Raw genomic sequence first — 60,948 nt, 5'->3', positions numbered from 1 at the left:
TTTTCTTTCTATTCTTCTTCTTTAAGAAGGAGGTGGTTATTCTTCTTTTTCTTCTGCTTCTTCATCATTATCATCATCTTCTTCTTCTTCTCCTTCTTCTCCTTTTTTTTCTTTTTCTTCTCCTTCATCATCATCATCTTCTTCTTCTTCTCTTTCTTCTTTTTAGAGGAGGAGGAGGATGGACTATTTCGTTGACGAAAAAAAATGATAAAGATATTTTAATAAATGTAAGAAAAGATATGGATTATTTCGTTGATGGAAAGAAATAATAAGGGCATTTTAATATATATGAGAAAAGATAATGACGTTTTAATAGATTTCTAAAAATGTATGGAGAGACTATTTCGTTAACGGAAAGAAACGATAAGAAGAGACTATTTCGTTAACGGAAAGAAACGGTAAGGACGTTGTAACAGCCCGGCCCCTTTCGACCGGCCCTGTTACCGCTCACGGCCCAGGGCTATCCCTCGCCTGGCCTCTTGCCACCTCGGGCTTTCCACTGGCGTCGTGAGCAGCTCTTAACATCCCTTCACCCTCACGGGTTCCAGGCAGGATTTGTCCCTCGGGGGAGCCATTACGGCCCGCCCTAGCCCGAGTGGATTTGGCCCAATTCCTTCCTCTGGGAATTAGGTCGCCTCCCCCACTGCTCGAACCCTTGACCTCCCACTTTAAGGGAATAGTCTGGTGAGAGTGACTATTCCCTTAAAGTGGGAGGTCAAGGGTTCGAGTAGTGGGGGAGGCGACCTAATTCCCAGAGGAAGGAATTGGGCCAAATCCACTCGGGCTAGGGTGGGCCGTAATGGCTCCCCCGAGGGACAAATCCTGCCAGGAACCCGTGAGGGTGAATGGATGTTAAGAGCTGCTCACGACGCCAGTGGAAAGCCCGAGGTGGCGAGAGGGCCAGGCGAGGGATAGCCCTGGGCCGTGAGCGGTAACAGTGCCGGGGATCACGTCCGGGCTGTTACAGACGTTTTAATAAATATGAAAAAAGATAGGGACTATTTCATTAACGGAAAGAAATGATAAGAACGTTTTAATAGATATGAGGAAAGATAAGAATGTTTTAATAGATTTTTGAAAATGTAGGAACTGACTTGTTAATAATAGTAATATTCAATTATTAAATAAAAGATTTTATTTAAGGGCAAAATTGAATTTGAAAAATTTGCTCTCATCTTTTATCTATTTTTAACGGAAAAAATGATGGAATGACTATTTTGTTGACAGAAATATTATTTTGTTGACGGAAATAAAAGATAAGAACGTTTTAATAGGTTTTTGAAAATGTAGGGAATGACTTATTAATAATGACAATATCTAGAGACTAAATTATAAATTTCTCTAAATTAAAATATAATTTTTATTAAATACTAAAATATAAATTATAATTTATTAATAATATTTAACGATATTAAAAGAAAAATATCACTTTATTTACTTTTAAAAGTATAAAAAAAAATTATTATAAATTAAAATATAAAATTTTACTGAAAAAAATGTTAAATTATAGGATAATTTATTATAAAAATAAATTCGTGAAATTCTTTAGTGGTTTGGATATGCTAATTCAAATAATTTTGTGGATTAAATTTATTCATATTTATTATGAATTAATAAGAATAATTATATATATATATATATATATATATATAATATCATTTTTAATTAATTATTGATATGACTGAAAATGAATTGAAAATAATTGGTTAATCTAAAAAAATAAAGTGAAATAGCTTCAAAACTCAAGTTTAATGTATTAAAAAGGCGAATATAAATAAATAAATTGAATTTAAAAAGAGTATATAAAAATAAGTATTTTAAATTTTGTGTATGTTTTGTTTTTATATAGTAAAAAAATGGAGTTAGTAAATTTATTGAAAATCTGATTGGTATCGACTAATAAATAGTAAATCCTGTAATTATAGATATAGTAGAAATCTGCTAAATAGTATTCTTTAACAGTAATTTATCATGAAATGTTTGACTGATTCTCTTTTATTTATTTTGATTTTGAATATCGATTATTATGATACACATATTTTTTTGTAGAAATGTAACTTATGTGAAAGAGTGTCATAATTTATTAGAGTTTTATCACGTAATTTATGTTATATTTTAGATAAATATTGAGTCATATTAATTATTATATTCAATAAAGAATTAATATTTTTTATTTATAATAAATGCAAATTAAATAAATAAAATAATTAAGAAAAGTGTTTATTTAAATAAAAATAAGTATAACTACCGATATGCAAAAGTGGTGCATTCCCTAATATATTATTTGATTATTAATTTTTCCATTATAAAATTTAAAATATAAAAATAATAATATTAGTTTAGCACTTTATTTATTTATTTTATATCAATAATGGAGATTTATTTTCAAATTAAAATATTAGTTAAAGTATAAGAAAATTTTACGTTGATTTTGATTCCATAGTTTATATGAAGAAAATATAATTCTAATTCCCTCATGAATAAAATATAAATTAAAACTCACAATTCCATTTTAATTAAGGTGGTTTAATGTAGAATTTTGCTCATATTTTATTTTTATTTTCATTACTTTATTTTTTTTATTTATTGATTTTTTTTTATTTTATGATTATCAGCTTCACAAATAAATAAATAAATAAATAAATGTGGCTGGAATTATTCAAGAATGGACACCACACAAATGGGAGCTGTCGTGTAAAACGTGAATTTGAGGATCCATGCACATGGACCACATTATTGCTGATAATAAGGCGGAGCCAATCATGTGAAGGAAAAATAAGAAGTGATAAATGTATTTTGTGTGGTAGTACTCCTAAGAGCGCCGTAATTGTTACTTATGGGATAAGTGTTTGTGAGTGTAAAAATTAATTAGTATTTAAAAATTATTATTTTTTTAATAATAAATAGCACGCTGCGGTTAAGTCATTCTAATTTTTTTTTAAAAAAATTATATTATTTTCACAATAATTTGTATCAAAATAGTTGTTTGAAAGGTTCACAACCACAAAATTTACATTTTAATGAAAGAAGAGAATAAAAGAATAATTTTGTTTTTTTTTTTACTAAAAATAAAATTAAATTGCATTGGTTACTCTGCTAGCAAGCCTAATAAAAACAACTCACAACAAATTCAATTAAAATTAGAGAGTTGTGATTCCTTCATCAATACTAAACTGAAACTCAAACAAATTCAATTAAAATTAGAATCAGATGTATTAATAAAAATGGACCCATATTTAGGCCAACGAAATCATGCCCTTGAAAATTTTTAAATTATTTAGAGTATTTAAATTATTTTTTCAATAAAAATTATTATTAAATCTTTAAACTTTAAAAAAGTTTATCACTTCATTCCTATATAAAATTTACGCAATTAAAATATTTTTTATTTTATAAAATCAAATTCTTTAATTATTTTATCAAAAATCCATCCATATACCTTAAATATTTATATTATTTAATCCTAAAATTTTAACCATACATATTATTTAATATATATAAATTTAAATATCTATACTATTTAGTTTTGATGACTAAGGGTCAAATAAATTGATTAATAAATTATTCAAAAATTTAATTTTATAAAATAAAGAAATATTTTACTATTTTGATATAGAAATAAATTTTATAATAGTAAATAGAGATGTTAATTTTTAGTTTTTACATTATTTAATAATTATTATTAATTTATTATTCATAAAAATTAAAGTTAAAATATTTTAATTGAATTTTAAAAAATTAAAAATGCAATGAAAAAAATCAATGAAAAGTTAGAAAATTAATTCATCAAATCAAACTAAAACAATGCATTTTGCTTTTTGACATAGAATATGATTGGTACAAAGTCAAAATTTAGAGTTTAAATATTATTTCTATTGTATATTTTAAAAGAGTAATTATTACAAAAGTAAAAAGTAATTATAATTAATGATGTTAATAAAATGTTAATAAGAAATTTTAAATAAAATTACATAAATGTCTATTATTATATTGTTTATAACATAGTAAACTTATTATTTATTTATAAATAAATTAACTTTAAAAAAATTAGAATGTTAATAAAATGTTAATGAGAAATTTTAAATAAAATTATATAAATGTCTATTATTATATTGTTTATAACAAGTAATAAAAGTATTATTTATTTATAAATAAATTAACTTTAAAAAAATTATAATCAACATTTTTAATTATGAATTATAATTGTTGACATTTATATATGGGCAATTTAAAAAAAATAATATTGATAAACATACAAAATATATAGATATTATTTAAATATTTAAAAATATAAATTAATAAATAATATAAAAAAATTAAAAATTTATATTAGCATTATTAAATTTTGTTGATCTAGTTACATCTAATCCTTAATTAAAAATAATCTTTATTTTATAATTTTTATCTATTTTATTTTTTTATATATATTTAAAAAATAAATTTTTATTAATTTTTAATTATATTTATTTTAAAAATATCAAATTTTATTATTAATTTATTATTCATAAAAATTAAGATTAAAATATTTAAATTTTAAAACACTAAAAATTCAATGAAAAATTCAATAAAAAATTTGAAAATTAGTTCATTGAATCAATCAAATAAAATTAAATCAAATTGGTTAAATTCAATTTATTTATTTTATTTGATTCTTAATTATTTTAATTTAATTTAATTTTAAACAGAATTTATTAATTACTGATTAGAAGGCACTCTGTCTCTAATTATATAGTCGTGCAAAAGTAATTTATATAAAAAAATTATTTTAAAAAATATTATGTTAGACAGGAGATTAAATTAAAGGCTAAGCACGATACAGTTTAGACTGAAAAACTAATTGAATTTATTTAATTCAATCGTGCAATTTAATTTAATTTTAAAGAAAAAAAGTTTAAGTGAATCATACTGACGTGGAATGGAACTAAAAAAATGTAAAATATGATTAGTACAAAGTCAAAATTTAGAGTTTAAATATTATTTTTATTGCATTTATAAATTTAATTCAGTAATAAATTATATTTGAGTAAATTTAAAAAATTTTAAATTTTATTTTCTTAATTTTTAGTCCCTCATTTAAAAAAAATATTTTTATTGTATATTTTAAAAGAGTAATTATTATAAAAGTAAAAAGTAATTAATAGTGCAATAATTAATGATGTTAATAAGAAATTTTAAATAAAATTATATAAATATCTATTATTATATTGTTTATAACAAGTAATAAACTTATTGTTTATTTATAAATAAACTAACTTTAAAAAAAATTATAATCAACATTTTTTACTATGAATTATAATTGTTGACATTTATATATGGGCAATTTAAAAAAAATAATATTGATAAATATACAAAATGTATAGATATTATTTAAATATTTAAAAATATAAATAAATAATATCAATAAAAAATTAAAAATTTTATATTAGCATTATTAAATTTTGTTGATCTGATTCCATCTAAACCTTAATTAACAGTAATATCTATTTTATAATTTTTATTTATTTTATTTTTCATAGATATTTAAAAATATTTTTTTATTATATTCATTTTAAAAATATTAAATTTTATTAAATATCAAGAGATATTTTAAAAAAATTTTTAAAAATAAAATAAAATAAAATAGAATATAATAGTTAATTTATATATTATATAAAAAAATAAATGATGATTTTAGAATAATCAAACAAAATGAAGGGTTAATTTTTCTCTAAATAGCATACAATCACCGTTAATAAAATTTTAATCTGCATCACTTAGCACTGAGCAGCAGTCAACAACTTAGCGAAGCGCCCGGCAAAACTTAGTGTCGTGGATCTGCATCAAGCAGCAGCAGCCTGCCTCACTCTAGGTCAATCTCAGCCTGCATCACTTGGTTTCGTTGATCGGCGTTTGGCACCATGTCAATGTCGTCAACTCGCCAGCCCTTCCTTCTCTCCTTCACGCATCTTCGTCTCACTCCAGGTCAGTTTTCCTTTTTTTATCTACAAGTATTTGGAGATTTTTCTACTAAAATTATCCTTTGATTCTCCTGTAAATATGTTGCAAATGACAAGCAAGTATTTTTAGATTTTACTTCGCTTTTCCTTAATAAGCTCAAATAAAAAATTTGAATTACCGGTTAGCTAGTTTGGTTTGGATTTTAAAATTAAAAACTTTGTTTATTTGGATTTTGGGATGATTTAACCGAATCAATCAACCCTCAATGACCATAAAAAGGCTATAAGAATAAAAAATATTACTCGATTGGAATAGAAAGAATTACTGCAAATATAAGCGATAAGAATAGTAATATATGACACTCATAAATTTAACTTAATAGTAATTGCATTTTAATAAATATAAGAGGTTTCAGATTTTATTTTTTCAATTTTTAATTTTTAATTTAAAAAAATATGATAATACATAATGAAATGTTTTGAAATTTTACACTCGCAAAGAAAAAGTTAAATTAATTAAGAATTAGGATAAATATTATTTATTCTAATTTATATATATAAAAAATAATGAGCGGTTAAATATAACTGCATATGAAAAATTTTTTAGCATATAATAAATTTATATATATTAAAATTAGGTCAAACAGTCTCGAAATTGGAAAAGTAGAGACAAGCCGTGAAGCCAACGCTGTGGAAAGACGAAAAGAGTGTGGCATGCCATTAGTGGTACTGCGCCAAAGCTTGTTAAGACAATTAGTATTTGTAAGGCCATTTACTTTTTAATCTAAACATTAAATTGATTCGCTCATTACTTTCAAAACCTGAAATTTATTATCCTAAATAACATGCCATGCTTAATTTTAATTAATCCAATGAACACAAAACTACAATGCATGAAAACATAAAGCTTCCTCTACTTAGTAAGCAATTGGAAAGAATATACTTCTGAATCTGATGGGTTCCCAAGTGAACAGCAAATAAAGAACTGAAAGTAATCCTCTAAAGAAACAACAGTTACTATACAGAAAGAAATCATCATTCAAGTGTTACACAGGATTACATGAAATGAATTGTAGACTTGCAAAATCGTTCAACCCTCTAAACGTTGCATGACAGTTTTATCATTATCCTACAGGACTGGCCTACCCCGATTATGAAAGTTGCAGGTAGTTATTGTTGTACCTATCAATGTCCACCTCCTCTGATATGACATCAATTCCAAGCAGAAGCAGATATCAAATTCCTGTTCTTCCAGCCCAACAACATAGCTCCGTCCTTCTCCACCAGCGTGTAATGTTCCGAGTAACACCTCAGCAAGCTCCTTATAACAGAGTTGACATAGGAGCTCAATGGGTATTGCCGGAAACCAGCCATTATGAGCCTAGACTTCCACTTGCCGAAAAGCTCATGGCGCTCCACCCTCTCCTTTCCCTCGCAAGAAATAACATTCACAATATCCTTGGCTAAACAATGTTGCTCCACGCCAATACGATCCTTTTGGTCCCTTGGCAGTGTCACGTCTATGGACTCAAACATTGCCAAGTAGTAGTCCAGAGTTTCTATGAACCTTGTGAGAAAAGGAGTTGTGCTTGTATTTGATTCTTGCTCCACCAATGTTACCGCCTTGGGATTAAGTGATTTGACCATTCGAAGTAGCCCATCCCTTGGATTACTCACATCAACACTTTCATCAGGAGTGTGATGGAGCTGCAAGGGGAAGTTCACTGCCAGAGCCTCCCCAGGCCTTATATCAAGCATGTCCGGTGTGACATCAGAAGCAAAAACTGGCACACCATGAAACTCTATAGGGATATTAAATTTCTCAGATATCGCAGCTAATCGTCTGTGAACTGCCTCTAAGCCATCACCACGGGCATGTTTATTAACAGGATCATCGATACCTGTAATACGCACATGTGGAGCACCACCTGGCTTTGCTGCAAGAGCTTGGAGGAGAGTTATCCATTGGGTACCCTGAGCAATTTGGAAGTCTATGATATGGATCCGCTCATCATTTTTGCATGCTTCAGCAATGGCTCCATTGGCTGTCATGTAGCCAAACTTCAGGTAAGGACAAATTTCATATAGGATACGCATATACGACAGCAAGTCATTGCTTTCAGGCTCTCTACACCTAAGGGCACGGTAAATGTTATTGCCCGATAGCTCCTTCCTTGCTACCAAGCCTTCTACCAAGTATGCACCAAGGCGCTGGATTGGCTCTCCACCAATAGACACTGCAATTCTAGCCTTTCCAATCAATTTATCAAAATCATTGATGTTGTTTTCTGCCAGAGCTTTAGCGCAAGCAATGAGCAATTGCTTCAGGTTTCCTGGTGGAATACTTTGAAATTTTGCTTCCTCCATTTGTTTTTGATGTTCCTCAATAAGAGCATCTTCATCTGATTGCCTCTGCCCAGAGACAACAGATGGCCGTTGCCGAGGTTGAATCACACAAGAACCATGGTGGTCCTGGCTCCAAGCCCTAGTCGTCTGACCTGATGTCTGTGGTCTACTACTCTCCCCCAAAGAAGTATCAGACATAGTTATGTCTTCATCATCAGGTGCCATTAGAGCAGTCTCCAATTGCAGCAATGTGTATTTTACATTCTGGCTAGAATTTGCATCTTGCAACAATGCGGGGCTCAGCTGATGAAAATGATTACCAGATTCAAGTAAAGAGTTACAAGAAGGGCTGGCTCCTGAAAGATTATCAGTAGTACTAACTGCTCCCTGCTGTCGCTCAATGTGGTTATAGTATCACAATCAAAATGATTCGAGAAGGGTGAGCTGGGTGAATTTCCTATATCAAATTTGAAGGACCCAAAGAGTGTAATAGGTATTAAAGGAGAAATTTGATAAGCAGATGTGTCACACCCATGCTCTATTCTGTAGAGACGGATATGACCAGGAAAACTGACAGAGTTTCCCCCTAATATTTATACATATGAACACATATAACCTGCTCTAATTTCAATAAAGAAAACATATAAGAGAGGATTGATAGCTGAACTAGTCAATCTATAATATATTTACAATAAACAAAATACATTCTTCACTGGAATGTACAATCTATGCATGATCTATCAAAATTACAAAAAGATATGACAAAAGACTTAGGAATGGTCCGACCTCCTCTAGACTCTGAGTGGACGATGTGGAAGGAAGGACAAACTAGGAGATGAGGACTGCTGAGCGAATCACCAAAAAGGAACTGTAATTTTAAAAGAAATATAAGGGTGAGTCAAACTACTCAGTGAGCGGATAAATAAATAACAAAGGGAAAAGATAATATTTAGGTACTTAATAGTACCACATATTTAGCTAAAATAAGTCAGCTGAATAAATATAATTTAATTCCATCAATATAAAATAAACTGTGAAAAATAGAATCCGCATACACTCATAATATGTTCCCTGCAGATAATGCTGGCATCTCAGGTGTAATAAAATAATGACAACCTGAGAGCAATGCTGGCATCTTAGGCTCTATAATGACAAATTTGGCCCAAGAGCAAATAAAATACTGTGCAGAGCTACCCCCAAAGGGTGACCACCTGACATACGCCCCAAAAGCTGTCTGTATATCAAGCGCTGTCCCAAAGACAGTATAAATATATATCATGCTGAAAATAAATCACCTGTCATCAAGGTGTTATCTGTTCGGTGCATATATAGAGTGTAATCGGCTATTTATTCAGCTGTGCTTTAAATTCAATTTCCATTTATTCAAGAAATATAAATTAATTTTATCCTTTCCCATTTTAAATAAACAAAGTAACATATACACATATAAATATATTTAAGAAAAATATCAATGTTATAGATTTATCCACTCACCAGAATACTTGAGATAAAAGACCTAGGTCGCAGGAGGACCCCTAGTATCTATCCTGGAAGCTGGATCCTCTCCTAGAATTAAAAAGAAAATAAAATAATATATCAAATAATCAAAATGCTCTAGAACAATAATATAAAACGTAAAATACCAAATTTGTTTAAATATTTTTATATCTATGTTTCAGAAAATTTGGGCAGTATTTTGGCATAGCTAGACCTCCCAAAAATACCCAAACTCAACAAAATTACTCAATAAGCCGTAAATATTATTTAAATCAACCTATAAAAATCATTAATCCAAAAAGAAATATAAAACCCCATTGATTGAATCTAACTAAAACATAACCCATTTTTATCCTCAAATCACAAGAATCACTATTAAAAGGTAGAGAAAATAAATTATATCGTAAAAATTTGAATAAAAGGGATAAAACTCACCTACCCAATTTTAGAACCTCTGGATGAAATTAGTGAATTTCTGAGCAGGATATAGGTTTAAATCAGGATCTAGCTGAAGGATTTTGAAAGTTTATGGGTTGAGGGGAGGAGATTTGGTTTAAAGAAAAGGAATTGGTTTTTTTTTTTTTTTTTTTTTAAATAACAGAGCTTCTGTGTTCTGCTTCTTTCGCGAGGATGACGGAGATGCCGAAATTCTCCAATTTTGGGGAAGGGTCCAGAGCTTTTAATATTTCTGTCTTTTCATTTTTCTTTTTTTTCTTTTTTTTATTATTTTATTTATTTTAATTCTAATTTAACATATATATATATATAAAGGTTATGGGCTTTATTTTTTTTTTTTTTATATATATATATGGGCCTAGACATGATAATTCTCTCCTCCTAAAAGAAATTTCGTCCTCGAAATTTTACATACCTGGTGAAGGGAATAAATGTGGAAATTGAATTCGTATATTCTCTTCTTTTTCCCAGGTAGCTTCTTTAGCAAAATGATTACTCCATCGAACTTTAACCAGAGGTATGATCTTGTTCCTTAAAACCTTCTCTTCTCTGGCAATGATCTCTACGGGCTCTTCTTCATATGTTAAATCTTCCCTCAACTTAATAGGCTGTTTCTGGAGGATGTGGGAAGGATCACTTCTGTATCTTCTTAACATAGATACATGAAAGACATCATGAATCTGAGATAGCTCTGGAGGTAGTGCTAAACGATAAGCAACTGGTCCAATTCTCTCTAAAATCTCATATGGTCCTATGAATCGCAGACTCAATTTTCCACGTTTGCCAAAACGTACAACCCCTTTCCATGGTGAGATCTTTAGAAATACCTTGTCGCCAACATTATATTCAATATCCCTTCTCTTCAGATCTGCATAACTCTTTTGTCTGTCTTGTGCTGCTTTTAACCTACTTCTGATCATCTGAATTTTATCTGTAGTGTGTTGTACTAGTTCTGGACCTTCTAATTGTCTTTCCCCTACCTCATTCCAACACAATGGTGTTCTGCATCTCCTTCCATACAAAGCTTCATAAGAAGCCATGCCGATACTCGAATGATAACTATTATTATAAGAAAACTCCATTAAATGCACATACCTATCCCAACTTCCTTTAAACTCCATCACACAAGCTCTCAACATATCCTCCAAGGTCTGAATAGTTCTTTCTGATTGACCATCAGTTTGAGGGTGAAAAGAAGTGCTAAACTTCAACTTAGTGCCTAAAGCATTTTGCAAGCTAGGCCAAAAACGAGAAGTGAATCTTGGATCTCTATCTGAAACAATAGAGACTGGAGCACCATGGAGTCTTACAATTTCATTGACATAGATCTCTGCTAATTTGTCTAAGGAATAATCCATCCTGACAGGCAAAAAGTGTGCTGACTTGGTTAATCTATCAACTATCACCCATACTGCATTATGTCCATGCGAAGTACGAGGTAACCCAGAAACAAAATCCATAGTAATGTGTTCCCACTTCCATTCCGGAATAGGGAGCGGTTGCAGCTTTCCTGTTGGATGTTGATGTTCTGCTTTAATCTGTTGGCAAACTAAGCATGTGGACACAAAGTCAGCTATTTCTTTCTTCATGCCTGACCACCAGTAATTTTCCTTAAGATCTCTATACATTTTGTACTGCCTGGATGCATAGAGTAAGCAGAACAATGGGCTTCCTCCATAATCTCTCTCTTCAAGCTTTCCACTTTGGGTACACACTGTCTATCACCAAACATTAAAATCCCATCCTCCCTTAGAGAAAAGTCGGTATGGGTGCCATCTCTTACTTCATTACTGATTTTACTCAACTGCTCATCTTGATTTTGGGCTTCCTTGACTTTTTCTATCAACACTGGTCGAACTTTGAGAGTTGCTAACAATGCTCCTGCATCATCCACTGCTAGTTCTACCCTTAAGGATCTGATCTCTAGTAACAAAGGAAGCCGAACTGTTTTGAGATAGGCCAAATTACTAAAGGACTTGCGACTAAGGGCATCAGCTACCACATTAGCTTTACCTGGATGATATTCAATAGTACAATCGTAGTCCTTAAGTAACTCAATCCACCGTCTCTGCCTTAAATTCAACTCCTTCTGTGTGAGAAGATACTTCAAACTCTTGTGATCTGTAAAAATCTGGCAAGTCACGCCATAAAGATAATGCCTCCATGTCTTTAATGCAAACACAACTGCAGCTAATTCCAGATCATGGGTGGGATAATTTAATTCATGTGGTTTAAGCTGTCTAGAAGCATAAGCTATCACCTTCCCATGTTGCATGAGTACACAGCCTAAACCCTTGTGAGAAGCATCACTATACACTACAAATCCATCTGTACCTGAGGGTAAGGTAAGAACTGGAGCTGATGTGAGACACGTTTTGAGCTTCTCAAAACTCTCTTGACATTCATCTGTCCATTCAACCTTTGCATTCTTTCGAAGAAGTTTAGTCAATGGTGCTGCAATGATGGAGAAATCCTACACAAAACGACGATAATACCCTGCTAAGCCCAGAAAACTTCTAACCTCTGTAACATTAGTTGGAGGATCCCAATTGACTACTGCTTCAATCTTCTTAGGATCAACCAAAACTCCATCTGCTGAGATAACATGTCCCAAGAAAACCACCCGATCAAGCCAGAACTCACATTTGCTCAATTTAGCATATAGTTGTTTATCTCTCAAAATCTGCAGTACTATCCGTAAATGCTTCTCATGCTCTTCCTTGCTACGGGAATATACTAAGATGTCATCAATAAACACAATAACAAAGCTATCCAAGTAGGGCTTGAACACCCTATTCATGAGATCCATAAAAGCAGCGGGTGCATTAGTTAACCCGAAAGGCATAACGAGGAACTCATAATGCCCGTAACGAGTTCTGAAGGCTGTCTTGGGTATTTCAGACTCCTTGATCTTCAATTGGTGATACCCAGACCGCAAATCAATCTTAGAGAATACTTTAGCACCTTGGAGCTGATAAAAAAGATCATCAATGCGGGGTAAAGGATACTTATTTCGCACTGTGACTCGATTCAATTGTCTGTAGTCAATACACAACCTTAAAGAACCATCCTTCTTCTTCACAAATAGCACAGGGGCTCCCCAAGGTGAAACACTGGGTCTTATGAAACTTTTATCAAGTAACTCCTGCAATTGTACTTTTAACTCCTTCAGTTCTGCCGGAGCCATTCTGTATGGTGCCATAGAAATAGGAGCTGTACCTGGATTTAAATCAATAGAGAATTCAATCTCTCTATCTGGAGGCAACCCAGGAAGTTCTTCAGGAAATACATCAGGAAACTCACTTACTACTGGTATATCCTCCAATTTAGGTCCTTCTAGGTTACTGTCCACCACATAGGCTAAATATGCTTGACAACCCTTCCGAAGCATCTTCCTAGTGGTCATGGCGGAAATCACATAAGAAGGAAGTAAACGCCTCTCCCCAAAGAAAGTGAACTTGGACCCTTCTGGACTATTAAACACCACTGATTTCTCAAAGCAATCTATTGTGGCATGATGACGGGATAACCAGTCCATACCTAGGATGACATCCAGATCTTGTAGACACAAAGGAATTAGATCCACTAACAGCTCATGATTACCCAACTTAATAACACAATCCCTATACACATGTTCACATACTACAGAATCCCCAACTGGAGTACTGATCAAGCATAATTTAGCCACATTTTTATCATAATTATTATTGCTTATTTACACATTTTTTAGTTTAATTTATGGTTTTTATCTTGTTTTTACAGAAAAGGAAGAAATTGCAAAATTGGAGAAAAAGTGCAGAAAATTTACAAAAGGGTGTTTTGCCCAGTGATTTGCCCAAAAATCTGCTCCAGTCACTGCCCAGATCAAAGCTAAAGCAGAAACCCGGAGACAACAGACAGCAGTGATATGGGCAGTGATTTGCCCAAGAAACTCGAAGATCACTGGCCAAATCACTCGTAGAAGACATAGAGTACTGACTCACAGAAAAGCGATCTGCCCAGTGATTTGCCCAATCACTTGAGGAAACTGGTCAAAGCACCAGGCAAATCACTCTGACAGCAGAAAATTACAGCAGAGCGGGAAAATGGGCAGCAAACAGAAATCTGAATTTTCAGAAGTCCAAATCCAATCCAATCACTTCCAACACAAATCCAAGAGCCACGAAAGAGCTTCTCATCCAAGGAAATCCAATTGCAATTAAATTCAACATCAAAAGAGGAGTCCAACACCAAATCAAAAAGGGATTTCAAAACCCTAGAGAATTCTTCAGCTATAAAAGGGGAGTCTCAAAACCAGCAAAGGCATCTTCTGATCAGCATTGAAGCTTCCTTTTCCCCTCGCCAGAAATTCTGCAGCTCTTCCCTTTTCTTTTCTTTTTCATCTTTTGTGTATTTAGTCCACCATGAGTGGCTAATTTTCATCTTTTCTAGTTGAAGTTGAGAATATTCAGATTTGTGATGAATTGGGAGGTTTAATACTCCATTGTTGAACTCTTGTTTGTTTCAATATTTATGCAAACTGATCTTTTCCATAATTATTACTTTGCTTTTAGAATCAATAAGGGCCCATTGCTTTTAAATTGCTTAAGTAATATTGTTTGAATGATTTAGGTCCGTAATTGCTTAGGTTGTTCAAATACACATTTAATCAAGTTGCATAATCTAAACTTGACCACGCAGTTGGCAATGATAGAATTGAGTTTCTCTAAGTCTTAATGCAGTCAACAGTTGTTCGATGCTACAATGCCCCAAGGACGTTCCTTGGCAACTTGTTGATTAGTGTTTGATTAGCGAACGTTTCCTAATCAAACTAGAACTAAGGAGGAATTTGGATTGTGAGAAGCGTCTTCCACATCCTAAACTAATTTATTGAGATAAATAGGAGTATTAAAGAATCAATGATCAATTCTAAACAATCTGAAATAAGATCCATACTTCAACTAGAAGCTTTCCTCTTATTGATTTACTCATCTTTAAATTATTGCTTTCTTTTGTTATTTAGTGTTAATCCATCAACTCAAAACCCCCCTCTCTTAATTATTTGTTATTTACTTATCTTGGTTATTATTAGGAAGATCTTTAGTGTCAATTCCCTGTGGTTCGACCCTATTGCCACTATCTACAAGTTTATTATTGATTGTTTAATAGGTTTATTTTTGACGGCTTCGACAACCGCCTATCAAGTACTCACAGCTAATCCACAGTCTAAAGGTTTTAATTCTCTATCAGCATGCTTAGAGAATGATTGAGATATGAAAGAGTGAGTAGAACCATAGAAACGGAGCTTCTGTGTTCTGCTTCTTTCGCGAGGATGACGGAGATGCCGAAATTCTCCAATTTCGGGAAGGGTCCAGAGCTTTTAATATTTCTGTCTTTTCATTTTTCTTTTTTTCTTTTTTTTATTATTTTATTTATTTTAATTCTAATTTAACATATATATATATATATAAAGGTTATGGGCTTTATTTTTTTTTATATATATATATATATGGGCCTAGACATGATAAGATGAGTAGGATAAGCCCGCACCAGTGACACTGTATCCAAAAAGCTGGTGTGATTCCATGCTACAAGTGTAGCATCAGTTGTTCAACTACTGATTCAGAAGTGATAGGCTGTGCTGTTCTGCCCACCAGTAGGTTTAGAATCCTTTATGCAGAACTAGAACTTCTTGTTTATTTGAAAGCAATAACAGCCTGTAAAAACAAAACAATCTAGAATAAAGAAACAGCTAAGTCACAGTTTTAATCAACTTAACAAGTGACACCATGCTTATAAAATACTGGATGTAAGATTCTCAAGAAAGCATGCAAGAGTGACACAAACGTTAACAAACATTCTGAACAATACATCACAAATTGAAATTAAATTAAAGCATGCTTCTAGGCTCAATAGAAGGTCGTAGAATCATGGCATCATGAACTGCTTGTATAACCCCATCAGCTCCTGCTACAGTAGTTCAGTTGGATGAGTAGCTCGCAAAGGAATTTACTTTATACAACAGAAATTACAATTTACAAAATACATCACATTGAATCCCACGTTGGTTTAGGATAAAGATCATGTGCCCTTTATAGGTGTTTTGAACACTCCTCCCCTTGAGTTAATTTAATTTTTGGATGAGGTAATCCTGACTCAAATTTAATACATCCAATCTTACAGCATGAGTAATTACTCCTAAGATCCACTTGTTAATTTCCTAATGAAGAATTAATTCATTAATGTGATGTCTAAAGTATGAAATCTAAGAACAGCAAGCGCACACACTAAACCCCGTGTGTCATATAAGTAGAACATCAAACTTTGAGCATATCAACTATCTGTGTGCTTTTTATGAGTTTTTCTTTTATGCTTTGAGCATATCAACTATCTGTGTCATATAAGTAGAACATCAAACTTTGAGCATATCAAGTTTTTCTTTTTTACCCCAACAATTTATGCTTGTGGTGGTGGCGGATATAAATAACTGACGTGTATTAGGAGCTGATTTGCAAAGGTAGAAAATTCTTCCAATGGGAAAGCAAGAGAATGACAATTTGCCACAAGGACTTAGGAATGAAGGAATAACTTTGAAAGCAAGAAATACCAGCATGCTTGCAGCAGAAATACAAATATCCATAGTTAATAAATGGAATGGAGCACTCGGAAGACCTCTCGTTTGTCAATTTTTCAAGGAATCATTTTTCATTCAAACAAATAGAGCCTAAACTCAAAACAAGCATAATCATTCAACAATTTTAAATACCCAGAAAATCCAGCATTAAAAACAGAAAATGTCTCCAAGATGAAGCCTAAACCAGCAGTAAGCATCATTAAGTTCTACTTCTGCATCTCCCGTTTAATTTTTCTAGAGCTCGACCAGGATACAACACAAATGAAATCATAAGCAACACTTAAACCGAAACTCGAGACGAATACAGAGAAAACAAACACCAATATATAAAACGCAATCAACTGCCAATCGAATTAAGCCTATTAACTTAATTAATAAATGAAACATAAAAGAAAGAAGAGCAGCAAATGACATAATTACCTGAAACTTTTCTGCGAAGCAGAAGGAAAAACAAAATTTGTTGTCTTTGCTTGAAGACTACTGCGACTTCTATGGTCCGGCTTTTCGGCCTTTAAATTTTCTTTGAAAAAGAAATCCTGGAGGCGATTGAAGTTCAAGTTGGTTGCAGAGTCTTGTTTTCAAGAGAGTTTCTGAAAAACAAGGAGCCAAGTTTTCAAGTTCATATAAAGATTAGAACAAAACTATAGAAACGGAGCGAGTTGACGGATATTTCATACGGAATTTTAACGGAAACTTAGTAAGCTCGAGGTTCGAAGAGGGCTCGTTATTGCGCAGCGTGATTAACGACGTAACCGCGAACGTCGCCGACCATTTATAAGAACTCTGATGAACATTCTTGGCTCTTTCTATTCCTAATTTCATGTCTGCCATTCCACATATTAATTAATTAATCAAAATCATAATAAATTTCAGATTTAATTACAATAACCATAAGTTTATGTATAATAATTTTGCTCTTTAATAATTTTTTTATTAATTTATTCATGAGGGTAAAGAGGACAGGTCGATGCTTCGAACTATTTTAATTTTTTTATCTGATTTTACATGGAGACACGAAAAAAAAAAAGTAAAAAATGTCTCTTTAATTCGAGTCACCACCAATTAAATAGTAATATAAATATGTTATTAAATAATATTTTTTATTATTATGTAAATATTTCCATTTTTTCAAAAAAAAAAAGTAAATATTTCTTTTTTCTTCTTCTTTTTTTTTTTATATATTTTGGCAACTCTATATATATATTAAAAGAAAAAAAGAAAGACAGCAAGGAAGGAAGAAACTTGTAATATTGAAAATGTTTTTCTTTATTTTATTTTTAAAGAAAGACCAACTTGCTTTTCTGATGTCATATATATATATATATATACTGAAGATTGAGAAAATTGCATCCATCAAATTAATACATAATTAGGCTCAGTTAAAAACTATTTTCTTTTTCATGGAAAATGTTTTGTGTAAAATATTTTTAATAAAATAATTTATTTTTTATTATTTACTTTTAATTTAAAAAATAAAATTTATTAATAAATTTATATATAAAAATTTTAATAAAAATTTCTGATTTTATTTAAAATAATTTATTTTTTCTTTTAACTGAAATTTTTAAAATTTTTTTTTGAATATTTTAAACACTAGAAATTACAACATTATAAGTTACACATTATAAGTTACAGCAGAGCCCTTGTTTCGCGGAGTGATATTCATAAATCACATTGCAAACCAATTGAAGTTTTCATTTCAAGCTCCTTTAACCGGACCGGATTCATATTTGCCCATATTCTTAATAGTCTACCACACTAGCTAACCACAACATAATTATAAAAAACGACACTTCCTAAATAACCCCACTTGCTCATGTTATACAGGATCCACGAGTAGAGAAGACACAAAATCTTTTAACACTCCAGCATGTGTGTAGCCATCTTCATTCTTGTACACAACATCCATTACTCGTGAAAGATTGAGAATTCTCGTTAGGACATGCATAGGGACGGAAGTCGGATACAGACACTCTTCATTAATATCCTTCCATGCACTTACAACCCATTTTTTAAATTCTTGTACAGCTTCTTCTTTCGTAGCACTATGTTGTTTCATGTAGCACTCAATGCTGGACGCCAAGTGTCCTCTTTTTTGCTCAAACTACATACATACACGTTGAGATGAATTACTTGTATCATACAGTAGGGTTGGAAAATAATTGTTTAGTTCTAACCTTTTTGCAATTAATCTTTATCTCCACTATTCAATTCAAAATTCTAATAACTATAGTTACCTCGTAGGATACAATGTCATCCATGAGTCTACAAATGATTTGTGAGGCTGTAATCATCTTAGGTTCATTAAACAACCAATCAAATGAGTCTTTTGTTACGATATCTCCCATTCCAACAAGGGATGTAACTGCCAGTAGTGCATAGGCTGAGGTAGTTAATGCGATGGACATGTACTCCTCTGTCGTCGGTAAGTGTTTCTGGTGGAACCATATGGATTCCATGAAGTAAGCTCTAACTTGATTTTTCATCTGAGAAAACAAAGGAATTGCAAACCTTCTTAAACAATTAATAATATTTTCATCTTTCATATAAAATTATTATGAAAATTTAGTTAAAGGGGTTTAATATATATTCGACTTACTGCTTCTTTAGCATAGTAAAAACGGTATAATCTTTTTTGATCGAATAAGTTTTTTTCAATTTCTGTATATACATTTAGAAATGTCTTGTAATATTCTTTCATATACTCTGGCAGCTGATTTATTGCGCTAATATCCCACCTGAAAAAGATAACATAAGATAAAAATATCACACCCGAAAAAGATAACATAAGATAGACCTCATAACGTCAATTACAATAATTTGTAGTACATGTAAATTGGAGCTTTTTTTTTAAATCATGCATTATTAATAAAATATATTTTAAATCATGTAATCTGAAAAAAAATTTTGGATGGTGTGTCAAAAAGTATATATTAAACAGTTACACAATCAAATATGTACACTTGTTCGACACCATTAGTTCAAACATTAAGCTCCCATGCCATCCATTATTGTGTCTAGTACTTATAGTGCTGGACACATAAACAGCTAGTTTCACAACTTGTAATTCAAAAATTGCTTGATTACTTCCTCGACCATTGCCATTCTCTCTTTTAAAATAATTTAAAAAAATATTTTAAAATTATATATTATTGTTATTCTATAATAATAGCCACACAAGCCCTCGCAATTCCATCGAGGGGATGAGGGCTATTGTGCGAAGAATTGGAGCAAAGTCAAACCTTTCTATTGCTGCTGTAAAGAGCTCAAGTTCTTCAGGTGTTCCATATACATCGTAAATATCGTCCATAACTGAGGTCATAGCAATCACTTTGGTTAGAATCCTTCTAGCCGGAGAATATTCAGGCTCAAAGTAAACCCCCAAAATCCAGAAGTAGCATTCGACAATTCTGTCTCTTGCAAAAGGAAGCTTGTTTGCAAAGTCTAATTCTTTCCACCACCTAATCAGAAGAATCAGTTCAACTAATCATACGCAGTGCACATGCTAAAAGGGAGACGTATAAATCTTGCATTATTGTAGAGCGCTTACTTTGCAATGTCGCTCAGTTCCTTCTGATGTTGTTTTTGCAATATATTGAAGTCCAACTTAGCAAAAGATAGCAGAACTGGATTACATGAAGATTCTCCTTCGTAGATAGAGAAGTAACGCCTTGCCTCTAGTCTGGGTAAGTTCTTCCGAATAGGCTGCTTTAAAGCGTGGGTAATTTGCGGTGCGAGGGGCATACCTGGGGTAACCATGGACTCAAGGTGAGCAGTAGTGAAAGCTAGTGCTTCTTCTAAAATGTCTTCTCCGTGCACCCTGAGATGCGTAGCTTCATACAAGCTTAGCATTCCTCGGTGGTCATTGACAAGGGCATCCTTGAAGTTCCCTTGGCTGTCCTTGAACTTGTTAAAAACATCTGCATCAAGATGAAATATAAGAAAATTCTTCACATAGCCTACACAAATTAGAACAACCGACTAAGGGAAGGAAGAGGGAAGAGTACATACCACTGGACATGTTGTAGCCTTGTTGTCTAACCAGCCGAAACTTGAGAGCAATTGCATATAGGTCATTAATATCATCATCAGATTCAGAGCTAATCTGTTTTAGAATTTCATCAATTTCAGTTTCAAAATGGTAAGACACGCCGAGGCGCTGGATTGAATCGATCAAATCTATTTTGTGTGAAAGCTTGTCCACATTCATCATCAGCACACTCCTCACTTCTTGCTTGAGTTTCGCATGATGCTCATACATTCCGTCATTTGTATTCTACGTCAAAAAAGAAACAAGAGATAAGCACGTGCAGATGGGAAGCCTCCTATATATATCCTCTTTTGATTAAATTATTTGTTATATGTGATAACTGATTTTTGAAAAAATAAAATGACGTTTTCACCTGCAGAGAGTGATAGTTGTTTGAAAGGAAATGGTCCCCCCAAATGCTAGGTTGATAACCTGCAGATCGACGTTTAACATCAGCAGTTTTGGCATTGGGAGGGTGAGCAGAAGCTGAAACTTGAATCTGCATTTTCTTAATCTGATGCGGGGTAAGTGGTTGTAATAAAATGATAAAGATCTGCAAACTTCTTGCTTGCGAAGCTGTTTGGGTGAAGCCTTATTTATAGCCCAATCTGAAGCTTTACGAGATTCCCAAGTTAAAAGGAAACGTGTCTTTTTTCTTGAAAAAATATAACTTTGTTAATAATATTTTTAATATTCAAATTTATTAATAATATTCAAGAGTTTATATGTACATAATCATATAGGAACAACGTAATCGGATTTAGGACAAAAGGTAGGTTATATTTTATTGTTTTTTGCATATAAAATATTAAAATTTAATAAATAAAAAATTATATTATAAACATATTTAGAGACTAATCTATAAAAATATATGAGTAATTTTAATTAAAAATATAAAATTTATATCATATTATTATTTTATTAATCAAATAAAATATAAAGAACTAAATTTAAAAATATAATAAATTAAAATGTAATTTTTATTAATTAAATATTAAAAAATAAATTATAATTTATTAATAATATTTAACGATATTAAAAAAAAATCACTTTACTAACTATATAAAAGTATAAAAAAATTTATTATAAATTAAAATATAAAATTTACTCCAAAAAAATGTTTCATGAAATTCTTTAGTGGTTTGGATATGCTAATTCAAATAATTTTGGGGATTAAATTTATTCGTATTTATTATGAATTAATAAGAATAATTATATATATATATATATATATATTATAATATCATTTTTAATTAATTATTGATATTATTGAAAATAAATTAAAAAATAATTAATTAATCTAAAAAAAATAAAATAAAATAGCTTACATTTACCTTTCAAAACTCAAGTTTAGTGCTATTAAAAAGGGCGAATGTATGTAAATAGCTTGAATTTAAAAAGAGTATATAAGAATAAAGATAAATATAAGTAAATAGTTTCGATTGAAGAAGAGTATATAATAATAAATAGTTTAAATTTTGTATATATTTTATTTTTATATAATAAAAAAATGAAATTAGTCAATAAATTTATTGAAATTTTAATTGGTATCGATTAATATATAATAAATTCTATAATTATAGATATAGTAAAAATCTTGTATTCTTTAACAATAATTTAACATGAAAATTTGGATTTATTATTTTTTTTCATTTTGAGTATCAATTATTATACTGCACAGATTTTTTTTATTTTCGGTTGACCTCCATTTTGCTCGGTTTTGATTACAACAGTAGCTAGGTTTTTTTTTTTGAAATAACAAGAAAATTTCATTAATTCAAAGAGAACAAAAAAATAATGTGAGGAGGAGAGATATCAATCCAAACTCCTTGACCTGACTCAGAATGAGCCGATATTGCTAGAACATGAGCAACATCATTCGCAGATCTATGAACAAAAACACACTTTACTTCCTCATAACTAGATAAAAGCAGTTAACAATCTTGAACTAAAAGGCCAAAAAACGATAAATCATCTAACAAAACACAATTAACTGACATCACAAGTACCTGAGTATCCAATTCGAAAAGAACTCGATCCCATCCACACTCTTTAATCCAGCTCAATGCTTCCCGAAATGCTATAGCTTCAGCACACTTTGCATTCATCTGGCTATAAAAAGAGCCTGCTCTAGCAGCCACAAAACTCCCATCATCCTTCCGGATTACACAACCGAAACCTACCGAACCTCGTTGCAAGCTTAAAGAGGAGTCAATGTTCGCCTTGATCCAACCGTGCGGCGGAGGAGACCAGATCGGGCGAGCCGGGTCGACAATGGTGCTTACTGAGGACACGACCCGGGCTGCTTTCCATTGTTGCAAAAAATTCAGAGCCATGAAGAACACACCACTCGCAGTCTGACCCTGGCCCTTCCATACAACATTGTTCCTATTTTGCAACAAAGCCCATAAGATCATTAGCATAAGGGAGGCATTTTCCACAGAAGCAGAAGAGAAGGCTAAAGAAAACCACTCATTTAAGGAAGATGCAGAAGGCGCAGGCCAACCCAACGGCGAGCTTAACCAGCAGCTGCGGGCAAAAGGGCACTGAATCAGAATATGCAAGACATTCTCAAGGCTACATGACACATCGGGCATGAAGGATCAACTGGGACTCTTTTGGACTGAAGTGACGAGAGGCAAGGGACAACATTAACTAGAGCCCGCCAGCAGAAATTGAGCACTTTTGGGGAAACTTTAGCTTTCCAGAACCTTTCCATATCTCGTTCCCTTTCCTATGTCGAAATTTATCAACCAGGAACTTTAGCTAGGTTTATTGGTTTTAGTATATGAAACAAAAGAGCCGTTAGTATTCTAAACATAAATTTTACTTCCATTTTAATTAAGGTGGTTTAATGTAGAATTTTGTTGATATTTTATTTTTATTTTCATTACTTTAATTTATTTTTTGATGAGATTTTTATTTTATTTGTTGATTTTTTTAAAATTTTAAAATTATCAGCTCCACAAATAAATAAATAAATAAATAAATGTGGCTGGAATTATTCTAAGAATGGACACCACACAAATGGGAGCTGTCGTGTAAAACGTGAATTTGAGGATTTCTGATATTTCATTATTTCGATACTATTCATGGTTACTGTTTACTATACTTTTAATTTTCTTTTTATTTTGATTATTTTAGACTGATTGTCCTTATCGCTGAAGTTAAAATCACAGTATCTACAAGAAAGTTGTAATTCTTTCATTTAATATCATATAGATTTAATTTTTCTCTCTCATCAAATTTTTAAATCTTTTTAAAGATTTAGAATTTTATTCATTTGCGTTGCCCATAAAAGATAATATTTGAATCTCACCATCGTCAAAGTCTTTACAGCGTCTCCTTATTAGATTTGAGGTTTGTTTGCCGTTTGAATATTAGGGGGAGGTATTTTTGATATTGTTCATCAGCACTGTTCATCGATACTGTTTATGGGTACTTTTCATGGATACTTTTCGTAGACACTTTTTATAGGTACCGTTCATGGGTACTTTTCATATGATCATTTATTTATTTTGATTGTTTTAAATTGATTCTCCTTAACGCCGAAGTTAAAACTACCGTATTCACAAGAAAATTATAATTCTTTCGTTTAATATGATTGAGCAGAATTGAGTCGTGATTCCTTTATTAACACAAAATTGAAATTCATACAAATTCAATTAAAATTACAATAAGATGTATCAATAAAAATGGACTCATATTTAGGCCAACGAGAACATGTAGCTTCAAAATTTTAAATTATTTAGAGTATTTAAATCATTTTTTCAATAGAAATTATTATTAATGCACAGATTTTTTATATTTTCGGTTGACCTCCTTTTTGCTCGGTTTTGATTACAACAGTAGCTAGGTTTATTGGTTTTAGTATATGAAACAAAAGAGCCGTTAGTATCCTAAACATAAATTTTACTTCCATTTTAATTAAGGTGGTTTAATGTAGAATTTTGTTCATATTTTATTTTTATTTTCATTACTTTAATTTATTTTTTGATGAGATTTTTATTTTATTTGTTAATTTTTTTTAATTTTAAAATTATCAGCTCCACAAATAAATAAATAAAAAAATAAATGTGGCTGGAATTATTCAAGAATGGACACCACACAAATGGGAGCTGTCGTGTAAAACGTGAATTTGAGGATTTCTTATATTTCATTGTTTTGGTTCTATTCATATTTGAGTACTGTTCATCGGTACTGTTTATGGATATTGTGCTTTTGATTTTTTTTTATTATTTTAGATTGATTGTCCTTATTGTTGAAGTTAAAATCACCGTATCTACAAAAGAGTTGTGAATCTTTCGTTTAATATCGTATATATTTAATTTTTTTCTCTCTCGTTAAATTTTTAAATTTCTTTTGGAAACTTAGAGTTTTATTCATTTAGATTACCCATAAAGAGTAACATTTGGATCTCACTATCGTTGAAGTCTCCACACTGTCTCCTTATTAGATCTGAGGTTTGTTTGCCGTTTAAATGTTAGGTGGAGGTGTTTTTGGTATTATTCATCGGCACTGTTCACTGTACAGTTCATCAGCACTGTTCACGGTACTGTTCATCAGCACTGTTCACGGATACTTTTTATGGGTACTTTTCGTAGGTACTGTTTATAGATACTGTTCACGAGTACCGTTCACGGGTACTTTTCATATGATCATTTACTTATTTTGAATTGATTCTCCTTATAGCTGAAGTTAAAACTATCGTATCCACAAGAAAGTTATGATTCTTTCGTTTAATATGATTGAGCAAAACAAAATAAAAAAGTTGTACAGGAGAGTCGTGATTCCTTTATCAACACTAAAATGAAATTCAAACAAACTCAATTGAAATTCAAACAAACTTAATTAAAATTAGAATAAGATGTATCAACAAAAATGGACCCATATTTAGGCCAACGACAACATGTCCCTTCAAATTTTTAAATTATTTAGAGTATTTAAATCATTTTTTCAATAGAAATTATTATTAAATCTTTAAACTTTAAAAAAATTTATTACTTCATTCCTATATAAAATTTATACAATTAAATATTTTTTTTATTTTATAAAATTAAATTCTTTAATCATTTTATCAAAAAATTTATCAATCTATCTTAAATATTTATATTATGTAATTCTATAATTTTAACTATACATATTATTTAGTATATATAAATTTAAGTGTTTATACTATTTAATTTTGATGACGAAAGGTAAAATAAATTTACTAATAATTTTTTTGATAAACTACTAAAAAATTTAATTTTATAAAATAAAAAGATATTTTATTTTAACAATTTTGATATAGAAATAAATTTTATAATAATAAATTAGAGATGTTAATTTTTAATTTTTATATTATATAATAATTATTATTAATTTATTATTCGTAAAAGTTAAGGTTAAAATATTTAAATTTTACAACACTAAAAATATAATAAAAAATCAATAAAAAGTTTGAAAATTAGTTCAATTGATTGAATCGATCAAATAAAATTAAATCAGATTGGTTAGGTTTGATTTAATTTTCTTATTTGATTTTCAATTATTTTTGTTATAGGTTACAGAAAGTAAATAGTTAATATAGGAAGTAAATATTAATAGATGTGTCAGTTGCTTAATCGATCAAATAAATAGGACGTTGTTGTTAAGTCATTCTAATTTTTTTAAAAAAATTTTACATTATTTTCACAATAATTTGTATCAAAATAGTTGTTTGAAAGTTTCGCAACCACAAAATTTCAAATGGAACATTTTAATGAAAGAAGAGAATAAAAAAATAATTTTATTTATTTATTTTAATTAAAGATAAAATTAGATTGCATTGGTTACTCTACTAGCAAGCCTAATAAAACACCTCACAACAAAAGAGTTTAAAATCCTCACAAAACCAAGAAAAAATAAGCCTAAAAGTCCTTAAAAAAAAAGTAGCCTTAAAAGCTTGAGCGTCTTCATCAATAAAGAACAAGAAATTATAGTGATTCCTTCCTCAACACTAAAATGAAAAAAATAAAAAAAGATATATCCACGAGAGAGAATTGTGATTCCTTCCTCAACACTAAAATGAAATTCAAATAAATTCAATTAAAATTAGAATCAGATGTATTAAAAAAATGGGACCCATATTTAGGCCAACGAAACCATGTACTTGAAAATTTTTAAATTATTTAGAGTATTTAAATTATTTTTTTAATAAAAATTATTATTAAAATTTTGAACTTTAAAAAAATTTATTACTTCTTCCTATATAAAATTTACACAATTAAAATATTTTTTATTTTATAAAATCAAATTCTTTAATTATTTTATCAAAAAATTCATCGATCTATCTTAAATATTTATATTATTTAACCCTATAATTTTAACCATACATATTATTTAATATATATAAATTTAAATATTTATACTATTTAGTTTTGATATAAAATAAATTGATTAATAAATTATTAAAAAGTTTAATTTTATAAAATAAAGAAATATTTTACTAATTTGATATAGAAATAAATTTTATAATAGTAAATAGAGATGTTAATTTTTAGTTTTTACATTATTTAATAATTATTATTAATTTATTATTCATAAAAATTAAAGTTAAAATATTTTAATTGAATTTTAAAAATTAAAAATGCAATGAAAAAAATCAATGAAAAGTTAAAAAATTAATTCAATTGATAGAATCGATGAAATCAAACTAAAACAATGCATTTTGCTTTTTGACAAAGAATATGGTTGATACAAAGTCAAAATTTAGAGTTTAAATATTATTTCTATTGTATATTTTAAAAGAGTTAATTATAATTAATGATGTTAATAAAATGTTAATAAGAAATTTTAAATAAAATTACATAAATGTCTATTATTATATTGCTTATAACATAGTAAACTTATTATTTATTTATAAATAAATTAACTTTAAAAAAATTAGAATGTTAATAAGAAATTTTAAATAAAATTATATAAATATATATTATTATATTGTTTATAACAACTAATAAACGTATTATTTATTTATAAATAAATTAACTTTAAAAAAATTATAATCAACATTTTTAATTATGAATTATAATTGTTGACATTTATATATGGGCAATTTAAAAAAATAATATTGATAAACATACAAAATATATAGATATTATTTAAATATTTAAAAATATAAATAAATAATATCAAAAAAAAATTAAAAATTTTATATTAGCATTATTAAATTTTGTTGATCTAGTTACATCTAATCCTTAATTAAAAATAATCTCTATTTTATAATTTTTATCTATTTTGTTTTTTTATATATATTTAAAAAATATTTTTTTTATTAATTTTTACTTATATTTATTTTAAAAATATCAAATTTTATTATTAATTTATTATTCATAAAAGTTAAGATTAAAATATTTAAATTTTAAAAAACTAAAAATTCAATGAAAAAATTCAATAAAAAGTTTGAAAATTAGTTCATTGAATAATCAAATAAAATTAAATCAAATTAATTAAATTCGATTTATTTATTTTATTTGATTCTTAATTATTTTAATTTAATTTAATTTTAAACTAAATCTATTAATTACTGATGATTAGAAGGCACTCTGTCTCTAATTATAGTCGTGTAAAAGTAATTTATATAAAAAGAATAATTTTAAAAAAGTATTATGTTAGGCAGGAGATTAAATTAAAGGCTAAGACGATACAGTTTAGATTGAAAAACTAATTAAATTTATTTAATTTAATCATTTAATTCAATTTAATTTTAGAGAAAAAAATTTTAAGTGAATCATACTGACGTGGAATGAAATTAAAACAATGCATTTTACTTTTTGACATAGAATATGGTCGGTATAAAATCAAAATTTAGAGTTTAAATATTATTTTTATTGTACTCATAAACTTAATTCGGTGATAAATTATATTTGAATAAATTTAAGAAATTTCAAATTTTATTTATGTAATTTTTAGTCTCTCATTTAAAAAAAAATATTTTTATTGTATATTTTAAAAGAGTAATTATTATAAAAGTAAAAAGTAATTAATAGTGCAATAATTAATGATGTTAATAAGAAATTTTAAATAAAATTATATAAATATCTATTATTATATTGTTTATAACAAGTAATAAACTTATTATTTATTTATAAATAAATTAACTTTAAAAAAATTATAATCAACATTTTTTACTATGAATTATAATTGTTGACATTTATATATGGGCAATTTAAAAAAAATAATATTGATAAATATACAAAATGTATAGATATTATTTAAATATTTAAAAATATAAATAAATAATATCAATAAAAAATTAAAAATTTTATATTAGCATTATTAAATTTTGTTGATCTGATTCCATCTAAACCTTAATTAACAGTAATATCTATTTTATAATTTTTATTTATTTTATTTTTTCATAGATATTTAAAAAATATTTTTTTTATTATATTCATTTTAAAAATATTAAATTTTATTAAATATCAAGAGATATTTTGAAAATTTTTTTAAAAATAAAATAAAAATAAATAGAATATAATAGTTAATTTATATATTATATAAAAAAAAATAAATGATGATTTTAGAATAATCAAACAAAATGAAGGGTTAATTTTTCTCTAATTAGCATACAATCACCGTTAATAAAATTTTAATCTGCATCACTTAGCACTCAGCAGCAGTCAATAACTTAGCGGAGCGCCCCGCAAAACTTAGTGTCGTGGATCTGTATCAAGCAGCAGCAGCCTGCCTCACTCTAGGTCAACCCTCAATGACCATAAAAAGGCTATAAGAATAAAAAATATTACTGGATTAGAATAGAAAGGATTACTGCAAATATAAGCGATAAAGATGGTAATACATGACACTCATAGATTTAACTTGATAGTAATTGCATTTCAATAAATATGAAAAATTTTATATTTTATTTTTTTAATTTTTAATTTTGAATTTAAAAAAAATAACAATACATATTATTATGTGTTTTGAAGTTTTACGCTCGTATGAAAAAGTTCAATTAATTAAGGGCTCAAGAAAAAGTTAAATTAATTAGGAATTAGGATAAGTGTTATTTATTTTAATTTATATATGCACAAATTTAATTAAGAATTAAAATAAATGCTATTTATTTTAATTTATATATACAAAAAATAATGAGCGGTTAGAAAATTTTTTAGTATATAATAAATTTATATATATTAAAATTAGGTCAAACAGTCTCGAAATTGGAAAAATAAAGACAAGCCGTGAAGCCAACGCTGTGGAAAGACGAAAAGAGTGTGTCATGCCATTAGTGGTACTGCGCCAAAGCTTATTAAGACAATTAGTATTTGTAAGGCCTCTTAATTGAATACAGTTTCGGCCATTTACTTTTTAATCTAAACATTAAATTGATTCGCTCATTACTTTCAAAATCTGAAATTTATTATCCTACATAACATACCATGCTTAATTTTAATTAATCCAATGAACACAAAACTACAATGCACGTGTGTTCCACATAACAGTTGAAAACATAAAGCATCCTCTACTTAGTAAGCAATTGGAAAGAATATACTTCTGAATCTGATGGGTTCCCAAGTGCACAGCAAATAAAGAACTGAAAGTAATCCTCTAAAGAAACAACAGTTACTATACAGAAAGAAATCATCATTCAAGTGATACACAGGATTACATTGAAATGAATTGTAGACTTGCAAAATCGTTCAACCCTCTAAACGTTGCATGACAGTTTTATAATTATCCTACAGGACTGGACTACCCCGATTATGGAAAAGTTGCAGGTAGTTATTGTTGTACCTATCAATGTCCACCTCCTCTGATATGACATCAATTCCAAGCAGAAGCAGATATCAAATTCCTGTTCTTCCAGCCCAACAACATAGCTCCGTCCTTCTCCACCAGCGTGTAATGTTCCGAGTAACACCTCAGCAAGCTCCTTATAACAGAGTTGACATAGGAGCTCAATGGGTATTGCCGGAAACCAGCCATTATGAGCCTAGACTTCCACTTGCCGAAGAGCTCATGGCGCTCCACCCTCTCCTTTCCCTCGCAAGCAATAACATTCACAATATCCTTGGCTAAACAATGCTGCTCCACGCCAATACGATCCTTTTGGTCCCTTGGCAGTGTCACGACTATGGACTCAAACATTGCCAAGTAGTAGTCCAGAGTTTCTATGAACCTTGTGAGAAAAGGAGTTGTGTTTGTATTTGATTCTTGCTCCACCAATGTTACCGCCTTGGGATTAAGTGATTTGACCATTCGAAGTAGCCCATCCCTTGGATTACTCACATCAACACTTTCATCAGGAGTGTGATGGAGCTGCAAGGGGAAGTTCACTGCCAGAGCCTCCCCAGGCCTTATATCAAGCATGTCCGGTGTGACATCAGGAGCAAAAACTGGCACACCATGAAACTCTATATATAGGGATATTAAATTTCTCAGATATCACAGCTAATCGTCTGTGAACTGCCTCTAAGCCATCACCACGGGCATGTTTATTAACAGGATCATCAATACCTGTAATACGCACATGTGGAGCACCATCTGGCTTTGCTGCAAGAGCTTGGAGGAGAGTTATCCATTGGGTACCCTGAGCAATTTGGAAGTCTATGATATGGATCCGCTCATCATTTTTGCATGCTTCAGCAATGGCTCCATTGGCTGTCATGTAGCCAAACTTCAGGTAAGGACAAATTTCATATAGGATACGCATATACGACAGCAAGTCATTGCTTTCAGGCTCTCTACACCTAAGGGCACGGTAAATGTTATTGCCCGATAGCTCCTTCCTTGCTACCAAGCCTTCTACCAAGTATGCACCAAGGCGCTGGATTGGCTCTCCACCAATAGACACTGCAATTCTAGCCTTTCCAATCAATTTATCAAAATCATTGATGTTGTTTTTGGCCAGAGCTTTAGGGCAAGCAATGAGCAATTGCTTCAGGTTTCCTGGTGGAATACTTTGAAATTTTGCTTCCTCCATTTGTTTTTGATGTTCCTCAATAAGAGCACCTTCATCTGATTGCCTCTGCCCAGAGACAACAGATGGCCGTTGCCGAGGTTGAATCACACAAGAACCATGGTGGTCCTGGCTCCAAGCCCTAGTCGTCTGACCTGATGTCTGTGGTCTACTACTCTCCCCCAAAGAAGTATCAGACATAGTTATGTCTTCATCATCAGGTGCCATTAGAGCAGTCTCCAATTGCAGCAATGTGTATTTTACATTCTGGCTAGAATTTGCATCTTGCAACAATGTGGGGCTCAGCTGATGAAAATGATTACCAGGTTCAAGTGAAGAGTTACAAGAAGGGCTGGCTCCTGAAAGATTATCAGTAGTACTAACTGCTCCCTGCTGTCGCTCAATGTGGTTATAGTATCACAATCAAAATGATTCGAGAAGGGTGAGCTGGGTGAATTTCCTATATCAAATTTGAAGGACCCAAAGAGTCTATTAGGTATTGAAGGAGAAATTTGATAAGAAGATGAGTAGGATAAGCCTGCACCAGTGACACTGTATCCAAAAAGCTGGTGTGATTCCATGCTACAAGTGTAGCATCAGTTGTTCAACTACTGATTCAGAAGTGATAGGCTGTGCTGTTCTGCCCACCAGTAGGTTTAGAATCCTTTATGCAGAACTAGAACTTCTTGTTTATTTGAAAGCAATAACAGCCTGTAAAAACAAAACAATCTAGAATAAAGAAACAGCTAAGTCACAGTTTTAATCAACTTAACAAGTGACACCATGATTATGAAATACTGGATTACTGATTACTTCAAAGTAAGATTCTCAAGAAAGCATGCAAGAGTGACACAAACGTTAACAAACATTCTGAACAAGACATCACAAATTGAAATTAAATTAAAGCATGCTTCTAGGCTCAATAGAAGGTCGTAGAATCATGGCATCATGAACTGCTTGTATAACCCCATCAGCTCCTGCTACAGTAGTTCGGTTGGATGAGTAGCTCGCAAAGAAATTTACTTTATACAACAGAAATTACAATTTACAAAATACATCACATTGAATCCCAAGTTGGTTTAGGATAAAGATCATGTGCCCTTTATAGGTGTCTTGAACACTACTCCCCTTGAGCTAATTTTTTAGTGAGTTAATCCTGACTCAAATTTAATACATCCAATCGTACAACATGAGTAATTACTCCTAAGATCCCCTTGTTAATTTCCTAATGAATAATTCTTCATTAATGTGATGTCTAAAGTATGAAATCTAAGAACAGCAAGCGCGCGCACTAAACCCCGTGTGTCATATAAGTAGAACATCAAACTTTGAGCATATCAACTATCTGTGTGCTTTTTATGAGTTTTTCTTTTATGCTTTGAGCATATCAACTATCTGTGTCATATAAGTAGAACATCAAACTTTGAGCATATCAAGTTTTTCTTTTTTACCCCAACAATTTATGCTTGTGGTGGTGGCGGATATAAATAACTGACGTGTATTAGGAGCTGATTTGCAAAGGTAGAAAATTCTTCCAATGGGAAAGCAAGAGAATGACAATTTGCCACAAGGACTTAGGAATGAAGGAATAACTTTGAAAGCAAGAAATACCAGCATGCTTGCAGCAGAAATACAAATATCCATAGTTAATAAATGGAATGGAGCACTCGGAAGACCTCTCGTTTGTCAATTTTTCAAGGAATCATTTTTCATTCAAACAAATAGAGCCTAAACTCAAAACAAGCATAATCATTCAACAATTTTAAATACCCAGAAAATCCAGCATTAAAAACAGAAAATGTCTCCAAGATGAAGCCTAAACCAGCAGTAAACATCATTAAGTTCTACTTCTGCATCTCCCGTTTAATTTTTCTAGAGCTCGACCAGGATACAACACAAATGATATCATAAGCAACACTTAAACCGAAACTCGAGATGAATACAGAGAAAACAAACACCAATATATAAGATGCAATCAACTTCCAATCGAATTAAGCCTATTAACTTAATTAATAAATGAAACATAAAAGAAAGAAGAGCAGCAAATGACATAATTACCTGAAACTTTCTGCGAAGCAGAAGGACAAACAAAATTTGTAGTCTTTGCTTGAAGACTACTGCGACTTCTATGGTCCGGCTTTTCGGCCTTTAAATTTTCTTTGAAAAAGAAATCCTGGAGGCGATTGAAGTTCAAGTTGGTTGCAGAGTCTTGTTTTCAAGAGAGTTTCTGAAAAACAAGGAGCCAAGTTTTCAAGTTCATATAAAGATTAGAACAAAACTATAGAAACGGAGCGAGTTGACGGATATTTCATACGGAATTTTAACGGAAACTTAGTAAGCTCGAGGTTCGAAGAGGGCTCGTTATTGCGCAGCGTGATTAACGACGTAACCGCGAACGTCGCCGACCATTTATAAGAACTCTGATGAACATTCTTGGCTCTTTCTATTCCTAATTTCATGTCTGCCATTCCACATATTAATTAATTAATCAAAATCATAATAAATTTCAGATTTAATTACAATAACCATAAGTTTATGTATAATAATTTTGCTCTTTAATAATTTTTTTATTAATTTATTCATGAGGGTAAAGAGGACAGGTCGATGCTTCGAACTATTTTAATTTTTTTTATCTGATTTTACATGGAGACACGAAAAAAAAAAAGTAAAAAATGTCTCTTTAATCCGAGTCACCATCAATTAAATAGTAATATAAATATGTTATTAAATAATATTTTTTATTATTACGTAAATATTTCCATTTAAAAAAAAAGTAAATATTTCCATTTAAATTGTTATTTTGTTATATTGAGTTTATTTATTAATCTATTAGTTTATTAAAACGGTTTAATTCTAAATTTATAATTAATTATGTCTTAAATATTATTTTAATAATAAAATTAACAATTTTATTCTTAATTACTAGGTCAGAAATATTAAACCGATCACTAAATTACTAATGTCTAGACTGTTTTATCTGATCATATCCTTCTATATTAGATTAATAGATTATTTTATATGTCTAGTCGTCAGGTGGTCTAGTCATATTTTTTATATCTCGTTTGATTGTCTAGTCTAATAAATTAATCATCTGATCGTAACCTTTCATACTTGCTACACCTCGTTTGATCGTCCAATCTAATCAATTGATCGTCTGGTCGTAGCCTTTCATACTTGCTACCCCTCGTATGGTCATATGATCATCCATTAGTTTATCAAATCGTCTTGTCTGCCGGTATACTTCTATAAACTCTAATACCATGTTAATAAAAAAAATAATACTTCTTGTATATATTGATCTAATACCATGTTAATAAAAAAAATAATACTTCTATAAATTTAAATTCATTTTAAATTTAATTATAATTATTTAAATTAATTTTATTAAAATTCGATCGGATCAAATACTCGTAAATACTCAATTTGTGGTGGATTCTATTACAATGCAAAGGATAAATAAAAATTAAATAAAATAATAAAGACTTAAAATAATAAATACTTAAAAAAGCTGTTTGTAAAAAAAGAAAAATTATTGTATAAGTTTCAGATCATATAACAAAATATTTATATGCAACACCCTTAAAAGTTTACAACTATTGACAACTATGGTGTAGTAATTTTTTACAATTTGACATAAAATTAATTAATTCTGAATAATTACAGCAATTGAGTGGTTGAATCTTGTGTAATTGGGGGAATGACTGATGTGAAATATTGATTAGTAAATAAAGGAAAGGAAAAAAGGAAGCAACCATTGTTTGTCTTGAGAAAATGGCTTGCCACCTTCTCCTGTTGTATTAATATTTTCTCCGTTAATGACTCAAACTACAATCAATTAGCTCCTTAAAAAACTTATTCAAGGGATCACAAAATCATAATTAATTGTTCATCCACAGGAGAATTTATTTGAGCAAAAATTATTTTACTATAACTCTTTGAATATATATAACAATTATATTATAAAATTTTTACTGTTTAAAAAGACTAAATAAATAGTCACCTTATTAAGTGATAAATAAATATCACATTATTTTTTTATTTATTATATACACAAATAAATTAAATATAGGATAGTAATTTTTTTTTTTCAGAAAAATCTTTTGAAATGGCTTGTTCACACAGTTGAAGAGAATATATAATAACATTAAAGAAATGGGGAAAACATCGCGAATGGAGGAATCTTAAGGATTCTGCTTTAGGCATTCATTATCACAAAATGGATAAGATTAAGGCAGAGAATAAAACAAAAAGATCTTAAGATTTGCTTTCTTTTAAAATGCATAAGCACACATATCTAGAAGATTGAAGAGGAGAAATTGAATTTGGATTATAATTATATTATGGAATGAAATTGGTTTCTCTTCTGGGGATTCTAAGTAGTTTCACATGTCCAGTGACTATCAACACATAAATTTTTGTCAGCTGTAAATATGAAGGTGAAGGATTGTTATGATTTATGATAACACTGGAGCCGAGTTTGACTAGTAATTTTTAAAAGTAAAATTTGAAAGAAAATGAAATTAAAAATCTCTAATTTAACTTGCTAAATTGATGGGTTGATAAAATTTTTTTAAAAACTTTTAAATATTTGAAAAAAAATATTATCTTTCTTCTCAAATAAAAAAAATTATTAAGATTTAAAATTATAAAAACAGTATCTTATAAAACTACATTTCAGAAAATTTTAGTTTATCCTGCATCCTTCCAAATAGATAGTAAAAAGGGTGAATTTATTAAACTGAAAAACAAAGTTTTGGTCTCATTTTGGGTCAAAATAGGACGTAAGACTGGGCTTAGTCATTCAAATAATTTTCCATATTACAAGTTGAGTCGTCCAACTCAAAATCCATCACCTTTCGAAACATTCATCATTGCCTTTTCAAAGAAAGCCCATACCCACTTCGATTGCATGCTTTACTTTTCAAACAAGGCCCAACTGCCAATGGAATTGGGGAAGTTGATTTGGCCTCCTTCAGTCGACCTTAGCATTCATATGGGATTGGGAGACTTCCCAATATTCCTTTTGGTACGGACTTATTGTTTTTATTTATTTAAATTATCATAGGATTCAGATATGTTTTCTGGCTGCATATAATTGGTCTAGCCTTTTAGACATGCGTCCAAAACAAAAGGCCACTTCTAATTAAGGAGCTAAAGTGTGGAGGGAACAAATGCACATGCTGTGGGTTGCAACCTGATCCTAAACATCTGAAATCCGGTTCACTGTCTGCAAAATATCACGACCATGGTGTGGAACGCCTCCAGGGCCCAAGCCAAGCTGGTCAGCACAAAGTAACGCAATTGCCACCCCGAATTCGCCGCACTGCTTTGGAGCATATCATCAATGCTTAGCTTCTCCGGCTCCGAACGTTTCAAAGAAGGTTGAAGCAGCGTTAACCGGAGCTCTGGATCTGAAGATGGCATCATAGCCATTTTTTTATTTATATCGGTTTTTCGCATGCACCAGTATATTTATTGGTAGAGATTGGCGTATATACATAGACAAGAAATAGAGAAAGACTCGGATAAGGCCATGGCCCTGAACCATTGTTCTTGAAGCAGTGGGTCAGTAGACAAGAAGTAGAACCAGCCGTTGATATCGTGGTACGACTGCGATGCGGATAAGCTACGATTACTAAGTGAGGCTCTGTCTGCAAGGGAGTGAAATGTTCAAATTTTTGGCAACTACAATTTTTCTTTTTTTTTTTTGGCAACTATATATATATATTAAAAGAAAAAAAGAAAGACGGCAAGGAAGGAAGAAACTTGTAATATTGAAAATGTTTTTCTTTATTTTATTTTTAAAGAAAGATCGACTTGCTTTTCTGACTCTCCGATTTTTTATCTCCATTTAAATATATATATATATATACATATATATAACATCAGAAAAATATTAATAAAATACATAATTAGACTCAATTAAAAACTATTTTTCAAGAAAATGTTTTGTGTAAAATATTTTTCAATAAAATAATTTATTTTTTTATTATTTAATTTTAATTTAAAAATAAAATTTATTAATAAATTTATATATAAAAATTTCTGATTTTAATTAAAATAATTTATTTTTTCTTTTAACTGAAATTCTTTTTAAATTTTTTTTAATATTTTAAACACTAGAAATTACAAAAAATATTTTTCGTGATAAACTCAAAAAGGGAGAGCTTCACTACCCCGACAGGCACTTCTTACACATTATAAGTTACATGCAAACATTGCAAACCAATTGAAGTTTTCATTTCAAGCTCCTTTAACCGGACCGGATTCATATTTGCCCATATTCTTAATAGTCTACCACACTAGCTAACCACAACATAATTATAAAAAACGACACTTCCTAAATAACCCCACTTGCTCATGTTATACAGGATCCACGAGTAGAGAAGACACAAAATCTTTTAACACTCCAGCATGTGTGTAGCCATCTTCATTCTTGTACACAACATCCATTACTCGTGAAAGATTGAGAATTCTCGTTAGGACATGCATAGGGACGGAAGTCGGATACAGACACTCTTCATTAATATCCTTCCATGCACTTACAACCCATTTTTTAAATTCTTGTACAGCTTCTTCTTTCGTAGCTCTATATTGTTTCATGTAGCACTCAATGCTGGACGCCGAGTGTCCTCTCTTTTGCTCAAACTACATACATATACGTTGAGATGAATTACTTGTATCATACAGTAGGGTTGGAAAATAATTGTTTAGTTCTAACCTTTTTGCAATTAATCTTTATATTTTATGGATTCGTGCCTCTAACTAAGTCTTTTATCTCCACAATTCAATTCAAAATTCTAATAACTATAGTTACCTCGTGGGATACAATGTCATCCATGAGTCTAGCAATGATTTCTGAGGCTGTAACCATCTTAGGTTCAGTAAATAACCAATCAAATGAGTCTTTTGTTACGATATCTCCCATTCCAACAAGGGATGTAACTGCCATTAGTGCATAGCCTGAGGTAGTTAATGCGATGGACATGTACTCCTCTGTCGTCGGTAAGTGTTTCTGGTGGAACCATATGGATTCCATGAAGTAAGCTCTAACTTGATATTTCATCTGAGAAAACAAAGGAATTGCAAACCTTCTTAAACAATTAATAATATTTTCATCTTTCATATAAAATTATTATGAAAATTTAGTTAAAGGGGTTTCAATATATATTCGACTTACTGCTTCTTTAGCATAATAAAAACGGTATAATTTTTCTTGATCGAACAAGTTTTTTTCAATTTCTGTATATACATTTAGAAATGCCTTGTAATATTCTTTCATGTACTCTGGCAGCTGATCTATTGCGCTAATATCCCACCTGAAAAAGATTTTCAGGATAACATAAGATAGAAATATCACACCCGAAGAAGATAACATAAGATAGACCCCATATATTGATTACAATAATTTGTAGTACATGTAAATTGAAGTTTTTTTTAAATCATGCATTATTAATAAAATATCTTTTAAATCATGTAATCTGAAAAAATATTTTTAAATGTTGTATCAAACGGTGTATATTCCATGTACACTTGTTCGACACCGTTGGTTCAAACATTAAGCTCCCATGCCATTGCCATTCTATCTTTTAAGATAATTCAAAAAAATATTTTAAAATTTTATATTATTGTTATTCTATAATAATAGCCACACAAGGAGGTTCCTCCCTCGCAATTCCATCGAGGGGATGAGGGCTATTGTGCGAAGAATTGGAGCAAAGTCAAACCTTTCGACTGCTGCTGTAAAGAGCTCAAGTTCTTCAGGTGTTCCATATACATCATAAATATCGTCCATAATTGAGGTCATAGCAATCACTTTGGTTAGAATCCTTCTAGCCGGAGAATATTCAGGCTCAAAGTAAACCCCCAAAATCCAGAAGTAGCATTCGACAATTCTGTCTCTTGCAAAAGGAAGCTTGTTTGCAAAGTCTAATTCTTTCCACCACCTAATCAGAAGAATCAGTTCAACTAATCATACGCAGTGCACATGCTAAAAGGGAGACGTATAAATCTTGCATTATTGTAGAGCGCTTACTTTGCAATGTCACTCAGTTCCTTCTGATGTTGTTTTTGCAATATATTGAAGTCCAACTTAGCAAAAGATAGCAGAACTGGATTACATGAAGATTCTCCTTCGTAGATAGAGAAGTAACGCCTTGCCTCTAGTCTGGGCAAGCCCTTCCGAATAGGCTGCTTTAAAGCATGGGTAATTTGCGGTGCGAAGGGCATACCTGGGGTAACCATGGACTCAAGGTGAGCAGTAGTGAAAGCTAGTGCTTCTTCTAAAATGTCTTCTCCGTGCACCCTGAGATGCGTAGCTTCATACAAGCTTAGCATTCCTCGGTGGTCATTGACAAGGGCATCCTTGAAGTTCCCTTGGCTGTCCTTGAACTTGTTAAAAACATCTGCATCAAGATGAAATATAAGAAAATTCTTCACATAGCCTACACAAATTAGAACAACCGACTAAGGGAAGGAAGAGGGAAGAGTACATACCACTGGACATGTTGTAGCCTTGTTGTCTAACCAGCCGAAACTTGAGAGCAATTGCATATAGGTCATTAATATGATCATCAGATTCAGAGCTAATCTCTTTTAGAATTTCATCAATTTCAGTTTCAAAATGGTAAGACACGCCGAGGCGCTGGATTGAATCGATCAAATCTATTTTGTGTGAAAGTTTATCCACATTCATCATCAGCACACTCCTCACTTCTTGCTTGAGTTTCGCATGATGTTCATACATTCCGTCATTTGTATTCTACGTCAAAAAAGAAACAAGAGATAAGCACGTGCACATGGGAAGCTTCCTATATATATATCCTCTTTTGATTAAATTATTTGTTATATGTGATAACTGATTTTTGAAAAAATAAAATGACGTTTTCACCTGCAGAGAGTGATAGTTGTTTGAAAGGAAATGGTCCCCCCAAATGCTAGGTTGATAACCTGCAGATCGACGTTTAACATCAGCAGTTTTGGCATTGGGAGGGTGAGCAGAAGCTGAAATTTGAATCTGCATTTTCTTAATCTGATGCGGGGTAAGTGGTTGTAATAAAATGATAAAGATCTGCAAACTTCTTGCTTGCGAAGCTGTTTGGGTGAAGCCTTATTTATAGCCCAATCTGAAGCTTTACGAGATTCCCAAGTTAAAAGGGAACGTGTCTTTTTTCTTGAAAAAATATAATTTTGTTAATAATATTTTTAATATTCAAATTTATTAATAATATTCAAGTGTTTATATATACATAATCATATAGGAACAACGTAATCGGATTTACCATGGGCAATGGGCCACTTGTGAAAATTAGGACAAAAGGTAGATTATATTTTACTGTTTTTCGCATATAAAACATTAAAATTTAATAAATAAAAAACTATATTATAAACATAAAAATTTATTCATAATTATAATATTTAGAGACTAATCTATAAAACTATATGAATAATTTTAATTAAAAATATAAAATTTATATCATAGTACTATTTTATTAATCAAATAAAATAAAAATGATTAAATTTTAAAATATAATAAATTAAAATATAATTTTTTTAAATACTAAAAAAATAAATTATAATTTATTAATAATATTTAACGATATTAAAAAAATCACTTTATTAACTATATAAATGTATAAAAAAATTTTATTATAAATTAAAATATAAAATTTACTCGAAAAAAAACGTTAAATCATATGATAATTTTTTATAAAAATAAATTCATGAAATTCTTTAGTGGTTTGGATATGCTAATTCAAATAATTTTGTGGATTAAATTTATTCATATTTATTATGAATTAATAAGAATAATTATATATATTTATTATAATATATTTTTAATTAATTATTGATATGATCGAAAATGAATCGAAAATAATTAATTAATTTAAAAAAAATAAAGTGAAATAGTTGGGGCTTACACTTTGAAAATTGGAGTTTAATACTTTGAAAATTGGAGTTTAATATATTAAAAGGAGCGAATGCAAGTAAATAGTTTAAATTTGAGAAGAGTGTATAAAAATATCAGCGAATATAAGTAAATTGCTTGAATTTAAGAAGAGTGTATAATAATAAATATCTTAAATTTTGTGTATATTTTATTTTTATATAATAAGAAAATGGAATTAGTTAATAAATTTGTTGAAAATCTAATTGAAACTAACAATTAAATAGTAAATCATGTAATTATAGGAATAGTAATACTACAATAATTTGTTATGAAAGGTTTGACTGATTTTTTTTTATTTATTTTGAGTATCGATTATTATGACGTACAGATTTTTTTGATAGATATGTGATTTGTGTGAAAGAGTGTTATAATTTTTATTAGAGTTTTATCATATAATTTTGACATGTGAGAACGTGTATGTCATATTTTAGGTAAATATTGAGTTATATTAATTATTATATTTAATAAAAATAAAAAATTAATAATTTTTATTTATAATAAATGCAAATTAAATAAATAAAATAATTAAGAAAAGTGTTTATTTAAATAAAAATAAGTATAACTACCGATATACAAAAGTGGTGCATTCCCTAATATATTATTTGATTATTAATTTTTCCTTTATGAAATTTAAAATATTAAAATAATAATATTAGTTTAGCACTTTATTTATTTATTTATTTTATATCAATAATGGAGATTTACTTTCAAATTAAAATATTAGTTAAAGTATAAGAAAATTTTACGTTGATTTTGATTCCATAGTTTATATGAAGAAAATATAATTCTAATTCCCTCATGAATAAAATATAAATTAAAACTCACCATTCTATTTTTAGTTGACTCCTTTTTGCTCGGTTTTGATTACAACACTGGTTAGGCTTATTGGTTTTAGTATATGAAACAAAAGAGCCGTTAGTATTCTAAACATAAATTTTACTTCCATTTTAATTAAGGTGGTTTAATGTAGAATTTTGTTCATATTTTATTTTTATTTTCATTACTTTAATTTATTTTTTATGAGATTTTTATTTTATTTGTTGATTTTTTTTAATTTTAAAATTATCAGTTCCACAAATAAATAAATAACAAAATAAATGTGGCTGGAATCATTCAAGAATGGACACCACACAAATGGGAGCTGTCGTGTAAAACGTGAATTTGAGGATTTCTTATATGTCATTGTTTTGTTACTATTCATATTCGGGTACGGTACTATTTATGGTAATGTTTATGAATACTGTGTTTCTGATGTTTATTTTATTTTAATTATTTTGAATTAATTATTTTTATTGCTGAAGTTAAAACCACTGGATCCATCAGAGAGTTGTGATTCTTTCGTTTAATATTATATAGATTTAATTTTTCTCTTTCTCGTTAAATTTTTAAATTTCTTTTGGAGACTTAGAGTTTTATTCATTTGGATTACTCATAAATGATAACATTTGGATCTCACCATCGTTGAAATCTCCACACTATCTCCTTATCAAATCTTATGTTTGTTTGCCGTTTGAATGTTAGGTGGAGGTGTTTTTAGTACTATTTATCGACACTATTCACGGTACTCTTCATCAGCACTGTTCATGACTACTTTTCATGGATACTTTTTGTAGGTACTGTTCACGAGTATCGTTTATGGGTACTTTCATAGAATCATTTATTTAATTGATTCTCCTTACCGTTGAAGTTAAAACTACCGTATCCACAAGAGAATTATGATTCTTTCGTTTAATATGATTGAGCAAAACAAAATACAAAAGTTGCATCGGAGAGTCGTGATTCCTTTATCAACACTGAATTGAAACTCAAACAAACTCAATTAAAATTAGAATAAGATGTATCAACAAAAATGGACCCATATTTAGGCCAACGAGAACATGTCCCTTCAAAATTTTAAATTATTTAGAGTATTTAAATCATTTTTTCAATAGAAATTATTATTAAATCTTTAAACTTTCAAAAATTTATTACTTCATTCCTATATAAAATTTACACAATTAAATATTTTTTTTATTTTATAAAATTAAATTCTTTAACCATTTTATCAAAAAATTCATCAATTCATCTTAAATATTTATATTATGTAATTCTATAATTTTAACTATACATATTATTTAGTATATATAAATTTAAGTGTTTATACTATTTAATTTTGATAACGAAAGGTAAAACAAATTTACTAATAATTTTTTTGATAAATTATTAAAAATTTAATTTTATAAAATAAAAAGATATTTTACTCTAACAATTTTGATATAGAAATAAATTTTATAATAATAGATTAGAGAGGTTAATTTTTAATTTTTATGTTATATAATAATTATTATTAATTTATTATTCATAAAAGTTAAGGTTAAAATATTTAAACTTTAAAACATAAAATATAATTAAAAAAATCAATGAGAAGTTTGAAAATTAGTTCAATTGATTAAATCGATCAAATAAAATTAAATCAGATTGGTTAGGTTTGATTTAATTGTCTTATTTAATTTTTAATTATTTTTATTCTAAATTATAGAAAATAAATATATTAATATAAAAAATAAATATTGATAGATGTGTCAATTGCTTAATATTAAAAATTATTGTTTAGATATTGTTTCTCATATATAAATAAATTGTAATTTCTATTGTAAAATACAATAAATATTATTTATCTGCATAGTATCAGAGCCATTCTCGTATAAATTTATTTTTTTTTTCTCTCGTTAAATTTTAAATTTTTTTTTTTAAAATTTAGAATTTTGTTCATTTAAATTACTCATAAAAGTAACATTTAAATCTTATCATTATTAGAGTCGCTACACCATCACCATCTCCTTATCGGATAAATTTGTTTGCCGTTCGGGTGGCAGAGGATTTCTTATATTTCATTGTCCATGCACATGACCACATTTTTACTGATAATAAAGCTGAGCCAATCACGTGAAGGAAAAATAAGAAGTGAGAAATGTATTTGTGTGGTAGTACTCCGAAGAGTGCCGTAATTGTCACTTATGGGATAAGTGTTTGTGAGTGTAAAAATTAATTAGTATTTAAAAATTATTTTTTTTAATAATAAATAGCAAGCTGCTGTTAAGTCATCCTAATTTTTTTAAAAATTTTTTACATTATTTTCACAATAATTTGTATCAAATAGTTGTTTGAAAGGTTCGCTACCACAAAATTTCAAATGGAGCATTTTAATTAAAGAAGAGAATAAAAGAATAATTTATTATTTATAAAAGTTAAGGTTAAAATATTTAAATTTTAAAACATTAAAAATATAATGAAAAAAACCAATGAAAAGTTTTAAAATTAGTTTAATTGATCTATCAAATAAAATTAAATTGGATTGGTTAGGTTTGATTTAATTTTCTTATTTGATTCTCAATTATTTCTATTATAAGTTATAAAAAATAAATATGTTAACATAAAAAGTAAATATTGATAGATAGGTCAGTTGCCCTTTCTGTTTAGATAATGTCTCTCATGTATAAATAGGTTGTAATCTCTATTATCAAATACAATAAATATTATTCTTCTACATCGTACCAGTCATTCTCGTAAATTTAATTTTTCTCTCTCTCATCAAGTTTTAAAATTTTTTTTGGAGATTTAAGGTTCTGTTCATTTAGGTTATCTATAAAAGGTAATATTTGAATCTTACCATAGTCGTCACACCGTCTCCTTGTCAGATCTGAGGTTTGTTTGCCGTTCGGATGTTAGGTGGAGGTGTTTTTGGTACTGTTCATATTCGGGTATTGTTCATCGGCACTGTTCACTAGTATTGTTCATCGGTACTGTTCACGGGTATTGTTCATCGACACTGTTGTTCACGGGTACCAGATACTTTTATTAGGTACTATTCATGGGTACTATTTTTCTGATTCTTTGTTTATTTTGATTGTTTTGGGTTGGTTGTCCTTATGGCCTGAAGTTAAAACCACCGTAACTGATGTGATTTTGGTACATTCATATTCGGGTTCTGTTTATCGGTACTGTTCACGGGTATTGTGCTTCTGATCCTTTTTCTATTTTGATTGTTTCGCGTTGATTGTCTTTATGGCTTAAGTTAAAACTACCGTATCCACAAGAGAGTTGTGATTCTTTCATTTAATATAGTATAGATTTAATTTTTTTCTCTCTCTCTCCTCAAACTTTAAAATTTTTTTTGGAGACTTAGGACTCTGTTCATTTGGTTAACCATAAAGTGTAACATTTGGATCTCACCATTGTCTAAGTCTCCACACCGTCTCTTTGTGAGATCTGAGGTTTGTTTGATGTTCGAGCGTTAGGTGGAGGTGTTTTTGGTCGGTATTACTCACGGGTACTGTTCTTATGATCCTTGGTTTATTTTGATTGTTTTGGGTTGGTTGTTCTTATGACTGAAGTTAAAACCGCCGTAAATTTTGGTACTGTTTATATTTGGGTACTGTTCACGGGTACTATTCATGGGTACTGTTATTCTGATCTTTTATTTATTTTGATTATTTTGGGTTGATTATCCTTATAGCTGAAGTTAAAACCACCGTATCCACAAGAGATTTGTGATTCTTTCGTTTAATATCGTATAGATTTAATTTTTCTCTCTCTCGTCAAGTTTTTAATTTTTTTTTGGAAATTTAGAGTTCTGTTCATTTGGGTTACCCATAAAGGGTAACATCTGAATCTCACCATTGTCGAAGTCTCCACACCGTCTCCTTGTCAGATCTGAGGTTTGTTTGTCGTTTGGCTACTAGGTGGAGGTATTTTTGGTACTGTTCATCGGCACTGTTCACAGGTACTGCTTATAGGTACTGTTCATGGGCACTATTGATAGATATTGTTCACAGGTACCGTTCGCGGGTACTTTTCATAGAATCATTTATTTATTTTGATTGTTTTGGATTAATTTTCCTTACGGCTGAAGTTAAAACCACCGTATCCACAAGAGAGTTATGATTCTTTCATTTAATATGATTGCGCATAACAAAATAAAAAAGTTGCACCCATAAGAGAGTCGTGATTCCTTTATCAACACTAAATTGAAACTCAAACAAACTCAATTAAAATTAGAATAAGATGTATCAACAAAAATGGACCCATATTTAGGCCAACGAGAACATGTCCCTTCAAAATTTTAAATTATTTAGAGTATTTAAATCATTTTTTCAATAGAAATTATTATTAAATCTTTAAACTTTAAAAAAATTTATTACTTCATTCCTATATAAAATTTACACAATTAAATATTTTTTTTTATTTTATAAAATTAAATTCTTTAATCATTTTATCAAAAAAATTCATCAATCCATCTTAAATATTTATATTATGTAATTCTTATACATATTATTTAGTATATATAAATTTAAGTGTTTATACTATTTAATTTTAATGACGAAAGGTAAAATAAATTTACTAATAATTTTTTTGATAAATTATTAAAAAATTTAATTTTATAAAATAAAATAAAAAATTTTACTCTAACAATTTTGATATAGAAATAAATTTTATAATAATAGATTAGAGATGTTAATTTTTAATTTTTATGTTATATAATAATTATTGATGACTGCTGGATTTCTCCACCCCGGTCTGGGACCAGACCCACGACACCAGCCCATCATCTGGAGGCCCTCAAGCCTCATCACATGCATCAAGCCCGGTCCACTCAGTCTGGAGATCAGACTCCCATCAATCTTCTCAGTCAGGCCGGCTTGGCCCTTTGGGCCCGATGAATAAGATCCTCTCTGGATTCAGCCTACATTATATCCTCCGGTCCGGCCCAGAATCAGGAAGAAGACCTACCCATCCTTCACTTGGGACCACCCGTACGCGCGTCCGGGAGAATCAGGGGCCGTTACGCATGGGGCAGCGATCTGATTTCCTCATACATCCATATCAACGTGACAGGGACAGGTGACCCAATGATATGCATTCCGTTACACGTCACTAGCGGACAAAAGGAAACATATAAAAGGAGAAATACTCTCCTCTAGGTCTAAGCTTTTTTCAGTTTTACAGAACCCTTGTAAAACCCTATTTTCTGGATCTCAGATCATCAATTTGGCGTCGTTTGTGGGAAAGAAGGAGATCTTTTCATCGCCGGAGTTCCACTCTTATAATACCCACTGAGATCCACAATGGCTAACCACAACAAAAACAACGTCACTCCAAATGACCTGAGCTCTGCCCAAGAGGGGCAGTAGTTCTCCTTTTCTGGTCCTACAACACCAAACAACCAAACACCAATCCCTTCCAACCCCTCGCCAAGCTTGGCAGGGAATGCTTCTGCCGCTACCTTGTCCAACCAGGACCTCCAAACCATGGTCCTCCAACTACAAAACACCGCCCACTGGTTGGGGCAGATAATGCAGTAACGGGGCCTTAGCACCCCAGCAAACGTATTGCCAGTGGTAGAATAGCCCCAGACCAATGAACCTCAACCTACCCACAACCATCCTCAAACAGTTAGCTGTGAAACTGGAGAAAGGGAGAGAAGAGCTGGGGAAGAGGAAGAACCGGAGGCCAGGGTTCATGGAAGGAGAATGAGAGAGATGATTGAGAACGATGGGGCCGATAGTTATTCTACCGAAACAACAAAGTGGACAAGAAACGAAGTGGAAGAGAAGGAATACCGCCTGGAAAAGACGCCCAGACAGGAAGATGAGAGTGTAGACCAAAAGCTGCAAAAGATGAGAGAGCAGCTCTTGACCGAGTTGGGAACGAGGGATCAGAACTAGACTCTCCTGCCCGCCTCTTCACCCTTCTCGAAGTGGGTGCAGCAGGAGACTGTTCCCAAGAAGTTTATGATGCCGCCTATGGCCGCATACGACGGAGCTGGGAACCCCCGGGAGCACGTCTTGAACTACAAGACCTTCATGGAGTTGCAGACTTTGTCAAATGCCTTGATGTGCAAGGTATTCCCTACTAGGGGTGAGCAGTATTCGGTTCAAACCGAAAAAACCGACCGAACCGAACCGATTTGAAAATTTGGTTCGGTTTTTTATACATTCCGGTTTGGTTCGGTTTTTAATTTCAGAAATTTCGGTTATTTCGGTTCGGTTCGATTTTAATAAAAAAAAATCGAAAAAATCAAACCGAACCGATTAGTGATAATAATATGTTTTTTCAATAATATAGAGAAATTAAATCATATTAAAATTAAAATATTTTAATTAAATTTTAAAATATTAAAAATAAAGTGTAAAAAATAAAAAAATTATTAAAAATCGAAACCGATCAAACTGAACCGAATCAAACTGAATCAGACCAGTTTGGTTCGATTCGGTTTCTGACCAAAATCGGTTCGGTTCGATTTTCATAAACACTAAAATTTCAGTTTTCGATTTATTCGGTTTGGTTCAATTTTGAACCGAACCGACCGAATGCTCACCCCTATTCCCTACGACGCTCTCAGGGCCGGCACGGGCATGGTTCAACAGCCTTGAGGCCGGAAGTATTAGCAGCTTTAGAGATTTGGCCACTCGCTTCATCAGCCGGTTTATCGCCGGGATGCCCGCAGATAGGAAGACGAGTTACCTGGAGACGGTCAGGTAGAGGAGAGACGAATCGCTCAGGGAGTACGTCGCTCGTTTCAATACGGAAGCCCTGCAAATTGCCGAGCTCGATGAAGGAAGAGCCGTAGAAGCCATGCAGAAAGGGACGACCTCGGCCGAGTTCTTTGGCTCATTAAGCAAGAAGCCTCCGACCTCACTGGCCGAGCTGATGAAACGGGCTGAAAAGTACATAAGGCAGGATGACGCCTTGGTGACGAGCAGGTTCGCCAGGGGAGCGACAGATAAGGGGAAAGCACCGGAGGAAGGGAGGCCGGAGAGGCACGAGAAAAAACATGGCAAGAGGCCTGAGCCTTACAGACAACCCTGGAAGCGAAGGGGATCAAAGACCTCTCCCTCCTCGGGTCTCAGAACAGAGGCCACTCCCTCCGTGGGTTCCAGAGAAATCAGCCCCTCTCAATGCCTCTAAAGCCGAAGTGCTCATGGCCATCCAGGATAAGGAATTCCTCCAATGGCCCAGGCCGATGAAAACGGAAGCAAACCAGCGAGATCCTGATAAATATTGTCAGTACCATCACACGCACGGCCATGACACTAATAACTACTTCCAGTTGATTGCTGAGATCGAGAGGCTGATAAAGAGGGGACACCTTAAGGACTTTATAAAGAAACCGGAAGAACAAAGGCCTCAGCTGAACCCAGCAGGGCAGACACTCAGGAGAATGGGAGCAGGGGCGGTGAATGATGGGTCCAGTGGAACCATCAACATGATCGTTGGAGGAACAAAAGGTTGAAACAAGCTGGAGAGGTACTTTCCTTAGAATATTTGTGAAAAGAAATTCTTGTACTATGAAAACATGAAATAACACCATTTTATAATAAGGCAATGATTATCTCTATTATTGTGAGTATTAACTCTCCCAGGAAAAGAAAAGAGCAGATATCAGAAGACCTCCTTGAGACAGAGAGACCTCCTGGAAGTAGAAGACCAGGATCTCGTCAGATCTCCTGGAGCAAAAACGGCCAGCGGGATCACCAAGATCTCCCCGGAGCAAAAACGGCCAGGATCCCGTAAGATCTCCTGGAGCAAAAATGGCCAGGATCTCGTCAGATCTCCTGGAGCAAAAAAGGCCGGCGGGATCACCAAGATCTCCCCGGAGCAAAAACGGCCAAGATCCCGTAAGATCTCCTGGAGCAAAAACGGCCAGGATCTCGTCAGATCTCCTGGAGCAAAAACGGCCAGGATCCCGTAAGATCTCCTGGAGAAAAAACGGCCAGGATCCCATAAGATCTTCTGGAGCAAAAACGGTCAGGATCCCGTAAGATCTCCTGGAGCAAAAACGGCCAGAATCCCGTCAGATCTCCTGGAGCAAAAACGGCCGGCGAAGTCTCCAAGATCTCCCCGGAGTAAAAGACTGCCAGGAGCCCCGAGACACAGCTCGTATAAGGCTCGACAAGAAAGCAAGAAAATAAATACTGACTACACAATGAGGAAGACGAAATTTCGAACTCCTGAGCCCGTCGCACAGATAACACAAAAGTCTAAGCAAAAAACAAAAATCCGAGCTCCTTAGTCCGCTAAATGGATGGACTCACGACAAAAGCAAGAGACCCAACCCACAGCTCGGATTAACCCAAAAAAAAAAAAAAACCGAACTCCCCATCCTAGTGGAGCATACAGCCCAGACCGCACCTGCTGGCAAAGGGTCACTTCAAAGAGGGACCAGATGTCCGAGCTCATAACCTGAAAGAAAGGCAACTTGGTCTCCCATGGAACCGAGCAGTTACAAATAAAGCCTAGGGATTTACCCACTCACCACTCATGTAATAAATGTTAAGGTGGTAAAGGGGCAACCCAAGGAGAAATCCAATAGGCATGAGCAGATGACCCCAGCTTCAGCTCTTGTCAGAACAGAACTAAAAACAAGGAGGCTAATCCTGCTCACCATTTTAAAAGGTACGTGATACATTTCGCGTTCGTTATAAAGGGCTACACACCCAAGCTCGTACATGTGAAATAATGGAAAGAAAAGTTGAAGACACTAAGCCAGCTGTTAAAAAACTGAGCTCATAGTAAAGACCTACCTAATGAGGTCGAAAAACCGAGCTCATAGTAAAGACCTACCTAATGAGGTCAAAAAACCGAGCTCATAGTAAAGACCTAATGAGGTCGAAAAACCGAGCTCATAGTAAAGACCTACCTAATGAGGTCGAAAAACCGAGCTCATAGTAAAGACCTACCTAATGAGGTCAAAAAACCGAGCTCATAGTAAAGACCTAATGAGGTCGAAAAACCGAGCTCATAGTAAAGACCTTCCTAATGAGGTCAAAAAATCGAGCTCATAGTAAAGACCTACCTAATGAGGTCGAAAAATCGAGCTCATAGTAAATACCTAATGAGGTCGAAAAATCGAGCTCATAGTAAAGACCTAATAAGGTCGAAATCTATAAAAGTACAGCTTGAAGATCTTGGCCTTAAGGCAAATTTAGCTCGAAGAAAATTTACAGATAAGAAGGCCTTAGTAAAATAGATAAATTTATAAGTCAGAGGCTAAGTCTCTTGCTAAGTTCTTCAGCCCTGATTAACTGAGGGGCAAGAAATGGAAGACGATATAGTCAATTCCTTATAAGATTTATTAAACACCTCCTAAATGTTTTATTCACCAATCTTTAAAAATTAAAACAAATTAGACTGATTAGACAGAATAAGTAGCCCGGTGAGGAGGTAAGAACAGCTCAAATATGAATAAAGCAAGAAGAAATAAATAACAATCAGAATAACTCAAAATACCAACACAAAAATTAAATTTCATTAAAAGGAAAAGTAATTACAACATGTTTTACAGTCTACTCTACTGAAGGAAAAACAGTCCTTAAAGGACTTACATGTTTAGGGGCATTAACATCTACATTACCTTTTGTACTATCTACATTTATATTATCTACATTACTGTTTATGGGAGGCCCAACACCTTCTGGCTCAGACCCCCCAATGCCCACAAAAGGCACGACCTCCAGCCCCCGAGACCCAGCATCTCCATCTCCCAGCTCGGCGCCTGCCTCAGAAGGCCCAGCTGTAGTACGAGGAGCCCCTTTAGGCAAAGGTCTTTCATCCTCCCCGTAAAGCACCTCCTCACCATCAGAGTCTTCCTCTGCAGCTCGGAGTTTAACCAATGGGATGGACGGGTTATGTCTGGCATCCCTCAAACCCCGATTGTACCCAGAGACGAATATGCGGAAGCCCTTATTCCATACGGCAGTTTTCATTTCATCAGAGCCTTGAAATTCCGCAAGTCGCTTCTCACAAGCCTCAGCTATCTTAGCTTTAAATTCAGAAGAACTTCTATAATCCTGGAGGTGAGCTTCACAGGCCTGATGGATCTCCTTCTTCAGCTCGGGGGACTCCTTATACTCCTTTAGACACCTCTCGACCTCCAGCTGGACCCTATCCTCAGCCAATTTGACCTCTTCAAGCAGAGCTGAGCACCTCGTCTCTAGGGATTTGACTTGTTGACAAAGTTGCTGATTTTGAAGTTTGGACTCCTCTGCCGCCAAAGTCAAGCCCTTAACACTATCAGCTTGCTTGCTCAGCTCTTGCTTCAGGACCACAACCCGAGCTACGGCTTCACTCTTTTGAGCCAGCACGGCATCAAATTTTACCTTCAGCTGCTCATGCTGGTGCTAGATCTCCTCCTTCTGGCTCACAGCCTCGTCCCTCTCACGCAGAGCATCCACTGTGGAGGACAGCTGCTTCAGAACTTCCTCACAATGGACCTCTGCTGCAACTGCCCTCTCGTCAAACTCTTTAAGAACCCTCCGGGCGTGAGATAACTCCGCCTCTAGGGACTTGGCATGCTCATGGGCTGCGGCCAGATTACCCCGGGCGTCACTAGTGGCAGACAGATTTTCCTCTAAATGGGCCTCCTCAACCCGGCGATCCACAGACTCCCGGAGAAAGTGGTCACGAGCGTCCACCTCCATGAAGAGGCCCATCACCTAGCGCAAAAAGAAAAAGCTATCATAACAAAGAAACAAAGAAAATTAGAATACCAGCAAAAACCAGAACAAACGACTTACCATCAGGAGCATCTCCCTGATCGTATCTCCCAGCTCCCCCCGAGGTCGAGACCGGAACGCAGCCTGCTCCCTAGTGGAACTGGCTAGAAGACCAGTAAGGGCAAGCAAGCGTGGGTTTGAAGCCTCTGTGATGCCGCCAAACATCCGCTCCTTAATGATTTCGGTACCTACGCTCGCAGGAGACTAATGAGTGATGTCCTCCACGTTTAAGATGTCGTTGTCAGAAGCAGACATCAGGGGCACCGTGGAAACATCTTTTTTCTTCTCAAGAGGAGGGAGAGCTGGAGCTGCCTTTTTTCTCTCAAGAGGAGGGAGAGCTGGAGCTGACTCCTTGGAAGCCCTAGATTTCTTCCGAGCAGGAGCTGGGGCAGACGTTTCGGGGGAGGCGGGGCGCTTGTCCCCAGCCTTCTCTATGACACCTCCATCACTAGCAAGGCCAGATCCAACCTCATCAGGAATAGGAGCATCTCCGCTAGGGGCCTCCTGAACATCTTCGTCTATAAGAATAATCTCTTTTCTTTTTCCTGGAGCCCCCTCTTCTGTAATGGAGACCTCAAGTCCCACAGCAGAAGCATCCACAGGAGGAAGGATAGGGTCCGCCCTTGCCAGCCCAGTTTCCTCAGCCACTTCAAAAATAACTCTCGGAGCCTCTTCCCTCCTCTCAGTAGAAGAGCGTTGAGGCCGGGGGGCTTGAGAAGACTGGTGAGCTGAGCTCGATCTGCTGTGGCTAGAGGGCCGAGACGACTTGCTACGTCGGGAACTCAGTCTGGGAGCCTGAGAAGATGCTGGAGGAGGGAGCCGAGTAATCACCCTGGAAGAAATAACCTCGGCTACTCTTTCAGTGGCCTCCTTCACAGATTGCCCAACCAAGAGAGCATCCAGTGCAGCGTCCATGCTCTCCCACGACAGTATAAGGTTCTTCGGGGGCTTGATCCGGTCCATCTTTACGTTGGAAGCTGCAAAGATCCAAAATCAATACAAAGTAAGATAACAAGCCACACAGATTACAAAGGCAAAACGACACAGCTAAGTGGAGTAAAGTACCCGCGTCTTTAATATCATGAAGATTAGACACAAACATACACTTCTCGACATCATACTTCTTTTCAACAGAAGTCAGTCGAATATACCCAACCTGCTCAGTAAGGCTCAGCTGGGGCAGATCATTGCAGTTCAGTGAAACGTCCTCCTAGGAGAGCTCTAGGTCCCAGATGAACCCGGACTCCTTCTTGAGCTCCACTACTGCAAAGCCCTCCATTCAGCCCTTTATTGAGTCTTTATGACCCGAAAAGATTGAAAGCCCCCCCCCCCCCGAGGGGAAAAATAATAAAAACCCTGGATTGCTCTGACTAATCGAAAGAAAGAAACAAATAAATGCACCGTGGGTTTGAACCCCCAGCTCAGACATACAGACTCAAAGGATGACATGAATAGAATGGAATTGGGAACTAGCATCCGAGGAGTTATCCTGAAGTACCGGAAGACCTCGGTAAAGAAGGGAGAAAAGGGGAAGGTTAAGCTAAACTCCCTCTATTTAGCGAAAAAGACCAAGCTAAGATCCTTTTGGGGATCGATTAGGTCGGAGGGAGGAGGATCAGGAAGAATGATCCTCTCGTTCGGGTAGGGGGCCCGAATACGAAAGAGAGGGGTATCTAAATATTCCCTAGAGAAGAAATTTTTGGAGTGACATTAGACTCTACTCTAAGAACGTCGAGAAGTTTTGGGCTATCCATGGAAGGACAAAGAGAAGAGCGTACCTTGAAAGTGGCTGGGGCAGAAATTTGAAATTTGAAATTTGAAACAATGAAGAGACGAAGAGATGTTCTGAGTAGACTTGTCCTTTAGGCGGCGCGGTCATTATTACTCTCGGTATTTACCCCCTCATCCGCCAGACAATAACTGACGAGAGGGTAAAGGGGTAATTGATGACCGCTGGATTTCTCCACCCCGGTCTGGGGCCAGACCCACGACACCAGCCCATCATCTGGAGGCCCTCAAGCCTCATCACATGCATCAAGCCCGGTCCACTCAGTCTGGAGATCGGACTCCCATCAATCTTCTCAGTCAGGCCGGCTTAGCCCTTTGGGCCCGATGAATAAGATCCTCTCTGGATTTAGCTTACATCATATCCTCCGGTCCGGCCCAGAATCAGGAAGAAGACCTACCCATCCTTCACTTGGGACCACCAGTACGCGCGTCCGGGAGAATCAGGGGCCGTTACGCATGGGGCAGCGATCTGATTTTCTCGTACGTCCATATCAACGTGATAGGGACAGGTGGCCCAATGACATGCATTCCGTTACACGTCACTAGCGGACAAAAGGAAACATATAAAAGGAGAAATACTCTCCTCTAGGTCTAAGCTTTTTTCAGTTTTACAGAACCCTTGTAAAACCCTATTTTTTGGATCTCAGATCATCAATTATTATTAATTTATTATTCATAAAAGTTAAGGTTAAAATATTTAAACTTTAAAACACTAAAAATATAATTTAAAAAAATCAATGAGAAGTTTGAAAATTAGTTCAATTGATTGAATCAATCAAATAAAATTAAATCAGATTGGTTAGGTTTGATTTAATTGTCTTATTTGATTTTTAATTATTTTTATTCTAAATTATAGGAAATAAATATATTAATATAAGAAATAAATATTGATAGATGTGTCAGTTGCTTAATATTAAAAATTGTTGTTTAGATATTGTTTCTCATGTATAAATAGATTGTAACTTCTATTGTGAAATACAATAAATATTATTCATCTACATAGTATCAGATCCATTCTCGTATAAATTTATTTTTTTTTCTCTCTCTCGTCAAGTTTTAAAATTTTTTTTGGGGACTTAGGGCTCTGTTCATTTGGGTTACTCATAAAGGGTAACATTTGGATCTCACCATTGCCGTAGTCGCCACACCGTCTCCTTGTCAGATCTGAGGTTTGTTTGTCGTTTGGGTGTTAGATGGAGGTGTTTTTGGTACTGTTCATATTCGGATACTGTTCATCGGTACCGTTCATGAGTACTGTTCATCGGCACTATTCATCGGCACCGTTCATGAGTACTGTTCATCGGCACTGTTCACGGGTTCCGTTCACGTGTACTGTTCTTCTAATCTTTTGTTTATTTTGATTATTTTGGGTTGGTTGTCCTTGTAGTTGAAGTTAAAAGTACCGTAACTGATGTGATTTTGGTACTGTTCATGTTTAGGTATTGTTCATCGACTCTGTTCACGGGTACTGTTCATAGGTACTATTCACGGGTACTGTTCTTCTGATCCTTTATTTAATTTGATTTTTTGTGTTGATTGTCCTTATGGCTGAAGCTAAAACCACTGATGTGATTCCTGTGATGACTAAAATCACGGAACACAAATTAAATGTATCTAATTTTTTAGATTGGAGTAAGACTATCCGTATTTATTTACGAAGTTTTGAAATAGATAATCATCTTACCAAGAATCCTCAAATTGATGAAACTCGTAGAGATTGGATGAGGGATGATGCTCGTTTGTTTCTGCAGATTTGAAATTCTATTTATAGTGAGATGATTAGTGTAATACCCGGCTAGAATCCGGCATCGGAATTCCTGTCGTCCGGTGGAATCCGGGGTGTCGGACTTCTAGAGGAGGGTAGGATGTATGTTTTACTATATGTTATGATGTGTGTTAATAGGGTAAAGTCAAATGGACTTAAGTTTTGAGCTGAAATGACCCAAGGCTGATGAGCCAAGTTCGGCCGCCGAAGGTAAGTTCGGCCGCCGAAAGTGCTTAAGGTTCGGCTTCCAAAGTGCAAGTTCGGCCCCCGAATGTTGCATGGTTTTGCATGCGATTCGGCAGCCGAAGCTGAGTTGCTGAGCCAGCAGTTTTGTATCCCTTAGTCAGCATTGTGGACAGGTGTTATCACCAGATTATGTCCAGAAGTTGGTCACGTCTCCCATGCTTTATTTGCTCAGTTTGAGCAGCTCATGCAGGAGTTGCTTGTGTGCAAGAGATTGTGAGAGTGTTGAAGCAAAAAGGTGAGGTTTGAGAGTTGTGACTTTGAAGAGGAGTTGCTCCATTTCTCTTGTTCAGATCGTTCATCTTCTTGTTTACAGAGGGTAAGTGAAGATCTTGAACATGTTTTACTGGTTTCCAGCAGGTTTAGGAAAGTTGGGGTAGAGATGCATGCGTTGTAACGACCCGGAAACCGGACCGCTACCGGCGCTAGGATTCAGGTCGGCTTAAGGCCGCCAGAACCCGTAGCAAGCCAAACATACATCTTGTGAACCTGTTCAATCCCATACATGTACCAAAACATACATAAAAATTAAAACTTTTCTTTCATTCAAACATTTCTTTACCCAGCCTAGCCTGTGCATGCATAAACATAACATAAACCCCTCATTGGAGTCCTCAACAAATACTCCAATGGGGTACATAACATATAGCAGGCTTGGGTTACATAAACATCATAAAACATTTATCTCATGTATTTAAGGGATTACAACAGACTCTAGTCAAGCACACTATAAAACTTACATTACATTACATAACATACTTTTACATTACAACTAATCCATGTCCACTTCTATGCTATTACAGAGACTTCTCTTACTCTTGCTGACTTCTCTATCTACTCTGCACCTGCAAGACTGGGGTTAGGGGAGAGGGGTGAGCTAAAAAGCCCAGTGAGCAAAAAGTAAAAACATGATATTAATTCCTCCATTTTTAGGTATTTTATTCTCCATTTTATTATTAACATTTGCTTTAATTCCACACTTTTTAGGTATATTATTATTCATTTTATTAATAACATTAAATAACATAACTTTTACTTTACATGCTTTCATGAAATGCAACACATCACATTTAATCACATAAAGGATGGTATTGTCACCATTAGTCCTCAACATCTCCAAATTCCAGGGGCGTAGAATGGGCCTCACTGGACCTTCTCTTACATAACATAACATAACATTCCAAAGTGCCAGGGGCGTAGAATGGGCCTCACTGGACTTCTCTTACATAGTACCAGGGGCGTAGAATGGGCCTCGCTGGTCGTCCATAACATATCATCATAACATAACATCAGAGGACTATGGATCATCCAACAACCATCCACATCAACATCAAATTATGCAATGCAACATATTCGTGAATTTCTAATGCAAACATCCTGAAACATCGCATGGCATTAATGATGCATGAGTATGCTATCAGATTCATTCATTTGTTCATTTATTCATTACTTAAAAATTTAGGGAATAATCCCACTCACCTGGTGACCGAAGCTTTAACGACGGACTCTGAAAGACTATCTCACAACCGGGGGTCTCGGGTCCTCGGGTCCGAACCTACACAGGTGGACTCAAATGAGGCACCAAACAACAAGAACATAACTCTAAACATACCCCCAAAAACCTCCTAGAAACACCTCAAAACAATCCTAGGAAACATGCAAGAAAAGGCTGGGAAGGGCACTTTCGGCGGCACCTTCGGCGGCCGAAAGTCCTTCCAGAGCCGAAAGTCAGGCAGGTTCGGCGGCACCTTCGGCGGCCGAAACTCCCAGACAGAGACGAAACTCATGCATGTTCGGCGGCACCTTCGGCGGCCGAAAGTCTCGGACAGAGCCGAAACTCCAACTTTCGGGGGCAAGCTTCGGCAGCCTAAAGCTGCCTCACAAGCCATGTTCGGCGGCCGAAAGTACCTTCGGCTGCCGAACCTGGTTTCTGCCAAAGGGCAGAAACTTGGTTCTTCATGCCCAAAACAACCCCCTACACAACCAATCATGCATAAACCTATTCTACAACAAGCATACTCAAGCATACAAGCTCCTAGGGGTCTCCAACAAGCTTAAACCCCAACTACAACACACAAGCAAGCCACATTGCACATAAACACACATTAAAACCATGGATTTTTCATAAAAACCCATCAAGCCTACTCATGCATTTCTACCCCAAAAACTTGCATAAAACTTACTTAAAACACATATAGAACTAGAGATCAGCTCTTACCTCTTGAAGATCGAGAGAGAAACGATCCTAGCTCGAAGATGGGGAGATTCGAGTTCTTGAACCTCAAAGCTCCAAAACTTGCTTAAACTTTAAAACTCTTCAAAAACAAGATGTAACTTGTTAAAATCTGAAAGATTTGAGGGAAAACACCTAAAATGACCATAGGAGGGCTAAAGCTTACCGTCGGCCGAAATGGGAGAGAAAACCTCGCCTGTTTCGGTCACGGGGTCCTTTATAGGGCTGGTTCTGTCACCTTTCGGCGGCCTAACGTGCCCCCACATCTCATGCATGTTCGGCGGCCGAACATGAGGTTCGGCGGCCGAACCTTGAGTCTTTCAAACAAGGCTTTCGGAGGCCTAAAGCGCTCCCAAAACCTTACCATGTTCGGCGGCCGAACTAAACTTTCGGCGGCCGAACCTGGCAAAGCCTCCTTTGGTCTTTTTCATTAAAACTCAATTCCTTTTCACTTAAAAGCATAAAATACATTAAAAACATTTCATAAAACATGGTTTTCTCTTTTAGAGACTTCCGACATCCGAGATTCCACCGGACGGTAGGAATTCCGATACCAGAGTCTAGCCGGGTATTACATTCTTCCCCCCTTAAGAACATTCGTCCCCGAATGTTCACCAAACAACACATAACATGGCAAACATATAACATACATACAAGGCACAACAACACATAGGGATCTAATCTTAAAAGAGCTGAGGGTACTGCTGGAGCATAGACTCCCGTGTCTCCCAAGTGCACTCTTCCAAGTTGTGGTGGTTCCACAGGACTTTCACCATCGGGATTTCCTTGTTTCTTAACTTTCTGATCTGCGTGTCTATGATCCGTACTGGCTGTTCAACATAGGTGAGATCCTCTTGGACCTCCACATCAGGCTCACTAAGAACCTTGCTCGGATCTGACACAAACTTCCTCAACATCGAAACATGGAAAACCGGATGGATTCTTGCCATTGAAGCAGGTAAATCTAGCTTGTACGACACATTCCCAATCTTTTGCAAGATTTCAAAGGGTCCGATGTATCGTGGGGCTAGTTTACCTTTCTTCCCGAAGCGAACCACTCCCTTCATTGGAGACACCTTAAGCAATACCAGATCCCCCTCCTGAAACTCTAACTGCCTTCTGCGGATGTCTGCATAACTCCTCTGTCTGCTTGCAGCAGTCTTGATTCTTTCTCTGATTATGGGTACCACCCTGCTGGTAATCTCTACTAGCTCAGGCCCTGCCAAGGCCTTCTCTCCAACTTCCTCCGAGCAAACAGGTGATCTGCACTTCCTTCCGTACAAAGCTTCATATGGAGCCATCCCGATGCTAGCATGATGGCTGTTATTGTAGGCAAACTCCACCAAAGGTAGATGCTGCCTCCAAGAATCGCCAAAGTCCAGCACACACATTCTGAGCATATCCTCGATAGTCTGGATGGTCCTTTCTGACTGTCCATCAGTCTGGGGGTGGAAGGCAGTACTGAAATCCAACCTAGTACCCATGGCATTCTGCAGACTCCGCCAAAACCTGGAGGTGAACTGGGGCCCTCTATCTGACACTATCGAAACGGGAACCCCATGCAGCCTGACGATCTCGTCCACAAACACCTGCGCCAACTTGTCCACAGAATAGCCACTCCTGACAGGAATGAA

The 60,948-nt window shown here is 33.2% G+C and overlaps 4 protein-coding genes and 2 pseudogenes across 4 annotated transcripts; all 6 read right to left on the bottom strand.

Moving 5' to 3' along the window:
• Positions 1 to 6,853: 6,853 nt before the first annotated feature.
• On the bottom strand, positions 6,854 to 17,658 carry LOC110602216 (annotated as a pseudogene).
• Positions 17,659 to 18,524: 866 nt separating this feature from the next.
• On the bottom strand, positions 18,525 to 21,430 carry LOC110601592 ((-)-germacrene D synthase-like). Its single transcript, XM_043951039.1, has 7 exons — positions 21,252 to 21,430; positions 20,860 to 21,124; positions 20,399 to 20,768; positions 20,091 to 20,309; positions 19,448 to 19,586; positions 19,086 to 19,334; positions 18,525 to 18,952 (listed from the first exon to the last, which is right to left on the bottom strand). The coding sequence occupies exons 1-7, from the start codon at positions 21,381 to 21,383 to the stop codon at positions 18,668 to 18,670; spliced, it is 1,659 nt and encodes a 552-aa protein (XP_043806974.1). The 5' UTR covers positions 21,384 to 21,430; the 3' UTR covers positions 18,525 to 18,667.
• A 1,354-nt stretch (positions 21,431 to 22,784) lies between these two features.
• LOC122721929 lies at positions 22,785 to 23,475 on the bottom strand. The gene is made up of 2 exons (XM_043951122.1): positions 22,888 to 23,475; positions 22,785 to 22,826 (listed from the first exon to the last, which is right to left on the bottom strand). The coding sequence occupies exons 1-2, from the start codon at positions 23,473 to 23,475 to the stop codon at positions 22,785 to 22,787; spliced, it is 630 nt and encodes a 209-aa protein (XP_043807057.1).
• Positions 23,476 to 30,240: 6,765 nt separating this feature from the next.
• LOC122721896 lies at positions 30,241 to 33,095 on the bottom strand (annotated as a pseudogene).
• A 4,833-nt stretch (positions 33,096 to 37,928) lies between these two features.
• LOC122721908 ((-)-germacrene D synthase-like) lies at positions 37,929 to 40,879 on the bottom strand. Its single transcript, XM_043951002.1, has 7 exons — positions 40,693 to 40,879; positions 40,299 to 40,563; positions 39,838 to 40,207; positions 39,530 to 39,748; positions 38,983 to 39,121; positions 38,620 to 38,868; positions 37,929 to 38,450 (listed from the first exon to the last, which is right to left on the bottom strand). Exons 1-7 carry the CDS (start codon positions 40,822 to 40,824, stop codon positions 38,166 to 38,168), a joined length of 1,659 nt encoding a protein of 552 aa, XP_043806937.1. The 5' UTR covers positions 40,825 to 40,879; the 3' UTR covers positions 37,929 to 38,165.
• Positions 40,880 to 53,489: 12,610 nt separating this feature from the next.
• On the bottom strand, positions 53,490 to 54,248 carry LOC110601591 (cytochrome c1-like). The gene has a single exon (XM_021738780.1). It carries the CDS (start codon positions 54,246 to 54,248, stop codon positions 53,490 to 53,492), a length of 759 nt encoding a protein of 252 aa, XP_021594472.1.
• Positions 54,249 to 60,948: the final 6,700 nt, after the last annotated feature.

Source organism: Manihot esculenta, chromosome 15, assembly GCF_001659605.2.
Source record: "Manihot esculenta cultivar AM560-2 chromosome 15, M.esculenta_v8, whole genome shotgun sequence".
Classification (NCBI taxonomy): Eukaryota; Viridiplantae; Streptophyta; class Magnoliopsida; order Malpighiales; family Euphorbiaceae; genus Manihot; species Manihot esculenta.
This window is presented reverse-complemented; position numbering and strand designations above follow the sequence as displayed.

Bases quoted from the DNA above. Each gene is read 5' to 3' on its own strand.
- LOC122721929 (XM_043951122.1), bottom strand. From the start codon at position 23,475: ATGCCCGATGTGTCATGTAGCCTTGAGAATGTCTTGCATATTCTGATT. The intron at 22,827-22,887 runs GTACTTGTGATG...TTGGCCTTTTAG, and splicing joins TTTTCGAATTGGATACTCAG to TTCAAGATTGTTAACTGCTT.
- LOC110601591 (XM_021738780.1), bottom strand. From the start codon at position 54,248: ATGGACCGGATCAAGCCCCCGAAGAACCTTATACTGTCGTGGGAGAGC.
- LOC110601592 (XM_043951039.1), bottom strand. From the start codon at position 21,383: ATGCAGATTCAAGTTTCAGCTTCTGCTCACCCTCCCAATGCCAAAACT. The intron at 20,769-20,859 runs GTATGTACTCTT...ATCTTGATGCAG, and splicing joins AGGCTACAACATGTCCAGTG to ATGTTTTTAACAAGTTCAAG. The intron at 18,953-19,085 runs GTAACTATAGTT...GTATGTATGTAG, and splicing joins ATGACATTGTATCCTACGAG to TTTGAGCAAAAAAGAGGACA.
- LOC122721908 (XM_043951002.1), bottom strand. From the start codon at position 40,824: ATGCAGATTCAAATTTCAGCTTCTGCTCACCCTCCCAATGCCAAAACT. The intron at 39,749-39,837 runs GTAAGCGCTCTA...TCTTCTGATTAG, and splicing joins GAACTGAGTGACATTGCAAA to GTGGTGGAAAGAATTAGACT. The intron at 38,869-38,982 runs GTAAGTCGAATA...TTGTTTTCTCAG, and splicing joins TTTATTATGCTAAAGAAGCA to ATGAAATATCAAGTTAGAGC.